This window comes from Primulina tabacum, chromosome 4 (assembly GCF_025594145.1).
Source record: "Primulina tabacum isolate GXHZ01 chromosome 4, ASM2559414v2, whole genome shotgun sequence".
Taxonomy (NCBI): Eukaryota; Viridiplantae; Streptophyta; class Magnoliopsida; order Lamiales; family Gesneriaceae; genus Primulina; species Primulina tabacum.
This window is the reverse complement of record NC_134553.1, coordinates 29,428,645-29,500,733: the sequence shown is the minus strand read 5'-3', so window position 1 is coordinate 29,500,733 and position 72,089 is coordinate 29,428,645.

Sequence of the window (72,089 nt, the reverse complement as noted above, 5' to 3'; positions counted from 1 at the left end):
CAAGACATGAATTGAATTAGATTGCATGCTTATATTGTTTATGTTTCATAGATTGTGGAACATATTGTTATTATTGTATTCATGATAGCATGTTCATGATGTATGATTGTGTATATGCATGTATACCATGTTTTATACTGGGATTTATTCTCACCGGAGTTTCCGGCTGTTGTTATGTCTGTATGTGTGCATAACAACAGGTGGGGCAGGATCTGGGTCGTGACAAAGATGAGATCGAGATAGCGTGGTGACTACGGGCGCAGAAGATCACAAGTTGTTTGTACATTTGATATGTAATGTATTTAGTGACTGGTTTGTAGAATATGGATAGCGTGTTAAATTAAGATTATTGATTTTTAATCGAGATAATTATGAAAGGGCTAACCGAGACACGAAATGAGATCGCGTGTGGAAATTGATGTGCGAGGACAGTAGTATCGGCGCACATGCGCGACCGGATTCGCGCACATGCGCCAAACAGGCAGAAGACCTCGCGCATATGCGCGAAGCCTATGCGAGTAACTCCAGAGAGTCTCGCGCATATGCGCGGAGATGAGTCGCGCATATGCGCGAGGTGATGTGCAGGATATATGCGGAGACAGTAGGTCTCGCGCATATGCGCGATGTCAGTGCGCGCATATGCGCGAGTAGTCCAGGAGCCGGACAGTGCTTCCGGCGCATATGCGCGGATTTTGGGCGCGCATATGCGCGTGGCATGCAAAACGTAAGATTGCCACTTGGTTTGTACGAGCGACGTGTATATATATATATATACATACAAACGTTCCATTCCTTTCAGAATTTGGCAAGAAGAAACGAGAAAAGGGTCGAGGAAGTTTGCCAAAAATCCTTACGCCTTTTGTGAAAGATCCGCCCGTCTGAATTGTAATCCGAGTTCAGTACTGTGTTCCTATCAACGCAGGCTACAACTGGACGTAAGTTTTGTTACGTTTAGACATGATTTGAAATTATGATATTGCCAGAATTGAATATGAATCAGATATGATGTTTCTGCTACAGTAGACATTATATAACTGAAGTCAGATTAAAGAATAGACTGTTTATGAAATTGTTATGAATTTCATAGTTGATTTAGTTGAGATTCTATATCAGAGTTGTGTTATTATTCAGATTATGAGTTGTACTGATACTGGTTATGAATTCTAGTATTATATCTGTGATATTGAGATAGACGGGATTATCGTGACTGTATTGTTATGCCGTCGAAACATCAGTAGAATGATATTGATCAGATTCAGTATTGATTGAGATTGATCAGATTCAGTAATGATTTCGATTGTATCGTGATATCATTGATATGAATTAGATTATATACCGATTTGAGTATTAATCAGAACGGGTCTTGAATTGAGTTATATATTGATATGGTATTTATATAACTTGTCATTGCCAGACTGGGTATGGACAGATTGACATACAAGACTTCGTCTTCATCAGATCGTGAAGAGAAAGGTATAAATAAATGTTGATTCGGGATTGCACAATCTTCCCCCCTAAAATTGAATTTCGTCCTCGAAATTCGCTTATCCTTAATAACCCAAAGTAATTTATACTTAGCTCTAATATCCCAAAAATCCAAGCTTCGGCTGCGCTATTCTGATAAAACTTAAGTTCTAGAATGTCCTTACGTCTTATTGAACCCAATTAATTTTATCTTCTAAATCCTTATTTGCAATTTGCAACTTAGAAAACCCATAATGTCTTAGTGCTATACTATTATAACCTCGAATTTCAATTTTTCTTACGATTCCCAATATTAAAAAGATGGATAACCAAACTTATCGTATATTACTTTCCTTATTTTATACCCAAAATATTCATCAACCTATCAATTTCAATCTTAAAATCCCAAACGCATCCGCTAACGCTTAGATTTTCAAGCCTAATATCGATTCATCCTTAAAAACCCTTGATTAAAATTTCTTATATTCATCCTTAGATTTTCAAGCCTAATATCGATTCATCCTTAGATTATCTTAATTGATCCTTAATTTCGAAAATCCTACGATTAACCCATAAGTTCTCAGGTGTTCTTAACTCACTTCTACGGGTTTCCCATAACATAAATTTTGATAATTTAAACTTAATCACCCAAAAATCAATTCCTATAATCAATATTACCTTTCATCAAAACTTAAAATCCCAATTTATATATTTTCTTAATCCCAAAGTCGTTGCAATCCTCGAATAATTATTACTTATGTCTAATTTCCAAAAATTAATTCGACTAGTAACCATGAATCATAAATATTTTCTTAGAAAATCTACGTGTCCCAAAGCATTCATAATATTCTCAATTAGCTTATAGCCCAAAAAGTAGAACGTCAATTCTAAAACCCAAAATCAACATAGTCCAATTCCACCACGAAGCCAACATGCGTTAAAATAAAATAATTTTTCATTTCATATCGTATCATGTATAAAAATCATGAAGCATCTAATCTTTTAGCATAACAAAGTCATGCAACCATGCAGGGTAAAAAAATTGTTTGCCATGCGACCTTAAACATAACGTCAATCAACTTCAAAATGTGTATGCACATGTAGCTTAAACACTTAGATCATGTAAACATGTAGGTATCATCACATAAATCATATAAAGCATGTAAAACTTACAACTTTGAGGCTTGACGACTGATCTTTCCGGTGCTGATGGTGGCACAACCCTTTACAGGACCCCTTTGCTCTGATACCAACTGAAACGTCCTGCCCTTTTTATTGCTTTAAAAGTATTAGAATTTTTTTTTTTATCCTCACTTAGCATCAGCCGAACCATAAAATATTTTGACATCATTTTAAAAATAACCATCCAACTGCTATTTAAAAATCCAAAGGAAAATATTTTAAAGCATAAAATCGTCAAACATTTTACCAAACCTAAAAAGCAATAATTTGAAAAGAATAGTCCATACTAAACATCTCAAAAATCTCTCAAATGCATAAATAAATAATCTTAAAAATCTTTAATCATAAAGCATGAGTCAAAAGTCATAATGCGGAAAAAGTAGAAGCGCTGGTCCTCGGGTTGTGTGCTCCTTCAGCCCAGTCAAATCACTCATCAAGTCCTTCCTCAATACCACCTGCATCCATCACACCTAGTGAGTCTAAAGACTCAACACACCATAATCTTTATAACAAGTAATACGTAATACAGTCAACATATAACGGTGAAAAATATTTGTACTTAAAATATCGTTTTTATGAAGATGCATAAACTTGAACATAAACATTTTCATAAATATTTTCATGATGCATTTCATAAACCTTAACCTTTTTCCTTTGTTCTCAACATGACATGACATAAAACATTTTTCATGATCATAAACATTTTTCCAGTTCCTTTTCCTTTTGTTGAATTCAGATCGTTAATTGTGACTTTCCTGATCATGCTCATGAGGGTCGATGGATCCATCTACATAAAACCACAGTACTGGGCGACGGGGGACACCAGCAACACTCTCACCGGTCAACACCCTGGCCTATCATGATTTGAATAGAAATACGATCGTCGGGGCTCCCTCTGGGGCCTTTTCCCATAAATGGGCTCCCTCTGGGGCCTTTTCCCCTCACGATATTCCCATTCTTCCGTTACCACAAAACCGTTACCACATATCCGTTACCACATATTCGTTACCACATATTCGCAATGATGGAAACACGATCGTCGGGCTCCCACTGGGACCATAACCCTCACGACGTCGCCAACATTAACGAATTAGTCACAATTATTTCACATCCTACAACATTTTTCATTCACATCACTTTAGAAAAATAATGAATATCATTACGTTTTTCATTTTTGAAACCAAACATGCAACATGTATTTTAAATGTCTTCTTAAATCATAAAAATCATTTAGACATTCAAAAATCATATTTTAATCATGAACAATTCATAAACATTTAAAAATAATCGTAATTTCATAAAAACAGCATTTAGGGCACTGCCATGACGTTTACTAATTTCTAGGTGTAAAATGACCGTTTTACCCCTGGACGTATAATTTCCCGTTTTTAACTTTTTCTTAACTTCTTTGACTCTAACATGTCCCAAATAATTATTTAAGCCTACATGAATTTTTCCATATTTTTATTTAGCTTAAATCGAGGACTTTTAATTTAATCTTTAAATAAGACGTATTAACACGTTTTAATCCCGAATTAAACCAAACCTTAATATAAAATTCCCAAATTAAAAACTTAGACTTCTAATAATTATTCAAGCTTAAACCTAATTTTTCATAATTTTATAAAGCTTAAACTAGGCGTTTCAATTAATACGTTAATTAGTGTTTCGTGCGACGATTAAATTCCGAATAATTCCAAAACTCGTTATTTTGACCCCAAATTTTTAACATAACCTTTTTATGATTTATTCTACCTTTCCAAGTCATGAGCCACCCCCGTGGACCCTTGGATTAATTTATAGTTCTTTAATTTCGAAATTGACACACCTACGAATATACCGAGCCATCTCTCAATTTACTCGAGTCACGCCCGAGCCATCTTGAGCCAAAACTTAGCCAACCCATCTAGGGACCCTACTGTCCAATCCCACCCCAAAGAACATGACCCTAACCCGCTCAAAACTTGCTGAAAGTCCGACCCAAAATCTGTATGTGTTGAGTGTGACTCTTACCACCTTACCAAGACTCCTAGCCAACTAGGACTCCTCTAGCCTCCTAACCAACGATCAACTAGGACCCTCAACAACCCTGGACCACGCCCAGACTCGACCCAGACCAGCCCCGAGCCCCTAACCCACGCACAAAGCTTCTGTAACCTGTAAACCACCTGCGCGTCCCTCCTTCCCTTGCGCGGCTACTGTCAACTTCATGTGGAGGCTTCTACCCATGCCACCACCGAGTCCAGCCCTTCCTAACATTTTCTATTTTTCAGTTCTCGGTCTTCGTTCCTCGATCGCAACTTGAATATCCTTTAAAATACAGTTTTTTATGCAACATTGTAGAAGATATATTTTAAACATGTAAATACACACACATAATTAATTCATGCAATTAAAACAATTAATTTAAATACAAAGAAATTTAATAATTTATAGGACTTTAAAATTTTCGGGGCGTTACAATGCCAATGTCCGACGATGACCATTGGTATTTGAGGCTGGTGACCGAGTATTTTTGAAAATTTCACCTTTCAGAGCAGTTGTTAGATTTGGCAAGAAAGGGAAACTATCTCCATGAAATATTGGGCCGTACGAGATTTTGAGAAGATAGGAGATCGTGCCTATCGACTCGCTTTAATCGCCTTCATTATATGGGATACAGGACGGTTTTCATGTTTGTTCTTGCGAAAATACCTGTCTGATGCTTCACATGTCATCCAACCAAATGAGGCCAAGTTGGATGAGACAATGAGTTATTGCGAAAAGCCGATTCAGATTCTTGATCGGAAGGAAAAGTAGCTCAGAACGAAGACTATTCCACTTGTGAAAGTTCGGTAGAGTTAACATGGCATTGAAAAAGCTACTTGGGAAACTGAGTCTGATATGAGACAAAGTGATGCGAATCCTCGTACGAATGAAAAGCAAACACGATTATTGAAATCGAGCCCTCAATTCAATAACGAACAAGGATCGATCATGTTGTCCCGATCTTTTGAAACAAGTAAAGATTTGTGATATTCACCTCTAAGCGATTAACACTTAGCAACAAATATCAACGATAAGAACAATTGAATTTCAAACGAACTTTCAAAGATCTTGTTTTGACAATCCGTACGAAAAACAATCGACAAACGCCACAAAGATGAAAATCTTTGATAAGTTTGATTTGGTTTTCTTCTTGTGAAAAACAAAGCTAAAAGCTTTGAAAATTGAGAGAACCTCAAGTTTTTCTTATATCATTCAATAATGTTTCGTTCATAGTGTTTACAATCATTAAATAGACAAAACAAATCAAGAAAAGAAACAACATAAAGTAGTGTAAAAAGTCATAAAGAAAGTTGTGAACAATTTATACACGGAAGTGCGCACGGTAGCACGAGAACTCGCGCGATGGCGCGGTATGCTGCACCTAACACGCTGCAGCGCCGGTTGTAGCGCCATGGCGCGCGCGCCATGCACGCGGCCGCACCGAAAGTGGCGCGATGGCGCGCCACTTGCTGCCCCTATGCATGAATGTGCGCGCGGGGGCGCGAGATCTTGTGCTGGGGCGTGCATGCTGCTGTCCTCATGGTCATTTAATACTTGAATAACATTCCAAACACTTCCATTGTTGTGTCCATGTTCCCCAAACTCCTTTAAATTAGACACCCCATTTGTAGAACTTTCTTTGTTGCTCATCATGAGTCCTTGAAGTGCTTCTTTAAACTTCTTGCTACATCTCCTCGTTATAGGTCCTTCGGTATATTCTTTGTTGAACTCCACCACTTGTTTGAATATGCTTGATTCATCATCTTTTATCACAATCAAGCTTGAAAGTCCAAGGCAACAACGCATCTTAAATCTTCCCCCAAACATTTGCACACGGTGCCTAGCCAGATTCATATCATACTCCCCTTCTTCAAAAAGATTTGTCCTCAAATCTTGTCTACCTACGCAAAAAAAACGAAGCAAGTTAGTAATAACAAAATTTATATGACCAACATGCTTACCTTCAGGTTCAAGTTTGTAGACGCTATCATTTACTCGCTCCATCAGCACTAGAAACCCCAACTTCACGGTCACCTTCCATATGTATTCATCATCCTCAACATACACCAATTGACAAGTGACATCAAATGATAAAATATCATTAACTATCACAAAGATCAGATTTCTTCCCCTTCTTAGACCTAGTTAACACACAAGTTAAGACTCGAGTCTCCCTAAATCACATACTTTAGTTTATTGCATTGATACTTGTAATTAATGAGATTGATTTGTATGGTCTATTGCTTCATAGACATTGTATGTATTGAGTCACTGGCTGATTCGTCTAGTTACTGGCTGATTCGTCTAGTCATTGGCTGATTCACCTATCTTTGACTGATTCGTCAATTCTGCGGCCGATTCGCCCAGACACTGGATACGTGAATTTTATCTATGCCGTTTAGGGATTGATTCATTCCTATCGACTGAGATTCGGTATATTTATCATTATTCAGACACCGGGATCCCTAGATTAGAATTGAGTCGAGTCTGAGACGACGCGTCAGTTGAGTCGAGTATGAGACGACGCGTTGGTTGAGTTGAGTCTTAAACGACATGTTGAGTTACAGTGTTTATATCATTCATGTCTGGTGAATTGCTACACGATAATGATATCTTTATTATGCTTTTATATATGTTTTTATATGATTGCATGTTTACATTGTTTATACTGGGATTTATTCTCACCGGAGTCATCCGACTGTTGTCTTATTTTGTATGTGTGAATGACAACAGGTGGGGCTGGATCAGGGTCAAGAAGAAGATGAGAGAAGACAGTTAGCGTGGAGATCCGGACTTAGGAATATATCTGTTATATCACCTGAGATGTAGTGAAGAAACAGTAGTTATTACGATTTATGGTTGTACAGGACTTGTACTTAGATCTGAATAGTGATATTGTAAATGAGATAAGACTTATTTCATATGCTGCGTACTCTCGTATTTTAAAAAAAAAAATTTAGACCCTGTTTATTTTAATTGATTAATTATTCCCAGAAAGTGATTAAGAATTGAATTAAGTTCGGGTCCCCACAACAGGTGGTATCAGAGCGATAGATCTTTTAGATTGAGATAGAAGCTAGTGAGCGGGGTAGATTGAGTTTTCCATCTTTGCTTGTGATTGCTAGCATGCTTTACTGCTTTATATAATATATGTTACTTGACTTATCTGATTTGAATGTGTAATATGTATTATTGGGAACGAATTTGAACCGATTCTCGATCAGAAGTAAGATGATCGGAGGAGGGAACTGAAGTGAAACAGGTTTATTGGATTGGGGTACTAATCCATTTGATTATCAGATATGCCTCCTCGAAGAATACCAGAACAGGGTAGCACATCGAATCCTCCAATGGATGTGACTGCAACTCCGATGGAAACGTTATTGAAAAGGTTTCAGTCATTCAAACCACCGACTCTGAAGGGTACTGAAACATCAGTTGAATGTGAGAGTTGGTTAGATAACATTGAGATGCTGTTTGATTCACTGGATTACAGTGATGAGCGCCGAATTAAATTGATTGGGCACCAGTTGCTTGATGTTGCAAAGAACTGGTGGATTACGATGAAGAGGGCCTTGGAGCATCGAGGTACGACTATTACTTGGGATGTATTTAAAACTGAGTTTTATCAAAGATTTTTCCCAGTGTCGTACAGGAAAGACAAGGGGCGGAGTTTGCCAATTTGAGACAGGGTCAGCTGAACATTGAAGAATATATGACCAAGTTCTCTACGTTATTGAAGTTTGCTCCATATGTGGCCGGAAATGACGAAGCCGTTGCTGATCAGTTCATCAATGGCTTGAATCCCGATATATTTACATTGGTGAACACAGGGCGACCGAATAACTTTGCTGATGCCATGAATAGAGCAAAGGGCGCTGAAGCGGGCCTGATAAAGCAGAGAGGAGCTGCAACTGTTCCTCCCGCACCGAGACCCCAGCAACCATCTCCCCGATTTGAGAGTGATAGTAGCAGTGGTGGAAAGAAAGATTTTCTGAAGGCTAGAGAGGAAAGCAGTTTAAGAAGTCTGGCGGCAGTTCTTCTAGCTCCAATGGTTCCAAACAGAGTTATACCGGAGATTACTGCGGAAATTGTGGAGGGAGACATTCCACTGAGCAATGCCAAGGAGTACTTGGTAGTTGCCACTTCTGCAAACAACAGGGACATTTTGCCAGAGTGTGTCCACAGAAGGGTTCTCAAAGATCATAGAGAGCCGAATCATTTGGATCAGCGGCACAGTGGAGTAGACGATCAGCTGCTGTTCATTCATTTCAGCCAACACTAGCTCAGTCACAGCAGAGGCCAGGAGAAAGTCAGACAGTTGGCCAGCCTCCTAGACAGCAGGCCAGAGTATTTGCTTTGACCGAGGAGCAGGCTCAGGAAGGACCAGATGATGATGTTGCAGGTAACTTGTAATGCCCTAGATTGTATGTGGACAAAATGAAAAGATGAAGTGTTGCTTGAAGGAAGAGACCGCACCCGCGCCCCTTCTGATGCCGCACCCGCGGTGCATGGACAGAAAATTGGTCATTTTACAGTAGGGTCACCGCACCCGCGGTCCAAGACAGAGTGCACCCGCGGTTGATGGACAGAGAGTTGGGAATTAATTACAGAAATGACACCGCACCCGCGGTGCTAACGTAACCGCACCCGCAGTAATGTCACCGCACCCGCGGTCTTATATGTACCGCACCCGCGGTCGTCGAATTTCAGAAAATGAAAGGCATGCCGTGGGCACAGCGCACCCACGGTGAAGAGTGACCGCACCCGCGGTGCTGCATGCGAGAAATCCACCTTTGAATTTCATGAAGACACATGGCATATATATATATATAATTGTGCTGAGTCTTCACTTTCACCATTTCCATCAGCTGAAAACGTGAGAGAGTGGGGAGAAGCTTCAACTCCTTATGCTTTAAGGTTGTGATTTTGAAAGAATTACATATCCAAACTTTAATCCAAGTTGAGATTCTTGTTCCTCTTGACAAGGGCTCCAAAAGGGTATATGTTTTATTAAGTTCAGCATGTTTTGAAGTTGAGTTATTAAAGGAAATCAAATTTGGTTTCTATTTTGTGTTCTTATGATTGTTGTGAACATATAGTGGAAAAAGAGAAAGAAGGAATAATACTATATGTGATTGTTATGAATTTCCAGCATGTATGGAATTGAGATAGTGCAGATTTCAGAATAGTACATGTGATTCATGAAGATTTTGGATTATGGTTATTGATTACTGTTATATGAGTTGATCGGTATATCGAGAATCCGCCGTTATGCCGTCGAAATTGCATTGAAATGAAATATTGAATCCCATGTGTATTGAGGTATACTAGAGCTTGATAGAATGTACATTGATGATGCCATTTCAGATTTGTATTGGCGACTTTGACATCGAGACTTCGATATCGACAGAGATTGTGCGACGAAAGGTATAATGCATGTTTTGTTTGGGGAAGACACAACTCAAATAAGATTCAATTTGAGTTTCCCAACAAAATCACATACTAGAATTATCGTTTATCTTTTGATATGATTGTGATTTGTTTATAGATTTATATTCAAATCTCTAGATATGATAATGCCTTGTTTATAGATTTATATTCAAGCCTTTGAGATAGGAGAGTCTTTGGCAGACTTGCCAAACTAGATGTTCGGTGGTATCGACGCTTCGGATCAGATTCACTCCGATTGCAGACATTCGATACAGACTTGACCGAAGTCTAGGAATAAGACGTATAGTTACCCCGATTGGGAGGGTAGGTGACAGACAGTGACATCTTATTCACACCGGGATCCCTAGAGTAGAGTCGATTCGAGTCAGGACATGATTTGATTTGAGTTGCATGTTTAGATAGATCGGTTTCATAGACTATGGAGCCATTGTTATTGCTTTCATGCATGGTTTATGATTTCATATTAGCATGTATACTTGTTTTATACTGAGATTTGTTCTCACCGGAGTTTCCGGCTGTTGTTATGTCTGTATGTGTGCATAACAACAGGTGGGGTAGGATCAGGGTCACGACAGAGATGAGAGATCGAGATAGCGTGGTGACTTCGGGCGCAGCAGATTACTAGATGTTTCTTTTACTAAGACATGTACTATATTTTGATTATGGTTGTGGATTGAACACTAGTTTGTATGAATGTATTAGAACAAGACATGTAATTATGTTTATTGAAATAAAATAAAGAACTATCTTGTGCTTGAGTTATAAACATTTGATTTAATGTTAAAAGCAAAATTTGACCCGTATTTTTGAACGAGGATCCGATTAATCCCGAAAAGAATTGAGTTAGAGCCTGGGTCCCCACATAACTGTTCTTGATGTAGTTATCCTGCTTTTGTATTGATGAATACGGATGCTTCCCATACGTTTATTTTTGAACGATTTGCATTGAGTCATGCATTACCTGTTGAGTTTTTATCTACTGTAGTATATCTCTTTATTGGTTGGGGAAAGTTTTTATAGCAGTGAATTCTGTAAAATATCGTATACTACAATAGGATGAGAATGAGATTGAGTTAGATCGTCTGGTAGCTGGTATTGTACTAGTGTTGTCTAATTTTAGGATTGCATTATTGATATTGATATGCTGACCCAGTACAGAGCTACCCTAGATTAGTTCCAGAAGATGGTGAGAATCGGACTTGAGATGGCCAAAGGATGAATATTGGACGATAAGGATTCTAGATTGAGAATTCCTTTGATAATCCGTACTATCTATGACTCGATTATTACAGAAAGGAGCAGAGAGACTCCTTATGTATTCAGTTGATTTACTGAAGTTGAGTCTATCATTGGCTGATTTACCAATGATATGAAAGTTATTGATGTTTCCCCAGATAAGACTTTAGATTTGATTTCAGTCAGAGAGATTGATTTTAACCTTGATTTGATATCAGAAATTTTGAAATGGTGAATCCTTGTGGAGACAGATTTCATTCAGGATGTGTTATATCTTAAGATGATGTATCTGTTGATTTTAGCAGAATTAAACCGTAATTATTTGGCCGAGGTGGATATTAATGTCAGATATTTGCGGTTTTATGAGTTTAGCAGATCAGTACCGATGAGTGATGTGTTGAATCTGGTTGAATATTGCTGAATTTGTAGCCAAATGTCGGAATTGCCAACAGGTGAAGGCTAAGAGAAAGAAACCCAGAGGACTATTACAGAGTTTGTCTATTCCTGAAGAGAAATGGGATCACATTTCCTTGGGTTTTTTAATGAAGTTACCAAGATCCTCCCGAGATTGTGATACGATTTGGTTTGTGATTGACAGATTGACCAAATTTGCATGCTTTATTCTGTACAAGATGACGTACAGACATGACTAGATGGCTGAGATTTATGTCATAGAGGTAGGTAGACTGCATAGAGTGCCGAAGTCGATTGTAGCAGACCATGATCCTCGGTTTATATCGCACTTCTGGCAGAATTCACAGCAGATTTTAGATACGAAGTTACATTTTAGTACTGCATATCATCCGTAGACCGATGGATAGTCTGAGCAGACGATCCAAACATTGGAAGATATGCTGAGAGTAGCAGTGCTTGATTTTAGCACTAGCTGGCAAGATATATTGCCACTTGGTGAGTTTCGTACAACAATAGCTATCAGAAGAGTATTGAGATGGCTCCTTTCGAAGCGTTGTACGGAAAGAGGTGTCGATTCCCTTTTTATTAGGATGATATCTCTGAGGTTCCTGAGATCGGACGTGACATGACTAGAGATATGATTGAAAAAGTGAAGCTGATTCAAAAGAGAATGAAGGCAGCCCAAGACAGACAAGCCAATTATGCCAATGTCCGACGACGACCATTGGTATTTGAGGCTGGTGACCGAGTATTTTTGAAAATTTCACCTTTCAGAGGAGTTGTCAGATTTGGCAAGAAAGGGAAACTATCTCCATGATATATTGGGTCGTACGAGATTTTGAGAAGATAGGAGATCGTGCCTATCGACTCGCTTTAATCTCCTTCATTATATGGGATACAGGACGGTTTTCATGTTTGTTCTTGCGAAAATACCTGTCTGATGCTTCACATGTCATCCAACCAAATGAGGCCAAGTTGGATGAGACATTGAGTTATTGCGAAAAGCCGATTCAGATTCTTGATCGGAAGGAAAAGTAGCTCAGAACGAAGACTATTCCACTTGTGAAAGTTCGGTGGAGTTAACATGGCATTGAAAAAGCTACTTCGGAAACTGAGTCTGATATGAGACAGAGGTTCCCAGTTTTATTTCACTAAGGTGAGTTGTTTACTTAGCTTCTTCTATATACCTTCTTATGATATGATTGATTGCCTGTGATTTTGAGGACGAAATCATATCTTAGGGGGGGAGAAATGTAAGGCCCGAGAATTTTATCCTATTAATCTGAAATGATTTGGGGATAATTGATATGATTATAGACGGAAAGGATCGGACCGGGAAAGACAAGATAATGCATGAAAATGGGCAAGGAACAGTAGCCCTCGCGCATATGCGCAGCACATATGCGTGACGTGGGAAGAGGACCTCGCGCATACGCGCAAATGCGCGAGCCTGTACAAGCGAAGTCCTGAAGACCTCGCGCATATGCGCGGAGATGAGTCGCGCATATGCGCGAGCTGCCGAGAAGCTTATCCACGAGACCCGTAGGTCTTGCGCATATGCGCCGATATTAGTCGTGCATATGCGCGAGACGTGCAGTATGCACATTTAGCCACTCGTCCTTTTGCATGTGCGTGGATGTATATATATATATACACCAATACTACATTCTTCAGAAGAAAAGAAACGAGAAGAAAATCAAGAAAAGGTTTCTATAAAGGGTTGAAAATTCTTACGCCTTTATAGTTAAATCCGCCCGTCCGATTTTGAATCCGACTTCGGTATTGAGTTCTTATCGACGTAGGCTACAACTGGACGTAAGTTTTGCTACGTTTTGATATGATTTGAAACTATGGTATTGTCAAAATCTGATATGATTCATATATGATGTTCTTGTCATCTTAGACATCGTATAATCGAAACCGGACTGGAGAACAAATACCATATGAAATTGTTATGATTTTCGGAGTAGTTTTGGAGTCGATTTGATATCAGAATTGAATTGTTATCGATTATGAGGTGTTGGAATTGATATCTGACTGATATGTTAGTGCTGGATATATTGAATTATGACATTATATTGTTGAAACAGAATTTGATTGAATTCTGATTATATCCAGTATTGATTGAGTGGTGTATTGATGCCGTACCCTTAATATTGTTATTTTCAGATTGAGTATTGACAGGCTTTGAGTTTGAGTCTTCGACAGAGTCAGATTATCCGAAAGAAAGGTATAAATTAATGTTGAGTTGGGATTGCACAACTCGAGTCTCTCCAAATCACATACTTTAGTTTATTGCATTGATACTTGTAATTAATGAGATTGATTTGTATGGTCTATTGCTTCATAGACATTGTATGTATTGAGTCATTGGCTGATTCGCCTAGTTACTGGCTGATTCGTCTAGTCATTGGCTGATTCGCCTATCTTTGACTGATTCGTCAATTCTGCGGCCGATTCGCCCAGACACTGGATATGTGAATTATATCGATGCCGTTTAGGGATTGATTCATTCCTATCGACTGAGATTCGGTATATTTATCATTATTCAGACATCGGGATCCCTAGATTAGAATTGAGTCGAGTCTGAGACGACGCGTCAGTTGAGTGGAGTCTAAGACAACGCGTTGGTTGAGTTGAGTCTGATACGACATGTTGAGTTATAGTGTTTATATCATTCATGTCTGGTGAATTGCTACACGATAATGATATCTTTATTATGCTTTTATATATGTTTTTATATGATTGCATGTTTACATTGTTTATACTGGGATTTATTCTCACCGGAGTCATCCGGCTGTTGTCTTGTTTTGTATGTGTGCATGACAACAGGTGGGGCTGGATCAGGATCAAGAAGAGGATGAGAGATGTAATGCCCGAGATTTAATTGCTGTAATCAGACGTTGATTAATTGACAGAATTGAGGTTATAGGAACTCAAATGAAGAAGCAGGGCATCGTTACATATAAGCCAAGATGATGAACCGAACATCTCGCGCCCGAGCGGTAGAAAAGAACCGCCCGAGCGCCAATGCACCATGAGTTTGGACAGAATGTTTGGCGCCCGAGCGGTAGAATATTACCGCCCGAGCGCCAGGAGATGTTCAGCCGAGTATCTCGACAGAAATTTCCGCGCCCAAGCGGTAAAGATTAACCGCCCGAGCGCCGAGCTAGCGCCCGGGCGGGAATTTATAGCCGCCCGAGCGCCAACCAGAATTGAGGAAAAGCTAACACGTTGCTTGGACATGCAATGTGTGAATATATATATGTATACAAACCTTCAGAATTCAGTAGAAAAGGAGGAGAGAAATCGAGAAGCCGCCAGAAATTCTTACGCCTTTATATTTCGATCCGTCCGTCTGATTTTGAATCCGACTTCGGTACTGTGTTCCTATCGAGTTAGGCTACAACTGGACGTATGTTTTGCTACGTTTTTATATGATTTGGAATTATGGTATTGTCAGAATCTGATAGGATTCATATATGATGTTCTTGACATATTAGACATCGTATAATCGAAACCGGACTGAAGAATAGATACCATATGGAATTGTTATGATTTTCAGAGTTAAGTTGATTGAGATTTGATATCAGAATTGAATTGTACAAGACTTGTACTTAGATCTGAATAGTGATCTTGTAAATGAGACAGGACTTATTTCATATGCTGCGTACTCTCGTATTTTAAAAAAAAATTTAGACCCTGTTTATTTTAATTGATTAATTATTCCGAGAAAGTGATTAAGAACTGAATTAAGTTTGGATCCCCACAACAGGTGGTATCAGAGCAGTAGGTACGAGAACTGTAGGTTCTTGAGACTGAGATAGAAGCTAGTGAGCGGGGTAGATTGAATTTTCTTTCCTTGCTTGTGATTGGTAGCATGCTTTACTGCTTTATATAATACATGTTACTTGACTTATCTGATTTGATTGTGTAATATGTATTATTGGAAACGAATTTGAACCGATTCTCGATCAGCAGTAAGATGATCGGAGGAGGGAACTGAAGTGAAACAGGTTTATTGGATTGGGTTACAAATCCATTTGATTATCAGATATGCCTCCTCGAAGAATACCAGAACAGGGTAGCACATCGAATCCTCCAATGGATGTGACAGCAACTCCGATGGAAACGTTATTGAAAAGGTTTCTGTCATTCAAACCACCGACTCTGAAGGGTACTGAGACATCAGTTGAATGTGAGAGTTGGTTAGATAACATTGAGATGCTGTTTGATTCACTGGATTACAGTGATGAGCGCCGAATTAAATTGATTGGGCACCAATTGCTTGATGTTGCAAAGAACTGGTTGATTACGATGAAGAGGGCCTTGGAGCATCGAGGTACGACTATTACTTGGGATGTATTTAAAACTGAGTTTTATCAAAGATTTTTCCCAGTGTCGTACAGGAAAGACAAGGGGGCGGAGTTTGCCAATTTGAGACAGGGTCAGCTGAACATTGAAGAATATGTGACCAAGTTCTCTACCTTGTTGAAGTTTGCTCCACATGTGGCTGGAAATGACGAAGCCGTTGCTGATCAGTTCATCAATGGCTTGAATCCCGATATCTTTACATTGGTGAACACAGGGCGACCGAATAACTTTGCTGATGCCATGAATAGAGCAAAGGGCGCTGAAGCGGGCCTGATAAGGCAGAGAGGAGCTGCATTTGTTCCTCCAGTATCGAGACCACCGCAACCATGTAATGCCCGAGATTTTATACCGTTTTAAATTACGATTATTGATTTTTAATCGAGATAATTATGAAAGGGCTAACCGGGACACGAAATGAGATCGCGTGTGAAAATTGATGTGCGAGGACAGTAGTATCGGCGCACATGCGCGACCGGATGCGCGCATGTGGGGACCAGGACGCTAATCATCTTCTTAATCATCTTTGGGATTTAATTATCAATTAAGATAAACAGGGTCTAAAAATTTTTCTTTAAAATGCGGAAGGTAATGGAATCAATCTATTATACATCTCAGTATAAAAGTACAATAATGTACAACAATTATTCAAACTAGTCTAAGGTTCAACTACTAAATTTCAAGTATTAAACCAAGTCGACAATAAGTCCGGAATCACCATTCTAACTCATCTTCTCTCATCATCTTCTTGACCCCGATCCTGTCCCACCTGTTGTCATGCACACATACAAAACAAGACAACAGCCGGATACTACGGTGAGAATAAATCCCAGTATAAAACATGTATACATGCATATACACAATATAAATCATAAAGCATATTATCATGCATAAAATTCAAAACAATAGGTTTCATAGTCTAGGAAACCCCATCAAAATAAGCATGCAGTAACAATGGGTTCCATAATCTCTAGAATCAAAATAAAATAAGCATGCAACTCAATTCAATTCATATCTTAACTCGACTCGACTCTAACTCTAGGGATCCCGGTGTGAATAAGACGTCACTGTCTGTCACCTACCCTCCCAATCGCGGTAACTGTACGTCTTATTCCTAGACTTCGGTAATGTCTGCATCGAATGTCTACAATCGGATTGAATCTGATCCGAAGCGTCGATACTACCGAACATCTAGTTTGGCAAGTCTGCCAATGATTCCTATCTCAATGCTGGAATATAAATCTATAAACCAGGCAAATCATATCAAAAGATAAACAACAATTCTAGTATGTGATTTTGTTGGGGAAACTCAAATTGAATCTCATTTGAGTTGTGTCTTCCCAAAGCAAAACATGAATTATACCTTTGTCTTCCCGGTCTGACGAAGACGAAGTCTTGTATTCCAATCTTTCCATAACCAGTCTGGCAATGACAATCGTATAAATACAATATCAGTATATAATTCGATTCAAAACCTGTTCTGATCAATACTCAAATCAGTATATAATCTGATCCATATCTGAACAAGGTACAATCTAATTCATATCAACGATATCATCGAAATCATTACGAAATCTGATCACTCTAAATTAACTGATGTTTCGACGGCATAACAATACAGTCTCGATATCCCCATCAATCTCAACATCACAGATATAATATAAGAATTCATAATCAGTATCCGTACAATTCATAATCTCAATATCTGTACACTTAAGATCAGTAACAACACGACTCTGATATCAAATCCCAATCAATATCTTTCGAAAATCATAACAATTGTATAAACAGTCTATTCTTAAATCTGACTTCAATTATACAATGTCTACTGTAGCAGAAACATCATATCTGATTCATATTCAATTCTGACAATATCATAAATTCAAATCATGTCTAAACGTAACGAAACTTACGTCCAGTTGTAGCCTGCGTCGATAGGAACACAGTACTGAAGTCGGATTCAAAAACAGACGGACGGATTTCTCACAAAAGGCGTAAGAATATTTCAATTCTTTCTTGCATTTCTCTCGGCTCTTTCCTTCCTTCCTTCTCATGAATTTGCATGTAGGAATATATATATATATATATATAGATCACATTGTATGTAAGGCACATGGCTAAATGTGCTTACTGCACGTTTCACCGCGGGTGCGCTAGGCATATTGATCATCATCCAAAATTTCAGAAACAGCGACCGCGGGTGCGCTCTGTCTTGCACCGCGGGTGCGCTGACCTAACTGTAGCAGAACCGCGGGTGCGGTCTGTCTAGCACCGCGGGTGCGGTGTCACTTCCGTAATTAATCTCCAACTCTATGTCCATCAACCGCGGGTGCGGTCTTGTTCATAGCGCGGGTGCGCTCATGCTACTGTAAGTCTTCCACAATTCATGAGCTCAACCGCGGGTGCGGTCCTTTCCTTACCGCGGGTGCGGCCTATATTTCATGCACCACTTCGTAATCTCATTTAGTGCTTCTCATTACATGTCATGCATACTCATATTTTCCGAATATCACATCAATGAAGACTAATAAATCTCGAGCCTTACATTTCTCCCCCTCTAAGAAATGATTTCGTCCTCGAAATCACAAGTAATCAATTCAGATATATCAGAAGAAATGTATACAGAGTTTAAATCAAAACTCATCTCAATGACTCCATTCTGAAATCTTAATCTCATGCCAAGTTCTGTCTTTCAGATAGTCTCTTTGAGGCCTTGTCACTTACTGTATTTTCAATAATAGAATAGTCTTCATTCTGAAATATCTTTCTCGTACGGATCTGTGATTCTAGATTGGAATAATAATTCAAGAGCATAATATCATAATACCCTTCGAAATAACTCTGACCGAATCAATCTCACAATACTGGCTATACAACATCCGTATATATCAATCAACAGCTCATACCAAATCAATATCATTAGCTGATATCAAATCTGTTTATCCCAGTCAAGGATATATTAAATCTTCGGCCCCATATACCAATCGTCATCATCCGACGTTGGCGTATTAAGTCTGTCTGGTCTGAGCTATCTTTATTTTCTTCTGAATTAGCTAAATTTTCTTTGTCACATCTCTGACTGTATCAAATCTTATCTCAGGTATCTCCGAGATATTATTCTTATACCAAAGAAATCTGTAGTACTCACTGTACACTATATCATCTGTAACTATCTCATTACTTTTCTGATGGCTATTATCATACTATAATTCATAGGATGACAATGTGTCATATTAACTAGTGCTATCATCCAGCACTAAAACTCCATAATTATCCTCCAATATCTAGATAGTACACTCTGGCTATCTGTCAGTCTGTGGATAATATATGAATGAGTTCATGGTGTATTCTGCCACAATTACAAACTCAATCAAAATCACAATCTGATATATTCTAGTTCTACATTCTGATCAATCTGACCATTTCTTTGACATCAATCTGTGTCATTTGGTCATGTTTGTACGTCATCTTGTACAGACTAATAGATATAGATTGAACAATCTGTCAATCACAATCATATTATGTCACAATCTGGAAAGTATTGCAGTAATTTCATTACGAATTTCATCGAAATATACTCCCCATGTCTAGTCAAAAATATACAAATTCTGTAATAAATCTTCTGATCTCTATCTTTCTATCTTCATTTATTGGCGGTTCAGACATTTCAGTACAAATTGTGCCAACATTTCAGCATAAATTCTGCCATAACTGATTTAATCGGTCTATATCAAAACTATCTGTTCGAATTATCATATACTTTCTGTTACCGGAATGACTACTGAATCTCTTTCTGTGCGCTTCTGACTCTATCTGTCATTTCCAATTCGAACTATTTGGTATAAACAATCAGTTAATAATATAAATTAAAGAAAAATACCTACCTGGTATTCGGTTCTGATTTTCGATAACAAATTCTGTTATACAATTCTAAAACATTTGACATCACAAGATAATCATTCTCATACAATAAAATCACATATCTGTCACTCTGATCGATGTTCGGTTCTGATTATCGAAATTAAGCTCTGAACATTCTGATTATATTTCTGAACTGCCGAAATTCTTGAGTTCAGCTCTGACTCGGTTTGAATAATCTATACCAAACACTGACTCAGAATAACAGTACTATCAAATTATATCAATAATCTATACTGATCTAGTGAGTTTAGTAAACTCATAAAACGGCAATTTCTGGCAATATTGTCAATTCTGACTAATCAATTATGTCTTCACGTCGTTCTGATCAACTGCCATATATCATCTGCAAATATAATACGTCCTCAAACAATATAAGCTGTCTCAAATATTGTGTTAGAACAATAACAATACTCAGGCAGACACAAAACAACAATCGTATACGAAAATCTGTCAATTCAGACCAAAATAAATTTCTGACATTCTAAATTTTCTGATCTTTTTGACATCGGTATCGTTCTCAGTCACTGATCACAATCTCAACTATGTCAAAATCAATCGGTATACTAACTTCAGATATCACATACTCTGAATACAATCTGTTTCAAACAGGATTCATATCTGAATAATTTCTGTATACAATAATCACAGTTCTCAGAGTATTCAATACACTCTTCAGATATTCTACTCAATCAATTAGATGCTGCATTCATATCAAAATATCATAGATACAACGAGCATAAAATCATCAGAATATCTCTGAACATACTGAAATATGCCACCGAGCAACACTAAATCAAATGTAACTCCTGGTCGGTACTCTTCTACTGATCTTTTAATTCTTTCACTTCATTCAGTGACATTCTGCACATTCAATATCATTCTGTACTGAATTCTAAAACACAACTAGTACCTGGTATCAATTCAATTCTGAAATCTATCTTTCTGATATAAAGCAAATCTGAAATCTTATCTGGCAATTATCAGCCAACTCGTACATCACTGGCAATCTGCCAATGCTAGGCTCGATTTCAGTATGTCTACTGAATACATAAGGATGCCATCTGCTCTTTTCTGTAATAATCGAGTCATAGACAATACAGATATCCAAGGAATTCTAGATCTAGAATCCTTACCGAGGAATCTTTACTCATCAGCCCTATCTGGTCTGAATCTTATATTCTCCTGACAAGAATCTAAAATAGTTCTGTACTTGTTCAGCATATTAATATCAATAATGCAATCAATTCAGAAAACACAAGTACCTCATAATTTAACTCGATCTCATTCTCTTCTTACTGTAGTATACCATATTTCACATAAATCTCTGATATCAATCTTTCTTTCCCAACAAGTAATGGAATCAATACTACAGTACAATCAGACTCAACAGATACAGCGTATCTCAATGCAACTCAGCCATAGATAATCGTCGGGAATGCATTAGTATATATCAATACCTATGCAATATAATCATAAAAGAACAGTACCTGTCACTATATCATCAAGTGTGTCCGATGTCTGTTCCTCGGTCTTCTGCTCCCTAAAATCTTCGGGAACTTCTCTGAGGACAAACTCTAGCAAAGTGTCCCGGCTGTCTACAAATATGGCAACTACCAGTCACTCCCTGACATTGCTCTGTGGGATGTCTCCCTCCGCAAGTTCTGCAATATACTCCAGTATCTCTCGTAACTGGTGGAATATCAGTTTAATTCTCTGCTCATCTGAATAATCAAGTAAATCAAACAGTATTTCTATGTCATCAAACCAGTTCTCACAATCTTCAGACGTCTCGACACCAGTCGGAATCGGCGGCTGAAATAACTAAAATTCTTCCAACTGTATTTCCATTTGAGTTTCTGATACATCTATCTGTTCAGTCGAAGTACTACCCCTTTCTGGAATTCTCCGTGGAGGTATATCTGCTTATCAAACCATTAGTACTCAAATACTACAAATCAGTTCCAATCTTTCTCTGATCATCTTACTGCTGATCATGAATAAGATCTGATTCATACTCAATAATACATATTACCAATTCAAATCAGATAATCAGGTAAACATGTATTTCAAAGCAGTAAAACATAATGTCATGCTAGCACCCACAATGTAAGTCAACATTAAAATAAATCTCATGCTAGCAATCACATTTAAGGAAAGAAAACTCAATCTACCCCTCTCATTCTCTTCTATCTCAGTCTAAAGGATCTATCGCTCTAATACCACTTGTTGTGGGGACCCGGACGCTAATCATCTTCTTAATCATCTTTGGGATTTAATTATCAATTAAGATAAAAAGAGTCTAAAAATTTTTCTTTAAAATGCGGAAGGTAATGGAATCAATCTATTATACATCTCAGTATAAAAAGTACAATAATGTACAACAATTATTCAAACTAGTCTAAGGTTCAACTACTAAATTTCAAGTATTAAACCAAGTCGACAATAAGTCCGGAATCACCACTCTAACTCATCTTCTCTAATCATCTTCTTGACCCCGATCCTGTCCCATCTGTTGTCATGCACACATACAAAACAAGACAACAGCCGGATACTCCGGTGAGAATAAATCCCAGTATAAAACATGTATACATGCATATACACAATATAAATCATAAAGCATATTATCATGCATAAAATTCATAACAATAGGTTTCATAGTCTAGGAAACCCCATCAAAATAAGCATGCAGTAACAATGGGTTCCATAATCTCTAGAATCAAAATAAAATAAGCATGCAACTCAATTCAATTCATATCTTAACTCGACTCGACTCTAACTCTAAGGATCCTGGTGTGAATAAGACGTCACTGTCTGTCACCTACCCTCCCAATCGGGGTAACTAGTACGTCTTATTCCTAGACTTCGGTCATGTCTGCATCGAATGTCTACAATCGGATTGAATCTGATCCGAAGCGTCGATACTACCGAACATCTAGTTTGGCAAGTCTGCCAATGATTCCTATCTCAATGCTGGAATATAAATCTATAAACCAGGCAAATCATATCAAAAGATAAACAACAATTCTAGTATGTGATTTTATTGGGGAAACTCAAATTGAATCTCATTTGAGTTGTGTCTTCCCAAAGCAAAACATGAATTATACCTTTGTCTTCCCGGTCTGACGAAGACGAAGTCTTGTATTCCAATCTTTCCATAACCAGTCTGGCAATGACAATCGTATAAATACAATATCAGTATATAATTCGATTACAAAACCTGTTCTGATCAATACTCAAATCAGTATATAATCTGATCCATATGTGAACAAGGTACAATCTAATTCATATCAACGATATCATCGAAATCATTACGGAATCTGATCACTCTAAATTAATTGATGTTTCGACGGCATAACAATACAGTCTCGATATCCCCATCAATCTCAACATCACAGATATAATATCAGAATTCATAATCAGTATCAGTACAATTCATAATCTCAATATCTGTACACTTAAGATCAGTAGCAACACGACTCTGATATCAAATCCCAATCAATATCTTTCGAAAATCATAACAATTGTATAAACAGTCTATTCTTAAATCTGACTTCAATTATACAATGTCTACTGTAGCAGAAACATCATATCTGATTCATATTCAATTCTGACAATATCATAAATTCAAATCATGTCTAAACGTAACGAAACTTACGTCCAGTTGTAGCCTGCGTCGATAGGAACACAGTACTGAAGTCGGATTCAAAAACAGACGGACAGATTTCTCACAAAAGGCGTAAGAATATTTCAATTCTTTCTTGCATTTCTCTCGGCTCTTTCCTTCCTTCCTTCTCATGAATTTGCATGTAGGAATATATATATATATATATATATATATATATATATATATAGATCACATTGCATGTAAGGCACATGGCTAAATGTGCTTACTGCACGTTTCACCGCGGGTGCGGTATTTCTCACACCGCGGGTGCGCTAAGCATATTGATCATCATCCAAAATTTCAGAAACAGCGACCGCGTGTGCGCTCTGTCTTGCACCGCGGGTGCGCTGACCTCACTGTAGTAGAACCGCGGGTGCGGTGTCACTTCCATAATTAATCTCCAACTCTCTGTCCATCAACCGCGGGTGCGGTCTTGTTCATAGCGCGGGTGCGCTCATGCTACTATAAGTCTTCCACAATTCATGAGCTCAACCGCGGGTGCGGTCTATATTTCATGCACCACTTAATAATCTCATTTAGTGCTTCTCATTACATGTCATGTATACTCATATCTTACGAATATCACATCAATGAAGACTAATAAATCTCGAGCCTTACAGTGCACATGCGCCAAACAGGCAGAAGACCTCGCGCATATGCGCGGAAGATGTCGCGCATATGCGCGAAGCCTATGCGAGGAACTTCAAAGAGTCTCGCGCATATGCGCGGAGATGAGTCGCGCCATATGCGCGAGGCGATGTGCATGATACGCGCGGAGACCGAGTGTCTTGCGCATATGCGCTGATTGGGGTCCCGCATATGCGCGAGACATGTGCTACAAAGATTAAGCCACTTGCCCCTTCCATGCATGAATATATATACATATACATTCGTTCATTCTTCAGAAGAAAGAAGAAAGAGGAACGATAGCTTCCGAGGGAATTACGTTCAATTCGATTTGCGATCAATCCGTCTGTCCAAAATTGAATCCGACTTCGGTACTGTGTTCATATCGACGCAGGCTACAACAGGACGTAAGTTTTGTTATGTTTTGTTAAGATTTGAAATTATGCTATGTCCTGAATCAGATACGATTCATATATAGTGTTCTTGACATAGTAGACATCATAGAATCGAAGTCAGATTAAAAAACAGATTGATTATTGAATTGTTATGAGTTTCAGAGTTAAATTGACTTAGATGTGATGTCAGATTCGTACAGTGGTTGATTATAAGTTATTGGAATTAGTATATACTGGGTGTGGTATCACAGTATCGCAAGATTGTACTGTTGTACCGTCAGAATTTGATAAGACGGGGATGTTTTGATTTGAATAAAATATTGATACAGTATATTGATATTGTCATTGCCAGATTGAACATTGACAGGCTTTGAATCGAGACTTCGATTGTATCAGAGCGACAGAATAAAAGGTATAAATAAATGTTGATTCGGGATTGCACAACTCGAGTTAGGTTTGACTTGAGTTTCCCAAAATCACATACTTTATTTTATTGCATTGATATTTGCAAATTATCAGATTGATATGTTTAGTCTATTGAATTTATAGCAGAGCGAGAGTCCGAGTCTAGGGCAGATCAGCCTAGCTAGGGCAGAACCGCCGAGTCTTTGACAGAACAGCTAAGACTCTAGACTTACGGTGTATCGATGAGCTTAGATGTAGATCGACCTCTATTGTAGACATTCGATACAGCATGCCAAAGTCTAAATTAGATCGGGATCCATAGATTTGAAATAAGTTGAGAAGAGAGAACGAGTCATTGATTTAAATACATATTTGTATTGGTTCATGTAGTCAGATTGGATACATGTTTTAATGTTTGTTTATGCTTTTATATATGTTTTATATGATTGCATTGATACATTGTTTATACTGGGATTTTATTCTCACCGGAGTTATCCGGCTGTTGTCGTGTTTGTATGTGTTCAGGGTCACAGAGGTGAAGAAAGATCGAGATTAGAGTGGTGACTACGGACTTGGACTAGAGATAGGGTTTAAACACTTGCTATATAGTTGTTAACCCTTAGTTGAGACTGATTGTATATAGTGCAAGACTTGTACTTTTAATACTGACATGTATATTAAGATGTATGCCATTACGTTCCGCTTTTGATAATGTACTTTTAAAAAAAAAATTTAGACCCTGTTTATTATAATTGATTAACTTAGTCCCAATGACGATTAAGAAGATGATTAGCATCCGGGTCCCCACAACAGGTGGTATCAGAGCGATAGATCCTTTAGATTGAGATAGAAGAGGCCAGGGAGCGGGGTAGATTGAGGATTTCTTTCCTGCTTTTGAATGCTAGCATGTCTTACTGCTTTAATACATGTTACTTGCTTATCTGATTTGATATAGTAATATGTTTTATTGAGAATGGATCAACACCGATTCTAGATCAGCAGTAAGATGATCAGGGGAGGACTGAAGTTGGTTGTTGTATTTGAGTACTAATTCTGTTGATAACCAGATATGCCCCCCAGACGAATCCCAGAACAGGGTAGTACATCAAATCGTCCAATGGATGTAACATCGACTCTAATGGAAACGTTACTGAAAAGATTTCAGTCATTTCACTCGCCAACTTTGAAAGGAACAGAGAACGCTGTGGAGTGCGAGAGTTGGCTTGACGATATTGAAATGCTGTTTGATTCATTGGAGTATACAGATGAGCGGCGAATTCGATTGATTGGACACCAGTTACACGATGCTGCAAAGAACTGGTGGATTACGATAAAGAGGGCTTTGGAGCATAGAGGTATGACTATTACCTGGAATGTCTTTAGAACTGAATTTTATCAACGATTCTTTCCAGTGTCGTACAGAAAAGACAAGGGGGCGGAGTTTGCTAATCTAAGGCAGGGACCGATGAACATAGAAGAGTACGTGTCCAAGTTCTCCACCTTGTTGAAATTTGCTCCACATGTTGTTGATAGCGAGGAAGCTACTGCTGATCAGTTCATCAATGGCTTGAACCCAGAGATTTTTACATTGGTGAACACAGGGCGACCGAATAACTTTTCATAGTTTAGAGGTGAAAATCACAACACACACACTTGAATCAAAAGATCGGGACAACAACAATTCTTTGTTCGTTATTGAATTGAGGGCGCGATTCGATTTTAATCGTGTTTACTATTCGTCGTACAAAGATTCACATCATTTGGTATCAGAGCTTAGGTTCATTGAATTCAAGTAAGTATCTTGTTATTCAATTTTCAGATCTGTTATTTCTTCGTAGTTTCCAGATCTATTTTCGTTTATCGTTCTTCGTCTCTTCGTGAATCTGTGATTCTCGAAGAAAAGTTGATTTTTTTTATTTTTTCTTTGTGATTTTCGAGCAAGTACTCAGCCAAAAAAAAAAAAAGTACAAAAATTCCGAAAATTCACCATTAATTCCTTTTGATATCTTGTTCTACTTCCTTTAGAGAGTCATAATCAATTGCCTCTCACAGTCAAAAAAAAATTATTATTTATCTTCAAATTGCTTGTCTACGCAGTCTAAGTGGGTCGATCACAATTGTTCACAAGTTGAAACTTGATTGTTTGATACACAACTACAAAGCTTGAGCACCATGAGAGAACTCTCGAATTCGAGTGACCTTACTTGAGTGCGAGTGAATTTCTTGGAGCGAACGGTGAGTATTTGTTGTGAGCAAAAAAAAAAAAATTTGAGAGAAAAGACGAGTGAATTTCTTTGGAGTGATCGTGAGCATTTGGGTGAGGATTATTTTGTTTCTACTAACGTTTTCTTGCAGGTACAAATTTGAAATTAAATGGAGAGGGAGGTAGGAAGATAGTTCGAACCCGGGGTTGTCTAAGGTTCAAATGGAGGCGTTGTTTGGGCATTTTAGTAGGATGATGACGACCCAAATGGAGTTGTTACATGAAAGGTTGGATAAGCTTGAAGTTGGTACTAGTGGGGGTAAGGCAAAGTCTAAAAATTTGGGTAGAGGAGAAGAAGAGGAGGAATATGATTTGGGAGGAGACGAGGAGAGTCAAAATGAAAATTGGGGTAGGAATGGAAGAGGTAGAGGATTCGGTAGAGGTAGAAGAGAAGCCGTACGGGGTAGATATGACGGGAGTAGGGAAGATGGTAACATGGGTAGCATTAAGATGAAAATTCCATCGCTCCATGGGAAGTCTGACCCGAAGGCGTACATAGAGTGGGAAAAGAGGGTAGAGTTTGTGTTTGAGTGTCACCACTACTCCGAACAAAAGAAGGTGAGGTTGGCGGTGGTGAAATTCTTAGATTATGCTCTCATTTGGTGGGATCAACTAGTGACCACTAGAAGGAGGTATAATGAGAGACCTATTGAATCTTGGGATGAGATGAAGAGGGTCATGAGGAAAAGGTTTGTGCCCAATCACTACTATAGGGAGATGTTTAAGAGGTTACAAACTTTGAGGCAAGGGTTGAAGAGTGTTGAGGACTACTATAAGGAGATGGAGGTAGTCATGATTAGGGCAAATATTGAGGAGGATAGTGAGGCGACCATGGCTCGTTATCTTTGTGGTTTGAACAGGGAAATTCAAAATCAAGTGGAGCTTCGGCACTACTTGGATCTAGACGAGATGGTGCGAATGGCCATAAAAGTGGAGCAACAACTCAAAAGGCGTGGAGTTGGCCGCACCAATCAAACTGGGGGTTCATCATCTTCTTGGAGGTCAAACGTAGTGAAGCGTGAGGAGAGTAAAGTGGTGGCCAAGCCCAAATTTGAAACCAAACCAGAGGCGTCTAAACAAGGAGTGCAAGGTAAATCTGAAACTCCTCTTACTCGTTCTAGAGATACTAGATGTTTTAGGTGTCAAGGGTTAGGACATATTGCTAGTGAGTGCCCTAATAAAAGAGTGATGATTTTGAATGAATATGGTGATTATGAGTCTCAAAGTGAGGGGGAAGACGATGATGATGAGATGTCTGCGTTAGAGGATCCCGATGAGGGATATGAGGCGTTTGTAGGTGAAGCACTAGTGACTAGGCGTATCATGAGTGCCCAAGTAAAGGAGGAGGAGATTAACCAAAGGGAAAACTTGTTACTAGGTGTTTTGTAAATCAAAAGGTTTGCAATTTAATCATAGATGGGGGGAGTTGTACCAATGTGGCTAGTAGTGAGATGGTGGAAAAATTGGGTTTACCTACATTAAAGCATCCCCAATCATATAGGCTTCAATGGTTGAACGATTGTGCGGAGGTGAAGGTGAACAAACAAGTGTTGGTGTCTTTTTCTATTGGGAAGTATGTGGATGAGGTTTTGTGTGATGTGGTACCCATGCATGCATGTCATATCTTGTTGGGTAGACCTTGGCAATATGATAGGCGGGTGACACATGATGGGTACAAGAATAAGTATTCATTTATGATGAAGAAAGACTCCATTGTTTGATGCGATCCCGCCCACGAGATCTTTAATTTTTCCCGATCTTTGAAACAAGTAATTGATAGTTGTGAAAATCGCCTCTAGATCACGCGGTCTAGCAACAATTCATCAACGATAGAAACAATCTCGTTCAAGAGAACCTCCAAAGAACCCGTCCTTGGCAACCCTCGTGATATTCGATTGACAAACGCCACAAAAGATAAATCTTTTGATAAGTTTGATTTGAAAGAACGCAAAAGTTATAACGAAACTTAAGCTTGTTTTTGAGAGAATTCTCAAAGAAATTTTTTATAAACTCAATCAGTAATGAACAAAAGTTGTTTTCAATCAATAAAATTCGTCTATATATTGATACCAAATCAAAAAGATATGAAATTTACTTGCCAAGATAATAAAAACTCTAAAATAGGAAAGTATGAATTTTCTTCACGCAGCAGGCGCGCTCGGGCGCGATATTTCTACCGTTCGGGCGCGGGGTCTTCTGGACTGTTCGCGCTCGGGCACGACTTTTTTTACCGCCCTAGCGCGGAGCTTTCGGGTCAGGAGTCTTGTTTTGGCTTCCTCTTCATAATTTTACACTTGAATAACATTGAAGTATCTTCCAACTTCATTTCTATGCATCCAAATTCTTTGAAGGTTCGAATCGCCAGATATAGCACGTCATGCCCGGCCAGATTCATATCATACTCCCTTCTTCAAAAAGATTTGTCCTCAAATCTTGGCTACCTACGCAACAACGAAGCAAGTTAGTAATAAAAAGAATTAAATTATGAACATGCTTACCTTTCAATTTAAGTTTGTAGGTGCTATCATTTTTCCTGCTCCATCCGCACTGGAAACCCCAACATCACCGCTGCCTTTCCTCTAAACTCCTTAACTTCGCCACATACCAAATAATAAATGACACCAAATAATAACAAAAAGATATCATTAAGTATCACCAATATCAGATTTCTCCCCTTCTTAGACCTAGTCAACACCAACATAATATCCATACACGTGTACGACCATAGCTCACTAGGAATAAGAAATACTTCAAGCAAATCATTGAAATCAAGCTCAGGTGCTCTCTCCCTATAGGCAATGCACTCTTCACTATACCATTTAACATACCTCTTCATATGCAACCAACACATGTAGTCATGTAATATATCAATTATCAAGCCACTACAATACGCCCCACCATCAGATAATTCATGCAATGAAAGAATAAACAATTTATCCGCCTTGAAATTGTATTCATTAGGATCATAAAAATTCTTATATGCGATGCATGTTACACACTTCCACTCAATATGCCTCCTCATATGCAACCATAGTAAAAAAATCATGCATCCTATCAATGGCTCTAGTTACTTCCTGACTACCAATCAAACAATTGTTATGCACCTCAATATCAAACAACAACTCATGCGAGGGGTGTAGGATGAAAAATTTATTCTCTTTAAACAGATATTCATCATGAACAAAGAAATAATCATATTCATCTTTGCACCTCTCAAAACCATAACCAAACCAATATAAATCTTGCAAATAGGACACAGTAAATGTACTATCCATGCAATCATTTAACTCATCACATGAATTTAATTCTAATGCACACAAGTCATTGCCATGACAAAGCCTCATCAATTTGACAATCTTTGAACACTCAAAATAACTAACATTTGAATTTAATTCATGCATTATATCACCATCATCAACGCTGTGACTCCCTGACAAAATCTTCATCTCATCGTTAGACCATTTGGACATCACACTTTCAACACTCACCCCAAATTCTTGAGCACAACACAGCAGTGTACTAAGATAAGGACTAAAGTCATACCTCATGCTTGTTGCGTTGGCAACTAAGCTTACCTCACGGTGATTGCTCTCAACGCCAAATGGATCATCCCATTGCATTTTTACACCTTCCACATTTGCTCGTCTCCTCATCACAACTTCATCATAACCCTGCAAATGAGAAATAACAATGCTCGGGATTGAACCGGCTATATCATCACAAGAATAATAAACCACTTTGTACAAAGGTACTTTAAGGGGTTTATACAAAAGTAAACAACTCTCATCCTCACTCTTTTCACTCTTTTGGGCCTTAAAATTATTTTTCTTTTCTTTTTTTTTCTTTTTCTTTTTCTTTGGCCTCTTTTGCATTTCCTTTTTCTTTTCTTTCTATGGCCATCTCACTCTTTTGATCACTCATTTTTTCGGCCATTTTTAATTCTTTTTCACTCTCACAATTAAATTGCAGTTGATCATCAGTAATTACAACTGAAATAGGTTGATCAAGAAAGGTACATGATGAATCATAACATGCGTGCAACAAATTATTACTATTTTCTTCTTTCTCCTCCATAGCACACACATTAGAAGAAAATTCACCATCTAAGGATTCACCCTCCACATCACAACATTCTATGCTTAAGTCAGAAATCAGTGGGGTACCAACCTCCTCAATTCTCTCAACCTCCACTTTAGGTTCAACAACATTCAACTCACCAACTAGTGGAATAATGTCATCAACAACTTTATCAACCACAACCTCCACTTGAGATTAGAGCCCAACCGCAACATCAACCTCCATTTGAGACTTAAGCTCAACTGGCGATTTAACTACCGTCACCTCCTCACGTGGACATTGGGTGATATCATGCCCAACTTCTAAACACCAACAACATAAAGGCCCTAGAACTCCTTTCTTGAAAATTTGCGAAAAATTAAAATAACTTTTCTTTTTAAAAGAACTTAAATGGCCTCATTCATAAAATCGACTGATGAATCAAGTTCAATGTTTAAAATAATAGCAGCGGAAGAAAATAAAATTTTGCCAACAATAACAATTTAAAAATTATCCAACGACTGATAAAAACTGTTTACGGAATAAAATAACAACTGCTGCACTGAGGTCCTCGGGTGCCACTACTACCGACCCAAGCTGGCTCACTGGTCCCCGCCCTCGGCCCTGCCCTCATCAGTACCTACAACAATCAAGTCTAGTGAGCCTAAAGACTCAGCATGCATATATCGCATCTAACGAGTAAAAATCGAAATTAAAATATGCATGGGATAAAATATCATGTCTTGAGACATGCTGAAAATAATCTGTACTGAGCAATTATAATACGTGCATAACTGAACTGATAATCACAGTAAAAATGTTTGCTCCTTGGAGCCTGTACTGAAATAACTGGTAAAATTTTCTGTTGAGATTATGTTTTATGCATGTGGCCACTGCACTAAGCTGAACTGATCGGTAACTGGCTACCGGGGAGGCTGAAACTGAACTGAGCTGGCCGGTCACTGGCGACCGGGTGGTACCATACTGAACTGATCGGTCACTAGCGATCATATAAAATAACTCTCCCACATAGTGAATGAACCACAAGCCATATCGCATAAATCTCAAAAATAATCATTTTCTATTTAATGCACGTAAAATAATTAACTGGCGTAATGAAAATTCCTGTAATTTTACCAACTGGATTGGATTGGATCGTCCCCAGGCTCGCTGCAACCTAACTGTGCCATGAAAAATATGCAATAGCTTAAACTTGACCAACTATGCAATTTAGTTCAAAAGATGCGATTATGACGCCTAATGACTTCGCATTTAATCATGACTCCGAGCCAACCTGAACCGACAACTAACCGACGTATAGTCATGATTAAAATATGCGTAAAAATCATAAAATAATGCTCCTAAAATGATAGGGTCGAAATCTAGGTGGAATGGAGGCCAAAACACGAAACGCTCTTTCGAGAGTCAATTTGGCACATCGCACCGTAAATTCTCGTACGACCTCAAAAATGATCCAAACGACGAACGGTCAAAAACATGACCTTCCTAACTCAATGAGGCACTGTCCAGTGCAAGGCCATAGGCTAAAAGCCAACCAAGAACTCGAACGAGCCTTCTAAACGACACAGCAACTTGCTGTAAATTTCCAGCAGCTGCACACCCGTGTAACTTGTGTTGTTTTCGAGACAACCGGCCATTGGGGCGTGAACCACCGACCGAGAGACTCTTACCAACATCCCAAGGAATGATTTGAACCATGGCTAAGGGCCCTAGGCCAGCCACAATCCTGCATCATACCAAAACTCAACCGAAGGGTCTAACCGAGAGCCAACGTGCATGCGTGTGTAGTGTTTTGCTTTGATCGATGTCTTGCGTCATTCCAGTGGCCATTTGATTGACCATGGCACGATCTAGAAATCTAGGAGCATGATATGAACCGTGGCTAAGGGCCATAGGCCAACCAAGATCCATACCAAGCAACCAAAAGAAACGAACCAAAAGCTGTTCAACCGAAGTAGCCGAAGGGGTATAGGGGCTGTTGTGATGTTTTTATTAAAAACCGATGAGCCATGGACCAAGCCACCAAAAGAGCAACTTAGTCACGTCTTAGACATGTTAGGGGAGTGATCCAACCATGGCTAAGAGCCCTTAGGGCATCCAAGATCACATCCAACCCCTTGACATAAAAACTGAAATTTTTCGAACTCAAAAAGGGACACAAATGGTGTTGCTGTCATTTCTGTTTTTTCCAGCAAGCATGGGACTGAAATAAACTTTCTAACATGGCCCTAACATGTCCTAGTATATGTTCATATGCAGCCTCGAGCCCCTGGAACGATCCATCCCTGAAATCGAAACAAAACATACCAATCGTGAAGCATGGAAGTCGATAAAAAATCTGTGCAGAATTTTCGTTTCTTGTCTACTGAAAATTTCGGTTTTTGAAATGATAAATCTTGATCATGTACTGAAAAATAAATGATAATATGACTTGATTGAGGTTTTGAAAGAATCTAGACATGCCTGGTTTTGTTTCGAAAGAAAACGAACGAAACGACGACGACGCGGCACGGAGGAGATGGAGCGCTTCTCTTGTTTTCTTTACTCTCGATTTTTCTTGCCTTTCTCCCTAGCTATGGCTCACGATTTTTCTACTGAAAAGGGGTCTGATTTCACTCTGAATTTTCGAAAAGGAGAGGGGGGGAAAAATGGTTAGGAGGGTGAGGGAAGTGGGTGCAAGATATAAGGAAAGAATCAAGACCAAGTCTTCTCATTTTGAATTTTGAATTATGGTTTGATATCAAATCTATGTTGGGTGTTTCTAGAATGGTGATGGCCGATTATTGCTTATTTTCTAGTCTAGGATATGTCCATTTATTGAATTAAATTGTGCACCCAAAAATCCTAGAATTATCCTACTAATTACATGCAAAGAATTGGTCAAAGTTGATGAGTTGGAAAATGAGTCTTCTAGCAACTAAGGGTGGCCGAAAATGCATGATAAAATAAAGGGGAAATATTGTTTATTTGCTAAATTAATAACTCTTAAAAGCCTCACTAATCCCTTAAATAATTTAGTGAGCTAACCCCTTAATTAAATAGAACTTACTTGCTAGCTAAATTAACTTCTGGAAATATTTTCTGGATCTTAAATTCTATCTCAAAACTCCAACTCCAGTCCGGCCTCACTGAAAATAACTGAAATGATAAAAATCAAACTATTGAACTGAGATAATAAAATAATTTACTTCAAAGAAATGCATTTAAAATAATCATGCAATGAAGTCAATTAAATTTAAAAAAAATCTAGAATTATGCATGGCTTATACGTAAACTGATTTACGGGTTCTACAATCCTTCCCCCCTTAAAATAAATTTCGTCCTCGAAATTAGAACTCAACGAATAACTCAGGGTATCGACTTCTCATCTCCGGCTCAGACTCCCACGTAGCTTCCCCCTCTGAATGGTTGAGCCATTTGACTTTGACTCGCTTAACCAACTTGTTCCGAAGTTTTTTCTCCTGTCTGTCTTGGATCTGCACGGGTCTCTCCTCATAAGATAAGTTCGGAGTAAGCTGCAACGGCTCGAAATTCAGCAAATGCGAAGGATTTGCCATATACTTCCTCAGCATGGAGACGTGAAAGACATTGTGTACTCCGGCCAGATTCGGCGGAAGAGCCACACGATAAGCAAGCGTCCTAATTCTGTCAAGGATCTCAAACGGTCCAATGAATCTCGGACTGAGCTTCCCTTTCTTCCCAAATCTCATGACACCCTTCATAGGTGCCACTTTCACGAAGACATGATCGCCCACTGCAAACTCTAAGTCTCTCCTCCGCTGATCGGCATAACTCTTCTGTCGGCTCTGAGCAGTCCTCATCCTATCACGGATCTTGACTACTACATCTGCTACCTGCTGAACAATCTTTGGACCCAACTCTGCTCTCTCTCCTACTTCATCCCAATGAACAGGAGATCTACACTTGCGGCCATACAGTGCTTCATACGGAGCCATACCAATAGAAGACTGGAAGCTGTTGTTGTAGGTGAACTCAACCAGTGGCAAGTTCGACTCCAACTCCCTGAGAAATCGATGACGCAAGCGCGAAGAAGATCCTTCAAAATCTGAATAACTCGCTCCGACTGCCCATCTGCCTGCGGATGGAAAGCTGTGCTAAACAGCAACTTCGTACCCAAAGTCGAATGCAAGCTCTTCCAAAATGAGGAAGTGAATCTGGGATCTCTGTCGGATACGATCGAAACTGGAATACCATGGAGTCGGACTATCTCTCGGATATACAACTCTGCATACTGAACCATGGTGAAAGTTGTCTTAATAGGCAAGAAGTGCGCTGATTTGGTAAGACGATCTACAATCACCCAGATGGCATTCGATCCTCTGGCTGACTTCGGCAAACCGGTCACAAAATCCATGGTAACATTCTCCCACTTCCACTCGGGAATAGGGAGAGGCTTGAGCAAACCTGCTGGTCTCTGATGCTCGGCCTTCACTAACTGGCAAGTCAGGCACTCGGACACAAATCTCCTGATGTCCTTCTTCATCCCTGGCCACCAATACAATAGCTGCAGATCCTTGTACATCTTCGTACTCCCAGGGTGAATGGAGTACGAGGACGTATGGGCCTCTGATAAGATGTCTGCTCGGATAGAATCACTGCTAGGAACCCCCATATCCTATCTCGGTATCTCACAATACCGTCGCTGACTGTATACAAAACACTTCCCTTGGCTTCATCTCTCTTCTTCCACTGTGCCAACTGCTCATCTGCGGCCTGACCACTGCGAATACGGTCCAAAAGGGAAGACTGAATGGTCAATGTAGATAGACGAGGAACTATACCTCGAGGGTAAGTCTCAAGATCAAACCTCTGCATCTCGATCTGAAGAGGTTTCTGAATCGTCAAATGAGCCATCACTGCGACTTTCCTGCTCAAAGCATCCGCAACTACATTAGCTTTACCCGGGTGGTAGCTAATGTCACAATCGTAGTCTTTCACAAGCTCCAACCAACGCCTCTGACGCATATTCAGCTCCTTCTGCGTAAAGAAATACTTGAGGCTCTTGTGGTCGATAAAGATCTGGCATTTCTCTCCATACAGATAGTGCCTCCAAATCTTCAAAGCAAAAACTACGGCCGCTAACTCCAGATCATGGGTAGGGTAATTCTTCTCATGGATTTTCGGATGTCGAGAAGCATACGCTATCACTCTCCCATGCTGCATCAGAACTGCACCTAAACCAAGCTTCGAAGCATCGGTATACAGAACAAACTCACCGGATCCTGACGGTACAGCCAAAACGGGTGCTGAGATAAGAGCTTGCTTCAAGGTATCGAAGCTCTTCTGACACTCCTCGCTCCACACAAACTTCACATTTTTCTTGGTCAGTGCTGTGAGTGGAACGGCAATGGATGAGAATCCCTAAATGAACTTCCTGTAATATCCTACTAGCCCAAGAAAATTGCGGATCTCGGATGCATTCTGAGGCACAACCCAATCTCTGACTGCAGCGACTTTCGCCGGGTCTACCTCAATGCCACTGCTAGAAACAATGTGGCCCAAGAACGCCACCTTCTCTAACCAGAATTCGCACTTACTAAACTTTGCGAATAGTTTGTGCTTCTGCAATGTCTGCAACACTGTGGTCAGATGCCTGCTGTGCTCCTCCCGACTCTTGGAGTAGACGAGAATGTCATCTATGAACATTATCACAAACTGGTCGAGGTACGGATGAAATACGCGATTCATGAGGTCCATGAAGATCGCTGGCGCATTCGTCAGTCCGAACGGCATCACAAGGAACTCGTAGTGGCCATCATAACGAGTCCTAAAAGCAGTCTTCGAGACATCAGCATCTCTCACCCTCAACTGGTGATACCCGGAACGCAGATCTATCTTGAAGAAAATCGAAGCTCCCTACAACTGGTTAAACAGATCCTCAATCCTCGGCAGTGGTTACTTATTCTTCACTGTAACCCTGTTCAACTCCCGGTAGTCAATGCAAAGCCTTATCGAGCCATCCTTCTTTTTCACAAATAAGACCGGCATGCCTCATGGAGAAAAGCTCGGGCGAATGAACTCCTGGTCGAGAAGTTCCTGAATCTGCTTCTTAAGCTCTGCCATCTCTGTCGGTGCTAGTCGGTACGGCGCTTTGGATATCGGAGCCGTACCTGGCATAAGCTCAATGGAAAACTCCACCTCTCTCTCGGGTGGCATACCAGAGACGTCTTCGGGAAAAACGTCTAAGAAATCTCTGACAATCGGAACATCTGAGGCTGACTGGCTGGGTTCCTCGGGGACAGATAAAAAGGTCGCTAGAAATGCTCGACACCCTCTATGCATGAGTTTCCTAGCCTGAACATACGGAATAATGCGCGGTAAAGGAAAGTATCTGTCCGGCTCAAATAAGAACTGCTCCATTCCAGGCGGTCGGACAAGAACGGATCTCCGCTGGAAGTCTATCAACACTCTGTTCCTCAATAGCCAGTCCATCCCTAGGATGATGTCAAATTCCGGCATCGATAGCACAATCAGATCCGCATAAACAAGATTACCGTGCAGCTCAAAGTCTATATCTCGGATAACATTGGTGGCTGCCATCTCCTCGCCTGACGGCAACACTACTAAAAAGGCTGTATCTAGCCCAATGGTCTGGATCTTGAGAAAGTTTGCAAAGACCTCCGAAATAAACGAGTGTGTGGCCCCTGAATCTATCAAGGCCTTGGTAGCGGAACCAGATATAAAAATTCTCCCTGAAAGAGCGGAGCTCTAAGTTGAATCCAGTAGTTACAAGAACTAAACTTATAGACATGCAAAGGTCAAGGTTCTTCTAGCTTAATTTCCCCCAAAATAAATCTGAGTAGAGCATGCAATCCTATAAAAGTTCTAAGTTCACATCTAAATCCCGATTCCCAAAACACGGAAATTCAAATAATAACTTAAAGTTTAAAGGTACCTGTCAACAACATAGTCTCCGGGTTGGTTTCCGCGGCATGGAGAGCAAAAACTCTGCCTTGGGTAGGCAGATTCCTCTGAGGACACTGCAGCAACATGTGGTCTGTACTGCCACACTTAAAACACTTTCCTGAGCCAGCCATACATGCTCTAGGATGGCGACGTGAGCAACTGGGACAGACTGGGTGCTCCTGAGTCCTCGGGGCTGGGCGTCCCCGCTGCTGCTACTGCTGCTGCTGCTGGCCTCGGTTCCTGGGTGGTCCATGAAAAGGCCTCTTATTTTACTGCTGATGCTGATGAGGAGGAGGGCGGTGCGGTGCCTAGACTGGGCGCTTGCCCTGGCGATCCCTCTCGATATCCCGCAGATCCTGCTCTGCGGCTAAGGCCTTAGAGACGGCAATCTCATAAGTAGCAGAGTCAGATACCCTAACATCCCGGCGCAAGATCGGCCGTAAACCCACCAGGAAGTGCATCAGCTTGGCTCTGGCATCATTCGCGATCAGGGGCACAAAGTGACAGCCCCTCTCGAACTTACGGATGAACTCCGTAACCGTCATATCCCCCTGCCTCAGACTCATGAACTCGGTGGTCAGCCTGGTGCGAACCTCCTCAGCAAAATACTTGGAGTAGAAAACTTCCGTAAAGCGGGTCCATGAAAGTGTAGCCAAAGTCAAGGCTACCGAAGCTCCTTCCCACCATAAGCGGGCGTCTCCAGTGAACAGGTAGGTGGCACATCGGACTCAGTCTACGTCTCCCAGCTCCATAAACTCAAAGATGACCTCGAGGGATTTGATCCATCCCTCGGCAACCATGGGGTCAGATGTCCCAGAGAATTCCCTCGGGCCCTGTCGGCGTGGCTGCGGCTGCGGCTACGGCTGCGGCATTATTCCCCGCAAACTGTGCGAAGAACTGTGCCATCCCAGCTAACATCTGGGCACTCATGTCCGGTGGGGGCGGTGGAGGAGGTGGTAGGTCTCCCTCCGGTCTACGCTCCTCCCTGTCTTCTCGGCGAGGCTCCTCCTCTCTGTTGCGCTCTAAAATGCGTCTAGGGGGCATACTGTTCCAACATAACCCATACGTAACTAACATGCATAATTCCATAATTTATTTTAAATGAACACTGAAGTACTGAAAATCTGGAAGCATGCTGACAAATTAATTCATGCTTTAAATAAAATGCTGAACTGAAAAACTTACAGACCGAAGACGTGGCTTCGTGAGCTTCTCGCGGTCAGTAGTAGTGAAACCCTATACAGAACCACCGCTCTGATACCAACTGAAAAGGCCCTAGAACTCCTTTCTTTTAAATTTGCGGAAAATTAAAATAACTTTTCTTTTTAAAAGAACTTAAATGGCCTCATTCATAAAATCGACTGATGAATCAAGTTCAATGTTTAAAATAATAGCAGCGGAAGAAAATAAAGTTTTGCCAACTATAACAATTTAAAAATTATCCAACGACTGATAAAAATTGTTTGCGGAATAAAATAACAACTGCTGCACTGAGGTCCTCGGGTGCCACAACTGCCGACCCAAGCTGGCTCACTGGTCCCCGCCCTCGGCCCTGGCCTCATCAGTACCTACAACAATCAAGTCTAGTGAGCCTAAAGACTCAGCATGCATATATCGCATCTAACGAGTAAAAATCGGAATTAAAATATGCATGGGATAAAATATCATGTCCTGAGGCATGCTGAAAATAATCTGTACTGAGCAATTATAATACGTGCATAACTGAACTGATAATCACAGTAAAAATGTTTGCTCCTTGGAGCCTGTACTGAAATAACTGGTAAAATTTTCTGTTGAGATTATGTTTTATGCCTGTGGCCACTGCACTAAACTGAACTGATCGGTAACTGGCTACCGGGGAGGCTGAAACTGCACTGAGCTGGCCGGTCACTGGCGACCGGGTGGTACCATACTGAATTGATCGGTCACTGGCGACCGTATAAAATAACACTCCCACATAGTGAATGAACCACAAGCCATATCGCATAAATCTAAAAAATAATCATTTTCTATTTAATGCACGTATAATAATTAACTGGCGTAATGAAAATTCCTGTAATTTTACCAACTGGATTGGATTGGATCGTTCCCAGACTCGCTGCAACCTAACTGTGCCATGAAAAATATGCAATAGCTTAAACTTGACCAACTATGCAATTTAGTTCAAAAGATGCGATTATGACGCCTAATGACTTCGTATTTAATCATGACTCCGAGCCAACCTGAACCGACACCAAACCGACGTATAGTCATGATTAAAATATGCTGAAAAATCATAAAATAATGCTCCTAAAATGATAGGGTCAAAATCTAGGTGGAATGGAGGACAAAACACGAAACGCTCTTTCGAGAGTCAATTTGGCACATCGCACCGTAAATTCTCGTACGACCTCAAAAATGATCCAAATGATGAACGGTCAAAAACATGACCTTCCTAACTCAATGAGACACTGTCCAGTCCAAGGCCATGGGCTAAAAGCCAACCAAGAACTCGAACGAGCCTTCTAAACGGCACAGCAACTTGCTGTAAATTTCCAGCAGCTGCACACCCGTGTAACTTGTGTTGTTTTCGAGACTACCGGCCATTGGGGCGTGAACCACCGACCAGAGACTCTTACCAACATCCCAAGGAATGATTTGAACCATGGCTAAGGGCCCTAGGCCAGCCACAATCCGCATCATACCAAAACTCAACCGAAGGGTCTAACCGAGAGCCAACGTGCATGCGTGTGTAGTGTTTTGCTTAGATCGATGTCTTGCGTCGTTCCAGTGGCCATTTGATTGACCATGGCACAATCTAGATATCTAGGAGCATGATATGAACCGTGGCTAAGGGCCATAGGCCAACCAAGATCCATACCAAGCAACCAAAAGAAATGAACCAAAAGCTGTCCAACCGAAGTAGCCAAAGGGGTATAGGGGCTGTTGTGATGTTTTTATTAAAAACCGATGAGCCATGGACCAAGCCACCAAAAGGGCAACTTAGTCACGTCTTAGACATGCTAGGGGAGTGATCCAACCATGGCTAAGAGCCCTTAGGGCAGCCAAGATCAGATCCAACCCCTTGACATAAAAACTGAAATTTTTCGAACTCAAAAAGGGACACAAATGGTGTTGCTGTCATTTCTATTTTTTCCAGCAAGCATGGGACTGAAATAAACGTTCTAACATGGCCCTAACATGTCCTAGTACATGTCCATATGCAGCCTTGAGCCCCTGGAACGATCCATCCCTGAAATCGAAGCAAAACATACCAATCGTGAAGCATGGAAGTCGATAAAAAATCTGTGCAGAATTTTCGTTTCTTGTCTACTGAAAATTTCGGTTTTTGAAATGATAAATCTTGATCATGTACTGAAAAATAAATGATAATATGACTTGATTGAGGTTTTGAAAGAATCTAGACATGCCTGGTTTCGTTTCGAAAGAAAACGAACGAAACGACGACGACGCGGCACGGAGGAGATGGAGCGCTTCTCTTGTTTTCTTTACTCTCGATTTTTCTTTCCTTTCTCCCTAGCTATGTGGCTCACGATTTTTCTACTGAAAAGGGGTCTGATTTCACTCTGAATTTTCGAAAAAGAGAGGGGGGGGAAAATGGTTAGGAGGGTGAGGGAAGTGGGTGCAAGATATAAGGAAAGAATCAAGACCAAGTATTCTCATTTTGAATTTTGAATTATGGTTTGATATTAAATCTATGTTGGGTGTTTCTAGAATGGTGATGGCCAATTATTGCTTATTTTCTAGTCTAGGATATGTCCATTTATTGAATTAAATTGTGCTACCAAAAATCCTAGAATTATCCTACTAATTACATGCAAAGAATTGGTCAAAGTTGATGAGTTGGAAAATGAGTCTTCTAGCAACTAAGGGTGGCCGAAAATGCATGATAAAATAAAGGGGAAATGTTGTTTATTTGCTAAATTAATAACTCTTAAAAGCCTCACTAATCCCTTAAATAATTTAGTGAGCTAACCCCTTAATTAAATAACTTAAATGAGTTCATTTCTTAATCACCTCAAATAATTAAATTAAATCCTCAAACCTCCCTTTCTTACTTAAATGAACTTACTTGCTAGCTAAATTAACTTCTGGAAATATTTTCTGGATCTTAAATTCTATCTCAAAACTCCAACTCTAGTCCGGCCTCACTGAAAATAACTGAAATGCTAAAAATCAAACTACTGAACTGAGATAATAAAATAATTAACTTCAAAGAAATGCATTTAAAATAATCATGCAATGAAGTCAATTAAATTTAAAAAAAATCTAGAATTATGCATGGCTTATACGTAAATTGATTTACGGGTTCTACAAACAACATATAATATCACAAGTACGAGAATTTGAGTTTTTAAATGTACCTTGATATTCATGCTTCAAAACCAACTTCGGTCTAGTTATGACCTTCTTCTCTTCACTCGACCTTCGTGCGGATGTCAAGAACTCCTTCCACGAGTCAATTCCCTGCCTACCACTCGATTTGCACTTCCTATCATCACGATCCAAATGCAATGCTCTATCCCCATCAAATCTACTACCTCGTCTCTTCTCATTAGCACTACCCTCAAGCCTATCCAACCTTTCATGTAAAGGCTTAAGCACCTTCTCCCATATTCTATCAAACCGCCTTAACATTGTTTGAAATTGAAGATCGTCAACCATTATACCTGCAAGAAAATGTTAGTATAAAACAATAAAAGAATAAAGTTTCCTCACCACAAATTCTCACTAGTCACTCCAATGAAAATTCACTCGCACTCGTCTTTTTCCCTCACCACAAAACCTCACAAATCACTCCAATGAAAATTCACTCCACTCAAATATTTTCACTCAAGTGAGAATTCTCAAGGGGGCGCTTAAGTCTCGTGGCTTCCACGTATCAAACTTATGAGATCAATCATGTGACGCTTGAAATTCGACTCACTTAGACCACACAAGAACAAGCAACTCTGGAAATTGACTAGAATTCGACTAAATGACAAGGACAAACTTAACGCTGAAATATAAGCGCTAAAATTCCAACAAACACCCGAGTCAAATATATATATATATATTTTTTTTTCTGCTTCTTTTTTTTTTTTTCGGGTGAACAGTACGCTACAGTAAATCCGGAGATGAACAGTTATGAATAATTTCGGCGGATGAACAGTAACTCCGGCGTGAACAGTTCGTGAATAATTTCGGCGGATGAACAGTAACTTCAGCCGCGAACAGTAATTCCGATAAGATGAATAGTAAATCCGGGATGCGTGAATAGTAATTCCGATGAATGAACAGTAACTCCGGCAATGAACAATAATCGAGATTTTTTTTTTTTGAATTCAACAAATCCGTAGAAATCGCTACACGAAAATCGGTATTGAAAATCCTACGAAGAATTGAACGGATACGCTTACTTGAATAAAAAACCAAAAGCTCTGATACCAAATGATGCGATCCCGCCCACGAGATCTTTAATTTTTCCCGATCTTTGAAACAAGTAATTGATAGGTGTGAAAATCGCCTCTAGATCACGCGGTCTAGCAACAATTCATCAACGATAGAAACAATCACGTTCAAGAGAACCTCCAAAGAACCCGTCCTTGGCAACCCTCGTGATATTCGATTGACAAATGCCACAAAAGATAAATCTTTTGATAAGTTTGATTTGATACAACGCAAAAGTTATAACGAAACTTAAGCTTGTTTTTGAGAGAATTCTCAAAGAAAGTTTTTATAAACTCAATCAATAATGAACAAAAGTTGTTTTCAATCAATAAAATTCGACTATATATTGATACCAAATCAAAAAGATATGAAATCTACTTGCCAAGATAATAAAAACTCTAAAATAGGAAACTATGAATTTTTTTCACGCAGTAGGCGCGCTCGGGCGCGATATTTCTACCGCTCGGGCGCGGGGTCTTCTGGACTGTTCCCGCTCGGGCGGTAATGTTTTACCGCTCGGGCGCGAGGTACGTGCTCGGGTGCAACTTTTTTTACCGCCCTAGCGCGGAGCTCTCGGGTCAGGAGTCTTGTTTTGGCTTCCTCTTCATAATTTTACACTTGAATAACATTGAAGTATCTTCCAACTTCATTGCTATGCATCCAAATTCTTTGAAGGTTCGAATCGCCAGATATAGCACGTCATGCCTGGCCAGATTCATATCACAGAATGTACTATCCGGATATTGAGAGATATCCAGGGAGTGGCAGTGCTGGATGCTAGCACCAGTTGATATGACATATTGTCGCTGTGCGAATTATTGTACGATCATAGTTATTAGATGACCGGATGGATAATGAGATAGTTACAGACGATATATTGTACAGTGAGTCATGCAGATTTCTTTGGTATAAGAATAATATCTCGGAGATACCTGAGATAAGATTTGATACAGTCAGAGATGTGACAAAGAAAATGTAGCTAATTCAGAAGAAAATAAAGATAGCTCAGACCAGACAGACTTAATAAGCCAACGTCGGATGATGACGATTGGTATTTGGGGCCGAAGACTTAATATATCCTTGGCTGGGATAAACAGATTTGATATCAGCTAATGATATTGATTTCGTATGAGCCGTTGATTGGTATATACGGATGTTGTATAGCCAGTATTTTGCGATTGATTCGATTAAAATGATTTGGAGTGGTATTATGATTTTATGCCTATTGAATGACTGACCGGAGATCCGTGAAAGGAAGAAAATTTAGAACGAAGAATATTCTACTGTTGCATATACAGTAAAGTCGACGGAGCATTAGAAATATTCCTTGAAAGACGGAATCTGATATGAGATTAAGATTTCAGAATGGATTCATTGACATGAGTTTTGATTTAAACTCTATATACATTCCTTCTGATATGTCTGAATTAATTACTTGTGATTTCGAGGACGAAATCATTTCTTAGAGGGGGAGAAATGTAAGGCTCGAGATTTATTAGTCTTCATTGATGTGATATTCGGAAGATATGAGTATGCATGACATGTAATGAGAAACACTAAATGAGATTATGAAGTGTTGCATAAAGTCTAGACCGCACCCGCGCTACGAATAAGACCGCACCCGCGATTGATGGACAGAGAGTTCGAGATTAATTACGGAAGTGACACCGCACCCGCGGTGCTAGACAGACCGCACCCGCGGTGCTAGACAGACGGCACCCGCGGTGTTGTACCAGTAGGGTCAGCGCACCCGCGATAAAAGACAGAGCGCACCCGCGGTCCAAGCTTCGGGGAAAGTTGATGCATATCAATACATGGAGCGCACCCGCGGTGCGACGTGCAGCTTGAAAAATAAGCCACGTTTCTTGGTGTTGCATGCAGTATATATATAGATATACAATCGATTCATTCTTCACAATTCTGAGAGGAATCAAGAAAAGGCTCCGAGGAAGGATTCCAATTTGTGATTGAAGATTTTGGAGATCCATCCGTCCGATTGTGAATCCGACTTCAGTACTGTGTTCCTATCAACGCAGGCTATAACTGGACCTAAGTTTTGTTACGTTTAGGCACGATTTGAAGTTATGATATTGTCAGAATTGAATATGAATCAGATATGATGTTTCTGCTACAGTAGACATTGTATAATTGAAGTCAGATTAAAGAATAGATTGGTTATGCAATTGTTATGATTTTCGAAAGATATTGATTCAGATTTGAAATCAGACTAGTGTTGTTACTGATTTTGAATATACCGATATTGAGATTATGAGTTGTACTGATACTGATTATGAATTCTGGTATTATATCCGAGATTTTGAGATAGACGGGATTATCGTGAGTGTATTGTTATGCCGTCGAAACATCAGTAGATTGATATTGATCAGATTCAGTAATGATTTCGATTGTATCGTGATATCATTGATATGAATTAGATTGTACCTTGTTCAGATATGGATCAGATTATATACTGATTTGAGTATTGATCAGAATAGATCTTGAATTGAGTTATATACTGATATGGTATTTATATGATCGTCATTATCAGATTTGGATATGGACAGATTGGAATACAAGACTTCGTCTTCATCAGACCGAGAAGAGAAAGGTATAAATGGATGTTCATTGGGAGATCGACTTGAGTTAGATTTAACTCGAGTTTCCCTAAATCACATACTTGTATGGTATTGTTTTTATACCTTTGTGTTTTAATGAGTATGTTTATTCTATTGAATTAGAAGTAGAAAGCAGAGAGCTATTAAGCAAGAGTCACTGACAGAGGGGTTAGATTTTGACAGACTTGTCACTGACCCATTGCACATTGTCAAAATAGGCTTAGTCTTGGTAGATACGCCAAGGCACTGGACGTTTGGTATATCGTTATGCTTCAGATACAGATAGCATTCTATTCGATATAGATTAGACCAAAGTCCTAGAAATAAGAACGTACCGCCACTGCGACTGGTAGTAGTAGGTGGGAGACTTGTTACGTTCTTATTCACCAGGATCCCTAGATTAGAATGAGAGATGAGTCGAGTTTTAGATATTGAGACTAGAATTTGATTTGAAGATCCGTATTGATTTATGTTTCGTCGATTACGATTCATGTTTTATTTACAGACTGGTATGGATACATGTTGTTTGACTATGCTACATGTGATAAGATATAATTCATGCTTTTATGTTAATTCAGTTAACTGCATGTATACATTATTTATACTGGGATTTATTCTCACCGGAGTATCCTGCTGTTGTCTTGTTTGTATGTGTGCATGACAACAGGTGGGGCAGGATCAGGGTCAAGAAGATGTACCAAATCAATTTGATGCTCAATCCCCCTCAATGATGGTAGCCCTTGAGGTAGCTCCTCCGGGAATACATCTTCAAATTCCTGCAAGAGTGAAACAACAATGCTCGGAAGGGACCCGGCTATGTCACTTGTGTTAAGGAGGATCTCCTTGTAAAAAATCAACACAAGTGGTTCATGTGTGTGCATCAATTGCTTCAACTCACTTTTTTGGGCCATATATGATTTCTTTTTGGCCTCTTTCCTCTCATTTTCTTTCCCCTCATTTTCTTTCCTCTCTTTTTTCTTTTTTATGGCTATCTCACCTTTTTTGTCACTCTTTTTTTCAGTCATTTCATTTTTATTTTCAAAGGCCATCTCACTTTTTAATTCACTCTTTTTTTCGGCCTCATCTCTCTTCTTTTTTTTAAATTAGTCCTCCAACACTTGCTTTGGGGACAAAGGGAGTAAAACAATGGATTCCTTCTTCAACACAAATGAATATCTATTCTTGAACCCATCATGAGTCACCTTTCTGTAGTATTGCCACGGTCTACCCAACAAGATATGACAAGCATGCATGGGTACTACATCACACAAGACCTCATCCACATACTTCCCAATAGAAAAAGGCACTAGCACTTGCTTTGTGACCTTCACTTCCGCACAATCATTCAACCATTGAAGCCTATATGGTTGAGGATGCTTCAATGTAGGTAAACCCAATTTTTCCACCATCTCCTACAACTCCCCCCATCTATGATTAGATTGCAAACTTTTTGATTTACAAAACACCAAGTATGGAACAAGTTCTCTCGTTGGTTAGTCTCCTCCTCCTTGACTTGGGCACTCAAGATTCGCCTAGTCACTAGTGCTTCACCTACCACCGCCTCATATCCCTCATCAGGATCCTCTAATGCAGGCATCTCATCATCATCATCATCCTCACTATGCGACTCATACTCACCATAATCATTTAAAATCATCACCTTTTTTGATTTACAAAACACCTAGTATGGAACAAGTGTATATGACTCACAACAGAGAATAGAACAAATTACCAAAAATAAATAATAGGGAATTTTAGGATTTTTGGTAATCTTTTTTTTTTTTTACCTCTTAGAATTCGGAAAATTCAAAGAAAAAATAAGGCACAAAATTTCGTGTATCACAGATTCACGAACGACGAAGAATAATAGAACAAATCAGATCTGAAAGCAGAACGAAAGAAAATTTAGATCTGATAATAGAACGAAGGGTAAACTTACTTGAATTCAATGAGCCAAAGCTCTGATACCAAATGATATGAATCTTTGTACGAGGGAATAGCAAACACGATTAAAATCGAATCGCGCCCTCAATTCAATAACGAACAAAGAATCGTTGTTGTCCCGATCTTTTGAATCAAGTTTGAATGTGTGATATTCACCTCTAAATTATAAAAACTTAGAAATAAATATTCACGGATTAAACAATTGAGAAACAGACGAACCTTCAAGGAACTTGCCCCTGACAATCCGTATGATATCAATCGACAAACGCCACAAGAACGAATCTTGATAAGTTTGATTTTTGAATGAACTTAAAGCAAAGGCTTTGAAAAGCTTGAGAGAAAACTCTAAACTTTGATAAAAATATCAATGATAATCTCAAAATTGTGTAAAATTTCGCCCAAAACATGTTTATATTTCAAAAAGATAACAATAATCTAATTACCAAAAGAAATAAAACTCTAGAAAGGAAAATATTCTCGCGCAGCCGTCTCAGACACGGACCCCATGTAGACCTCCGTGTACGGGTCCGTGTACTCTCAGGAAAATCATCTTCAGCTGGAAACAAGGGGCACGGACCCCGTGTCCACCTCCGTGTACGGTTCCGTGTACACACAGCCTTCGCAAATGTCATAGGACACGGACCCCGTGTACTGGTCCGTGCTCGGGTCCGTGTAGACACTGGAATTCTTCATCCTCGGCTGTAAAGGGTACGGACCCCGTGTACAGGTCCGTGGAGTCTCGGCCGTCTCCAACAATGCTTGAATGATATTCCTTTGGCCTCCCGACGTACTCCCATGCATCACGACCCCTTCATGCCTGCTCATGACTCCCTGTAGTGCCTCCTTGAACTTCTTTAGGCGTCCCCTCGTGACTGGTCCTTCCGGCAACTGCAAAGGATCCCATGCCTTCCTTAGAGCTTGACCACCCGTGTTCGTATCATCCTCCCCTTCTTGAAAAGGATTTGTCCTCAAATCTTGCTCGTCAACTACATCAAACAACGACAAATCACTAACATTAAAAGTAGAACTCACGTTATACTCACCTGGTAGATCGAGTCTGTAGGCGTTGTCATTAATCTTTTCAAGGACTTGAAATGATCCATCACCCCTAGGTAATAGCTTTGAACGTCTCTTCTCGGGGAACCTTTCTTTCCTCAAGTATAGCCACACCCAATCTCCCTTCTCAAATGTCACCTTCTTCTTCCCTTTGTTGGCTTGCTTGGCATATTGCTCATTTCTCTTCTCAATGTTGGCCCTGACCTTTTCATGCAAGTTCCTAACAAATTCAGCCTTCTTTTTCCCATCCATGTTTAACCTTTCACTCACAGGTAAAGGCATCAAATCCAACGGAGTCAAAGGATTAAAAACATAAACAATCTCAAATAGTGAAAAATTTGTAGTAGAATGCACACTGCGATTATAAGCAAACTCAACAAATAGCAAACAATTCTCTCAATTCTTTAAGTTCTTTTTAAAAATAGCATGCAAAAGTGTTCCTAAAGTTCTATTGACAACTTCAGTATGTCCATCCGTTTGAGGATGACAAGTAGTAGAAAACAACAATTTTGTGCCAAGTTTAGCTCATAAAGTCTTCCAAAAGTAACTCAAGAATTTAACATCGCGATCAGAAACAATAGTCCTAGGCATGCCATGCAACCTAACGACTTCTCTAAAGAACAAATCCGCAATGTTTGAAGCATCATCGGTTTTATGACAAGCTATAAAATGTGCCATCTTAGAGAATCTATCCACAACAACAAAAATAGAATCCCTCCCCTTCTTAGTCCTAGGCAACCCCAAAATAAAGTCCATAGAAATGTCAGTCCAAGGCTCACTAGGAACAGGAAGTGGTGTATATCATCCATGCGGTTGTGTTCTATACTTAGCTTGTTTACAAGTTATACACTTATCACACACACGCTCAACATCACGTTTCATATGTGGCCAATAAAAATGCTCATGCAATGCGCCTAAAGTTTTAGCCACCCCAAAGTGCCCCATTAAACCACCCCCATGTGCCTCCCTAACAAGTAATTCACGAATTGATGACTTGGGAATGCACAATTTATCTTTTCTAAACAAGAACCCATGATGCAAATAAAATTTGTCATGTGGACCATGCATACAAGTTTCAAATTCACTCTTAAAATCATCATCTAACACATATAACTCTTTTACATGTTCAAACCCCAAAATTTTTGTTTCCATGGTAAAGATTAGTACGTACCTCCGTGATAATGCGTCGGCCACTACATTTTCCGTACCTTGTTTGTATTTGATGACGTAGGGGAATGTTTCAATGAATGCCACCCACTTGGCATGCCGCTTGTTCAACTTCTGTTGGCCCTTAAGGTGCTTTAGAGACTCATGATTCGTGTGGATCACAAACTCCTTAGGCCTCAAATAGTGTTGCCACATCTCTAGAGTCCTCACAAGTTGCATGGAGCTCTTTGTCATATGTTGGATAGTTAAGCGCTGCTCCATTAAGCTTTTCACTAAAATATGCCACCGGTCGCCCTCCTTGCATCAACACTACACCAATACCTACACCTGAAGCATCACATTCAATCTCAAAAGTATTGGCAAAGTCAGGTAAAACAAGTAAATGTGCATTAATTAACTTTTGCTTAATAAGATTGACAGACTTCTCTTGCTCCTCGCCCCATTGGAATGGAATATTTTTCTTGATCACCGCCGTCATTGGTGCTGCTAGTTTGCTAAAATTCTTTACAAACCTCCAATAGAAGCTTGCAAGACCATGAAAACTTCGAACTTGACCAACAGTAGTAGGCGTTGGCCAATCTCGAATAGCACTTACCTTGTCTTCATCAACTTGTATACCCTGTGAACTTACCACAAAACCAAGAAAGACAAGTTTGCTTGTACAAAAATAACATTTCTTTAAGTAAGCATACAAATTTTCAGCCCTTAGTGTGATTAGCACAAGTCTTAAGTGATTAACATGCTCTTCCAAATTTTTGCAATACACTAGGATATCATCAAAGTAGACCACAACAAATTTCCCTATGTGTGCACGCAAAACATGGTTCATTAACCTCATAAAGGTGCTAGGAGCGTTAGTTAAGCCAAAAGGCATTACCATCCACTCGTATAACCTGTATTTGGTTTTAAAAGCAGTCTTCCACTCATCTCCTTCCCTCATCCTAATTTGGTGATAACCACTTTTCAAGTCAATCTTGCTAAAAATACAAGCACCATGCAACTCATCTAACATATCATCTAGTCTAGGTATGGGATGCTTATACTTAATGGTTATGTTATTGATTGCCCTACAATCTAAACACATACGCCATGAGCCATCTTTCTTAGGAAGTAGTAAAACAGGTACAGCACAAGGAGACATGGACACACGCACAAAACCCCTATCTAACAACTCACTTACCTGCCGTTGAAGCTCCTTGGTCTCCTCCGATTGCTTCTATAAGCTGGACGATTTGGTAATGCACTTCCGGGTACCAAATCAATTTGGTTCTCAATCCCCCTCAATGATGGTAGCCCTTGAGGTAGCTCCTCCGGGAATACATCTTCAAATTCCTGCAAGAGTGAAACAACAATGCTCGGAAGGGACCCGGCTATATCACTTGTGTTAAGGAGGATCTCCTTGTAAAGAATCAACACAAGTGGTTCATGTGTGTGCATCAATTGCTTCAACTCACTTTTTTGGGCCATATATGATTTCTTTTTGGCCTCTTTCCTCTCATTTTCTTTCCCCTCATTTTCTTTCCTCTCTTTTTTCTTTTTTATGGCTATCTCACCTTTTTTGTCACTCTTTTTTTCAGCCATTTCATTTTTATTTTCAAAGGCCATCTCACTTTTTAATTCACTCTTTTTTTCGGCCTCATCTCTCTTCTTTTTTTTCAATTGGTCCTCCAACACTTGCTTTGGGGACAAAGGGAGTAAAACAATGGATTCCTTCTTCAACACAAATGAATATCTATTCTTGAACCCATCATGAGTCACCTTTCTGTCGTATTGCCACAGTCTACCCAACAAGACATGACAAGCATGCATGGGTACTACATCACACAAGACCTCATCCACATACTTCCCAATAGAAAAAGGCACTAGAACTTGCTTTGTGACCTTCACTTCCGCACAATTATTCAACCATTGAAGCCTATATGGTTGAGGATGCTTCAATGTAGGTAAACCCAATTTTTCCACCATCTTCTACAACTCCCCCCATCTATGATTAGATTGCAAACTTTTTGATTTACAAAACACCAAGTATGGAACAAGTTCTCTCGTTGGTTAGTCTCCTCCTCCTTGACTTGGGCACTCATGATTCGCCTAGTCACTAGTGCTTCACCTACCACCGCCTCATATCCCTCATCAGGATCCTCTAATGCAGGCATCTCATCATCATCATCATCCTCACTATGCGACTCATACTCACCATAATCATTTAAAATCATCACCCTTTTATAAAGACATTCACTAGAAATATGCCCTAATCCTTGACACCTAAAACATCTAACATCCCTAGATCGATTAGAAGGAGTTTCAGATTTACCTTGCACTCCTTGTTTAGGCGCCTCTTGTTTGGTCTCAATCTTGGGCTTGGTCACCACCTTATTCTCCTCACGTTTCACCCCATTTGACCGCCAAGAAGATGATGAACCCCCAGTTTGATTGGTGCGGCCAACTCCACGCCTTTTGAGTTGTTGCTCCACTTTTATGGCCATTTGCACCATCTCGTCTAGATCCAGGTAGTGCCGAAGCTCCACTTGATCTTGAATTTCCCTGTTCGAACCACAAAGAAAACGAGCCATGGTCGCCTCACTATCTTCCTCAACATTGGCCCTAATCATTACTACTTCCATCTCCTTATAGTAGTCCTCAACACTCTTCAACCCTTGCCTCAAAGTTTGTAGCCTCTTAAACATCTCCCTATAATAGTGGTTGGGCACAAACCTCTTCCACATGACCCTCTTCATCTCATCCCACGATTCAATGGGTCTCTCATTATACCTCCTCCTAGTGGTCACCAATTGATCCCACCATATGAGAGCATAGTCTAAGAATTCAACCACCGCCAACCTAACCTTATTTTGTTCGGAGTAGTGGTGACACTCAAACACGAACTCTACCCTCTTTTCCCACTCTAAGTACGCCTCCGGATCAGACTTCCCATGGAATGAAGGAATTTTCATCTTAATACTAACCATGTTACCATCTTCCCTATTCCCATCATATTTGCCCCGTACAGCTTCTCTTCTTCCTCTCCCAAATCCTCTACATCTTCCATTCCTACCCCAATTCTCATTTTGACTTTCCTCATCTCCTCCCAAATCATATTCTTCCTCTTCTTCTCCTCTACCCACATCCTTAGGTTTAGACTTACTCCCGCTAGTACTAACCTCAAGTTTATCCAACCTATCATGTAAGGGCTCTAATTCATTCCTCATCATCCTACTAAAATGCCCAAACAACGCTTACATTTGAACCTTAGACAACCCCGGGTTCGAACTGTCTCCTACCTCCCTCTCCATTTAATTTAAAATTTGTACCTGCAAGAAAACGTTAGTAGAAAACAAAATGATCCTCACCCAAATGCTCACGGTCACTCCAAAGAAATTCACTCGTCTCTCCTCTCTTATTATTATTATTATTATTATTTTGCTCACAACAAATACTCACCGTTCACTCCAAAGAAAATACACTCGCACTCAAGTATTTTTCACTCAAATTCGATAGTATCCTCGAAGGTGTGCTCAAGCTTTGTATTTGTATATCAAAACAATCAAGTTCAACTTGTGAACAATTGTGATCGACTCACTTGGACTGTGTAGACAAGAAATTTGAAGGTGAATGATAATAATAATTTTTTTTTGACGGTGTGAGACAAGTGTATATGACTCACAACAGAGAATAGAACAAATTACCAAAAATAAATAATAGGGAATTTTAGGATTTTTGGTAATCTTTTTTTTTTTTTTTACCTCTTAGAATTCGGAAAATTCAAAGAAAAAATAAGGCACAAAATTTCGTGTATCACAGATTCACGAACGACGAAGAATAATAGAACAAATCAGATCTGAAAGCAGAACGAAAGAAAATTTAGATATGATAATAGAACGAAGGGTAAACTTACTTGAATTCAATGAGCCAAAGCTCTGATACCAAATGATATGAATCTTTGTACGAGGGAATAGCAAACACGATTAAAATCGAATCGCGCCCTAAATTCAATAACGAACAAAGAATCGTTGTTGTCCCGATCTTTTGAATCAAGTTGAATGCGTGATATTCACCTCTAAATTATAAAAACTTAGAAATAAATATTCACGGATTAAATAATTGAGAAACAGACGAACCTTCAAGGAACTTGCCCCTGACAATCCGTATGATATCAATCGACAAACGCCACAAGAACGAATCTTGATAAGTTTGATTTTTGAATGAACTCAAAGCAAAGGCTTTGAAAAGCTTGAGAGAAAACTCTAAACTTTGATAAAAATATCAATGATAATCTCAAAAGTGTGTAAAATTTCGTCCAAAACATGTTTATATGTCAAAAAGATAACAATAATCTAGTTACCAAAAGTAATAAAACTCTAGAAAGGAAAATATTCTCGCGTAGTCGTCTCAGACACGGACCCGTGTAGACCTCCGTGTACGGGTTCGTGTACTCTCGGGAAAATCATCTTCAGCTGGAAACAAGGGGTACGGACCCCGTGTCCACCTCCGTGTACGGGTCCGTGTCACACGACTTTCGCAAATGTCATAGGACACGGACCCCGTGTACTGGTCCGTGCTCGAGTCCGTGTAGACATTGGAATTCTTCGTCCTCAGCTGTAATGGGCACGGACCCCGTGTACACGTCCGTGGAGTCTCGGCCATCTCCAACAATGCTTGAATGATATTCCTTTGGCCTCCCGATGTTCTCCCATGCGTCACGACCCCTTCATGCTTGCTCATGACTCCTTGTAGTGCCTCCTTGAACTTCTTTAGGTGTCCCCTCGTGACTGGTCCCTCCGGCAACTGCAAAGGATCCCATGCCTTCCATAGAGCTTGACCACCCGTGTTCGTATCACCTACTCTCCCGGCTAGATGGTGGTATGCTCTTATTCCCAGACTTTGGCATTCTGTATCGAATCTCTACAATAAGAGTCGATCTACTCCTAAGCCCATCGATACCACCAAAAGTCCAGTGTCTTGGTGGTTCTACCAAAGACTTGGCACCTCAGCCAATGACTAAGCACATTAGCCCATGACTAAGCACATCAGCCCATGACTCAATACATGCTCTGCTATAATTCAATAGACTAAGCATATCAATCTCATTAATTGCAAACATCAATGCAATAAAATAAAGTATGTGGTTTTGAGAAACTCAAGTCAATCTAACTCGAGTCGTATCTTCCAGATTCAACATTGATTTATACCTTTCTTTTCGTAGATCAGTCTGATCAATGAAATCCATACCACTCTGGCTCTGATCGTTCTTCGAAGTTGTAAAGGCCCAGTATTTCATATTCATAATTTTTTTTTGCGGAATTATTAAAATTTTTCTAAATAAATAAATAACTTGTTTCAAAGTAAACATGTAAATAATTTCAACTTTAAAATAACAGCGGAAGGAAATATTGTTTCAAATACCAGCTTAAAAATAATCCAACATATTAAAACTGAGTTTAAACATAATATTAAAACTGAGTTTAAACATAATAAAAATGCATAAACTAAAATATGAGGTCCTCGGGTATACTACGCTGCCCCAAGATAGCTCACTGATCTACGCCCTCCGTCTCGACCTCAACGGTACCTACAACAATCAAGTCTAGTGAGTCTAAAGACTCAACATGTATATATCGTGAATAACAAGTAAATATACAATAAAATCGTATGCAACATAAAAATATGGTATCGTAAAGCGTATGGTGAAAATCGTATCATGAGTAATTATATCTACGTGCATATCTGAAAATCATACGTAAAAGCTTTGCTCCATAGAGCTCTGTCATATCATATCATAATTTTCTGATAGAGATAATGTTCTAAGCAAGTGGCCCATAACATAACGTGAGCGCCTGATCAGACTAAACCACAGTATACTGGGCGGTAGAGATCAATCACAGCCCTTAGACTGGATGTCCGTACCCATACATAATCATAAACCGGTCGTAAGTCACCGGGCGGAGAGGTCCTCGGTTACGCCTACCGACTTCCAAACCCATAAGCATAAGGTGGCCACAAGACATATAGCATATATCTCAAAAATAAACATTTTATATTTTTATGCACGTAATATAATTATAAACTTATTTTTTTACCGGATAAATTGGATCGCTCTCAGGCTTGCTGCGACTTAATTCTAATATGTGACACATGCAAATAATATTATCTTGAATTAAACTTGACAATAGAACAAAAAACGAGACGATTAGGACCAACCACTTGATTTTCAATCATGGTATTGTATCAACCCTAACCAACATTAAACCGACGTTTAACCATGATTAAAAATACCCCAAACATACTATAAAATATGCATAAGAACTGCAAAACACGAAAATAGGTGAAAGGAATCCAAAAACATAAAACACTCTTTCGAGAGTCATTTTGGCACCTTTCACCGTAAATTCTCGTATGACCTCTAAACTCGACCAAATCACAAACGGCCAAAAACATGACCTTCCTAACTCATTAAGGTACTGTCCAGTCCAAGGCCATGGGCTAAAAGCCAATCATGAACTCGAACAATCACCAAAACCGAAGCTCAAAGCTGCTGGAAAAAAAACAGAATTTCAGTAGCGGCTGTGGTGTGTACGTGAGGTATATCTCTGAAACAAATGGACATTGGCTTGAACCACCACTCAGAGACCCTTACCAACATCCTAAGGCATGACTTGGACCATGGCTAAGGGCTAAAAGCCAACCACAAACCAAGCCACCACCGAAGACAAATCACAGCCCAACCCGAGAGCACCACTTGCTGTGTGATGGTTTGTATTGAAATATTTTACTGTCTTGTCTCGTTCCAAGGGCCATTTAATCAACCATGGCTCGATCTAGACATGAAGGAGTGTTGTATGAACCATGGCTATGGGCTAGGAGCCAACCATAATCCACTCAACACACCAAGACCGAAAGCACATTCACACAGAAACTGAAAAGGGAAAAACCGAGTGACTCTTGCATTGTTGATGTAAAAATCTGATGGATTCATGAACCAAGCTTGTAAATACCGATTTGGTCACACCCTAGACATGTTAAGGGAGGGTTCTAACCATGACTATAGTCCCTAGGACAGCCAATGTTCGAACACTCCACTTAAACAACTCAATGGCAGAAATCGTGTCTCATTCTGCACTTAAGAAGAACTTGCTGTCATTTCTTCGTGTGTGCGTGTATGGACTTGAACCATTGAACCAAAAACAACCTAACACATTCTAATTTATGCCTAGAAGCAGCCTTGGAAGCCTAGAACCGAGCAACCACCTGTAAACCACAAGCAACATCTCAAACGAAACATAAGTCAATGGAGAGAACTTGTGCAGATTTTGTTCAAAATTGTTGCTGTCAAATTTCGTTTTGCCTCATGAATCTTGATCATATAATGTTTTTAAAATATCTATAGGACTTGATTGAAGAGAAAAGAAACAATATATACATGCCTGGAAATTTGTTTCGGACAAAAACAAATCAGTACGACGAATACGAGCGGCGTCACGGAGTTGAATCTCTTTTCTTATTCCTGCTGCTATTCTTTCGATTTTATGCTGCTGTTTTTCTGGTGTTTTTCGAAGATAAGGGCATAGGTTTGCTAGGCAATGAAAAGGAGTATTATAGGAGGTGTTAAATGAGTCATAACATGCATTTAGTTGAGAGTTACTAGTGAGAATTTGATTGGTTTTGAATTGCTTCTCCTTCCTCTTGTTGTCGTTGTCTTGTTCTTATTTTTGCTGCAGATTTTTGTTTTATTTGCTAGCATGATGGATTAAAGAAGAATTAAGGTGTATTTTGTATTTGAATTTACTTATAATTAGTGCATTAAAATGGGGAGATGAACACACCATAGAATACAATTAAAATTGACTTGAATGGGGAGTTACTAGTCACTTTAGAAATGGTTTAAGGTTTTGACCGAATTCGATACTCATTTTCGAATGGTATTTTATGGTTTAACTTTGTATTTTAATTTTTTAAGTTTTTAAACTTCCATTATATATATTTTAATGCATTAACAAATTTATTTAGCTTAGAATCCTTCTTAACATTTTGCATGGCATGTATGACCTCAAATTTAAATATTCTAATGCTATGCTTAATTTCTTGAATATATTATACCTGGATTAATTCATCCCCCATATGTTTACATATTTTAATTTAAGCTTTAATTAAATATTGAATCTAAAAGAATTTATTTACCAACTTAACTCTAATTAATTAAATAAATTCTAAAACATTTAATTTCTTTAAATTACATTATTCCTTGCCTTAAATTAAATTTAGGAATATTTTCTTATTATTAATCTTATCTCAAATCTCCAAACTCCGATCCGACCTCGCGTATTTATCCTAAAAAGATAAAACTAAACATCTACTTTTAAAATAATTAAAACACTTCATATATATGTAAAATATTCATTTTTTTTAATTTAAATAATAGAAATTACGCATGGCTTATACGTAATCTGATTTTCGGGTTCTACAACTCTACCCTCTTTAAAGGAATTTCATCCCCGAAATTAAAACTTACCGAATAACTCGGGATAACGACTCCTCATTTCTGGCTCAGGTTCCCACGTAGCTTCTTCCTCCGAATGATTGAGCCATTTGACTTTCACTAGCTTGACCATTTGTTCCGAAGCTTTTTCTCCTGCCTGTCTAAAATTTGCACTGGTCTTTCCTCATAAGACAAGTTCGGAGTGAGCTGCAACGGCTCAAAATTCAAGACATGCGATGGATTCGCCATATACTTTCTCAACATAGAGACGTGGAACACGTTGTGTACTCCGGCCAGATTCGGCGGAAGAACAACACGATATGCTAATGTCCCAACCCTGTCGAGGATCTCAAATGGTCCAATGAATCTCGGACTGAGCTTTCCTTTCTTTCCGAACCGCATGACGCCTTTCATCGATGCTATCTTCACGAAAACATGGTCACCAACAGCAAATTCTAGATCTCTCTTCCTCTGATCCGCATAACTCTTCTATCTGCTCTGAGCAGTCCTCATCCTATCACGGATCTTGACTACTACATCGGCGGCCTGCTGCACAATCTCCGGACCCAACTCTGATATCTCCCCTACTTCATCCCAATGAATAGGAGATCTACACTTACGACCGTACAGTGCTTCGTATGGAGCCATCCCTGTAGACGACTGAAAACTGTTGTTATAGGTAAACTCCACCAATGGCAACTTTGATTCCCAACTCCCGGAGAAATCAAGAACACATGCACGGAACTTCTTCCCATCACCTGCAAATCATTATAAAGATGTGAGCCACAGGTGGTATCTAATACCCAAGAAGTTTAGTTAATTGAAATGTTTACTTCAATATATAACATATCATTTCCAAAACCTTTCTGTAAAGTACCGTACTTTTAAACTACTTAAAATTTACGAAAAAATAAAAATTTTCTTAAATAAATAATAATCTTTCAAATTGCGATAAAAATAAATTGCTCGTCTAAAATATTTGAAACAAAAAAGATTATAAACAAAGTTTGCCAAAAAGGTACTCGTTTAAACATCGTGAAATAGTTTCATAAAATCAGAGTAACTAAATTAACATGCTTTAAAATTATTGAAAACATAGGTGGTCCTTGGGTTTAGCCTCCGCGCAGTTCGAGCCGACTCACTGATCCCTACCTCTCGTCTCCTCAAACTCGTCCCCACTTGCATCGATAAAGTCTAGTAAGTCTAAAGGCTCAACATGTATAAACTGAGAATAACAAGTAATACATAATAAAATCACATGCATTTTAAAGTAGGATATACATACTTAAACTTGAACGTACTTATATAAACATATACGTGCCATCATATCGTAAAAATTTTCATAGACATACTTACATCATACATACTTGGACATACATAACATCATCATTTTGCGTAGAGATATGTTTCAAAGCAGGTAACCCATACATAAATGCACCTGATCAGACTTAACCACAGTACTAGGTTGGCAGGGATGTCCACTACAACATACATGAGATTCCTGATCATGCTTAACCGGGTGGATTGGTCTCTGATTATGCTTTACCGCTTTCCAATCCTGATCTCAACCCGGTCATGCATTACTGGGCTGGAGAGGTTCTCAGCAAGTTCACCAGCTTCCAAACCCGTTCATAATTTGGTCACAAGACATTTAGAATACCTCAAAATATAAAATATTTACTTTTGCACGTCGAACATACTTACATAGCGTTGAGGGATTCGTTGGATCTCGCTTGGGGCTCCCGCAGCACATACATACTAGTACATTATCCCAAGATCTTTAAAATTCATAACTTAACCGCACCAACAAACTCGCCACCGAAGTAATTAAATAACTTATGAATTTCTAGACCCCTCGGGACTTGACCACGTTTAATCAAATCTACTAACCCAAGACTCGAACCCCGAAACAATCTTGGCATGGAGTAAGAAATTTCCCAAGCAATGGAAGACACAGACCTCGCTTAAACCATAGTTCAACATTTCCCAATCAATCTTCATAACATCTAATCTAACCCTCACTATGCTAGGACATAAAACGTAATAGTACCCAAAGGAAGCAATAGCACCTAAACTCGAAGCCCGAAAAATACCAGAAGCAGCGCCTAGTCGCTGAAGTGCAGTGCCAAACTGGCGCCTTGGTGCTACACTGCAGCGCTGCGGCGTTTCCTGGTGCAAAATTGCGACACTGCAGCGCTCCTGGTGCAGCTCTGCGGCTCTAGTCCTGAGCGAATTTAACCCCAAAAAGCCATCTTCTACCCATTCCATTCCCAATACCTTCTAATGTCACCAAACCCATACCGACTCGAGACGAAATAACGTAACACGACTGATCACCTCACAAGACACATCTAAACATAGCAATGACCACTCGACGATTCCCAAAGAAGCCTGCGACAAAGAATTCTCAAGAACACGTGAAGAACATATTTAAAAACGTCACAATTTATGCAGTCCCACGAAAAAGATCATAACTCACTCGTTTCTTGTCCAAAAATTACAAATTTACTGTCAAATCGAAGGTATCAAAAATTATAACGTTTTATATGTTGAACTTTTTTCCAGAAAATCAATTAAAAGTTCACAGTAATCAAAATTACAGAAAACTCGGTTTTGAGATCTAAAATTTTGATCCAAAATCATTTCAAATCATTTTGCTCAAACTTTTGCACAACATACATGGATTTTGTACACAATAACATCAAAACATATATTATGACAAGATCGATGCAAAAAACGAAAGAATATACATGTCTTTGATGAATATACTCACGAAATGACGTTACCAAAGCGGAGGGAATGCGAGAGTTGATCCGGGACGAATTGTAGCACGTTTTCTTGCTAAAAACTGAATATAAAGTTGCTGGAAAAATCGAAGAGGAAGGGGATGCTGGAGAGGGTGACAAGAACCCTAGTTTTTCTTCCAAAGAAATGAAATGGAACAAAAAGAAATGTGTGTGTGTTTATCGTTAATGTTTGTGTGTGAAAAGGGTGTGTGCGTGAGTTTAAAGCTTAGAGAGGTAATTAGTGAGTTAATTTGATTAATTAAAAATGATAATATCAAATAACATACTAAATAAAATATTAATTTCCCACTAAATTACTTGCATCCCTAAATTTCAAATAAAATACTAAGTGTTAAACTTTTGAAAGTTTAAAAATCTTAGAATCATTAAACAAATAATTAGGCTTAAAAAATGCTAAAAACTTAATAAATCATTTAAGATGACACTTTTATGACTTGAAATAAAATACCACGCTTTACAACTCGACCAAATCGTCGTCAGTCTTATTTCCCCGATCCCGCATCGAACAATTGTCTGAAACATGAAACTCAAGAAAATAATTTAACGTGTATCACATGAACATAAATAATTTAAAATAATACAAATTCATAAATAATGCATAGCTAAAATCATTTTAAACTTAAATAAATAATTTAACAATTTAAATAAATGCATGTGTTTTACGTGTACTGATTTTTGGGCTCTACAATTCCTCCTCTACTTAAATAAATTTCGTCCTCAAAATTAAGTCTTAACAAACAGCTCCGGGTAGCGACTTCTCATATCAGCTTTGGTCTCCCAAGTGGCCTCCTCACTGATTGATTCAGCTACCGAACTTTGACCAACCTGGTCACTTTGTTCCAAAATCTCCGATCCTGTTTGTCTAGGATTTAGACAGGTCTTTCCTCATACGACATATCTGGAGCCAACTTCAACGGCTCAAAACTCAAGACATGCGAAGGATTTGCTATATACTTCCTCAGCATCGAGACGTAGAATACATTGTGTACTCCGGTCAGATTCGGCGGTAGGGCTACACGATAAGCTAGCATCCCAACTCTGTCAAGAATTTCAAATGTTCCAATAAATATCGGACTTAGCATGCCTCTCTTCCCAAACCTCATAACACCCTTCATAGGTGCTATATTTATGAACACGTGATCTCCTACGGCAAACTCGAGATCTATGTTCCTCTTGTCAGAATAACTCTTTTGACGACTCTGGGCGGTCTTCATCCTGTTTCGGATCTTGACAACAACATCTGCAGTCTGTTGAACAATCTCTGGGCCAAGTTCTGATCTCTCACCGACTTCATCCCAATGAAACGACAATCTGCACTTCCTTCCGTATAGTGCTTCGTAGGGAGCCATACCTATAGATGATTGGAAATTATTGTTGTAGGTAAACTCCACTAGAGATAACTTTGATTCCCAATTTTCATGGAAATCGATCACACAGGCTGGCAACAAATCTTCCAAAATTTGAATCACTCACTCAGACTGGCCATCTGTCTGAGGGTGGAATGCAGTACTGAACAGCAACTTCGTCCCCATGGCCGCATGAAAACTCTTTCAAAAGGACGATGTGAATCTTGGGTCCTTGTCGGACATAATAAAACTGAGATCCCGTGCAATCGAACTATCTCCCTGATATAGAGCTCTGCATACAGAGTCATGGAGAAAGTCTCCTTCACTGGTAAGAAATGTGCTGACTTAGTAAGTATATCAATTAAAACCCAAATGACATTGTGACACCTCTGACCCCATTTTATAAAATAACAGCGGAATTTAAAATTTTTCTTTAAAGGGAGGAAGGATTCAAAATACATTTCCAATATATATACCATCAAAAGAATATACATGATCCAAAAAGTGTTGCGACAAAATACAAAATATCATTTTGATCATGTATAACAAAATAATCTTCCACTTCCTTCCATCTCTATATGCATATGACCCCGGCTTCAATCAACGTCCTGGTTCGTCGCTCTTATCTGCATCACAGGAAATAACTGAAATGAGTATAAAACTCAGCAAGTGGAACTCTTACATAGCAATGGATACATATATCATACTCCGTAAAACATGGCTTTGAAATCATTAAATACCATCAACTCCGAATCATGAATAACATAGCAATAATTGTTATAAGATGGTATTTCTCTTTTCTCTGTTGGTAGCAATCCTACAACAATAAACCATAATTTGCACCATCAATAACCCAATAATCCAACAACAATACCATAAAAGCCAAAGAATCAACACCATCACAAACCCATAACATCTCCAACACCAAAAACTAAGAAATAACCAAACCAAAAGCTTACCTTAGCTTCCTTGATCCCAAAATAATCTTGCTCTCAACACAAATAACTAAAAAGAAGCTTGGATTAAAGAAAAGAAAGGAGAGAAATTGGAACCCTAGTCTCCCAAGAGAAGAAGAAACGAAAAGTGAGAAGGAAGAATGAGAAAAATGAGACCAACTCTTGCATTTAAACACTTAAAATCCGAAAACATGTTTGTACTGTGCTCAGCGCTCGGGCGGTCGAAAATTACCGCTCGGGCGCCAATGATTCTGCCCGAAACCCAAATTTCCAGAAGTAGTGGCGCTCGGGCGGCCATATATTACCGCTCGAGCGCCACTCTGCGCACTGCCACGTTAAAGATCGCTTCAGAAACGCCTCTTCCCTTCCGAATTAGAAAAAGTTGTAAACTACAAAGTTGTAGCCCTATGTCTTTCCTTGAATCTCTTTAAATTTCAGATCATTTGGAGGTTTGAGTAAGAAGTTATGCTCAATCTCCCAACATGTGTCACTGGAGGAACGACGATACACACAACAAACTTCGGGGCGCTTTTGGCTCGTCTTCCCTAATGATTGAACAAAACTCGAAACATGAAAGTTACACCTCCATGTCTTATCTAGCCACTCCAATTAGCCTCATACCAATTGACTCAACATACGAATTATCATGAATTTAATCGTAATGACGCTACTATCAAACTACACAACATCTATCATCAACAATACTATAAATCATAAATCGCCATCCTTAACATCAAAACTATACTTAAACTTACCCAAATAGTCAATAAACATAAGAAATCCTAAATCATACCGATCACCAAGCTTGGCTATTACAATCTCCCGTTCTTAGAGGAATTTAGTCCCCGAAATTGACGTCACTGCGCAAACAACTCAGGATATTTCTCTTTCATCTCATCCTCTGGTTCCCACGTGGCTTCTTCAATCAAATGATTCCTCCAAAGGAATTTAACAATGCCGATCTCTTTGTTTCTCAATATTTTAACTTTGCGATCCAGAATCTGAACTGGAATCTCTTGGTACGTTAAATTCGACGTCAAATCCAATGGCTCGTGGTGAAGAACATGGGAAGGATTCGCAATATACTTCCTGAGCATGGATACATGGAAAACAATATGAACTCTATCAAGATTTGGCGGCAAGGCTAACCTGTAAGCTCGCTCACCAACTCTGTCCAATATCTCAAATGGACCAATAAATCTAGGAGTCAACTTTCCCTTTTTGCCAAACCGCATCACACCCTTGAGAGGTGCTATCTTCAGGAACACATGGTCGCCAACCTCAAACTGCAACGGTCTACGACGCACATCAGCATAACTCTTCTGTCTCGACTGCGCTGTCTTCATCCTCTCTCGAATAACAGCAACAACATCAGCTGTCTGTTGGACCAACTCTGGACCCAACATCTTCCTCTCACCAATCTCATCCCAATACAAGGGAGATCTGCACTTCCTGCCATAAAGTGCTTCATACGGTGCCATGCCAATCGTCGCTTGGTAACTATTATTGTACGTGAACTCAACAAGAGGCAATTTGGAATCCCAGCTACCAGGATAATCAATAGTACAAGCTCTGAGCATATCCTCTAAAATCTGAATAACTCTCTCTTATTGACCGTCGCTCTGGGGGTGATATGCTGTACTAAATGCTAACCGTGAACCCATAGCTCTGTGCAAACTCTTCCAAAACTCTGAAGTAAATCTAGGGTCACGATCAGACACGATCGACACAGGAACACCATGAAGTCTAACAATCTCTTCTATGTACTATTTCGCATACTGGTTCATAGAATATGTCGTCTTGACAGGAAGAAAATGCGCTGACTTGGTCAACCGATCAACAATAACCCAAATAGAGTTGAAACCTTTGTACGTTCTGGGAAGACCAGTCACGAAGTCCATCGTAATATGCTCCCATTTCCATTGAGGAATCGGCAAAGATAGCAATGTCCCAGCAGGTCTCTGGTGCTCGATCTTCACCTGCTGACAAGTTAGGCACTGAGAAATAAACATGGCAATATCTTTCTTCATACCTGGCCACCAATAGAGTCTACGAAGATCCTGATACATATTGGTACCTTCTGGATGTATCGAATATGGCGCGGTATGAGCCTCTGTCAAGACGTCTCTACGAATATCATCACCAGTAGGAACACAAATACGGCCTCTAAAAGTCAATAAACCATCTCCATTCAACCCAAACTCTGAATTACCTCTCTCCTCTGCTCTGGCTCTCAACTCTGTCAACTGTAAATCATTGACCTGCTCTCTACGGATCCTGTCCGTCAATGTAGCCCGAATAACCAACGCTAAAAAGCGAGCAATGGTTCCCGGGACCACCAAAGCTATCTCTTCTCGCTGCAAGTCCAACAACAATGGCTTCTGAATCAAAGAACTCAAAGAAGAACTCGACTTACGGCTCAATGCATCTGCTACAACATTTTCCTTTCCTAGGTGGTAACTAATAGTCACATCATAGTCTTTGACAAGCTCTAACCACCGCCTCTGTCGCATATTGAGTTCTTTCTGAGAAAACAAATACTTCAAACTCTTGTGGTCCGTGAAAATTTCACACTTTTCGCCATATAAGTAATGTCTCCAGATTTTCAGGGCGAAAACCACAGCTGCCAGCCCCAAATCGTGCGTAGGATAATTCTTCTCGTAGTCCTTCAACTGGCGAGAAGCATAGGCTATAACCTTTCCACGTTGCATCAGCACTGCACCAAGACCCTTCTTCGACGCGTCAGTATAAACAACAAAATCCTCTGAACCACTGGGCAATGCAAAAACAGGAGCTGTCGTCAACTTATCTTTCAGCTCTTGGAATCCACTCTGGCATTCATTGGACCACTCAAACTTCACAGTCTTCCTCGTCAGATTGGTTAATGGCAGGGCAATCTTGGAGAAGTCTGAAATGAAACGACGATAATAACCCGCCAAACCAAGAAAACTGCGTACCTCTGATACAGTGGTAGGAATAGGCCATTTCTGAACTGCCACTATCTTCACTGGATCGACAGCTATACCATCTTTCGAAACAACATGGCCTAAGAAAGAAATCTGCTCCAACCAGAACTCACATTTCTTCAACTTAGCATACAACCGCTTCTCTCTCAACATCTGAAGAACAACTCTGAGGTGGTCTGAATGAAGCTCTCTGGTCTTGGAATAAATCAATATGTCATCGATGAAAACAATGACAAAGCTATCCAAATACGGCTTGAACACTCGGTTCATCAGATCCATGAAGACTGAAGGAGCATTAGTCAGACCAAAAGACATCACAAGGAACTCATAATGATCGTACCTGGTCCGGAACGCCGTCTTAGGGATATCAGACTCCCTAACCTTCAACTGATAATAGCCAGATCGCAAATCAATCTTCGAAAACACGGTAGCCCTTTGCAGCTGATCAAACAAGTCATCTATCCGTGGCAACGGATACTTATTCTTGATAGTCACTTTGTTGATCTCTCTATAATCAATACAGAGCCGCAAAGTCCCATCTTTCTTCTTGACAAATAGAACCGGAGCTCCCCAAGGCGAAGAACTCGGCTGAATGAAACCTTTATCCAAAAGATCCTGCAACTGCGTCTTCAACTCCTTCATCTCTGTAGGGGCCATTCTGTACAGAGCCTTGGAAATAGGAACCGTACCTGGAACTAGGTCAATCACAAACTCCACATCTCTGTCCGGCGGTAAACCCGGTACATCATCCTCAAAAACATCAGAGAACTCTCTCACAACATCAATATCATCAATATTTAACTTCACAATTCTATCCACATCAACAATCGAAGCCAAAAACCCATCACAACCTCTAAACAACAACTTCTTAGCCTCAAGAAACGAAATAAAAGGAAGGACCAGCGAAGTACCTTCACTGGCGAGCATACCTTCCTTATTGCCATCATCTGCAAATTTCACCGTCTTAGCAACGCAATCAATCACTGCACGATAGGTTGATAGCCAATCCATGCCAAGTATAATATCAAACGCAACCATCGAGATAACAATCAAGTCGGCATAAACCACTCGCTCATCAATTTGAACAGAGCACGCATACACAATAGATGTCGGGCACAACACATCCCCCGAAGGCAATACAACATTAAACTGAAGGGGAATAACAGAAGGAACTATATCCAAAGATCTCAAAAATAGTTCAGACATAAAAGAATGAGTAGCACCTGTATCAATCAATGTCGTAGCTACTCTGCCTGAAATTAAAATAGTGCTAGAGATCACAGAAGAATTATGGTTTATACCTTCCTTCGTCATAGTAAAGATGCGACCCTGAACCTTCTCTTTACTTGTTCCTCTAGGACAATCTTTGGCAATGTGGCCTGCAGTGCCACATCGATAACAAGTGTGAGTACCAAATCTGCACTCTCCCCGATGATGTCTACTGCACTTGGGACACAATGGCTTCTCAGGATCAGATGGAACTGTCAGTGGTTTAGGACTCGGCTCTAACTTGCCTTTCCCCTTGAAACGATCCTTTCCTCTTTGATTCGAACCCTGGCCTCTCTGAGCAATGGCCTGCTGCCTCGCCTGTCTTTCCCTGGCAATGTCTTTCTCATCTTGTTCGGCCAACAAGGCCTCTGCCAATATCTCTTTGAATGTCACCGCCTTCGACATATTGATGTCCCTTCTGATTTCTGCTCTAAGGCCTCGAATGAAATGAGCACCCTTGTCTTTGTCGTTGGAAGCAATGTATGGGGCAAACAGACAGCCCTCCTCGAACTTCAGAATATACTCATCAACATTCATACCTTCTTGTCGAAGCTCCAAGAACTCAGTCACCTTCCGTGCTCAAAGTGCATCTGGGAAGTAATTGTCATAAAAGAGATCAGTGAACTCTGGCCACTTCAATGTCGAAGCATCCACACTAACTTTGGTAGCATTCCACCAAATGCGTGCAGCCTTGACTAACATGAACACTGCACAACTGATTCTGTCTTTGTCTTCGTAGTTGAGATGATCGAAAATCGCCTCAAGTGCCTTGATCCACTCTACGGCAACTAACGGATCAGTGCTCCCTGCGAATTCAGGCGGATCCATCCTCTTGAAAGCAGAAAAGATCCCATTGGTTCCCACTGCCTGAGCCACTTGGCCTCTACCATGTCCTCTACCTTGGCCTGCACCTTGCATACGTAGCAACTGTTGGATCTGCTCACTATGGACCTTGGCTTGCTCTTTCAACAACTTGCCGAACTCATCGACAACTCTAGAGGAAGAACTATCCTCACCCTCTGCAGCCTTTCTCTTAGGAGGCATCTATTCCTACAATATGCTCACACAATACATATTAATAGATAACAATGAATAGATGTAGAAGAAGACATACCCGGACCGTTGAAAGTAGACGAAGTCATATGCATTAGTCCGAAGAACAGTGCTCTGATACCACTAAATGTGACACCTCTGACCCATTTTATAAAATAACAGCGGAATTTAAAATTTTTCTTTAAAGGGAGGAAGGATTCAAAATACATTTCCAATATATATACCATCAAAAGAAAATACATGATCCAAAAAGTGTTGTGTCAAAATACAAAATATCATTTTGATCATGTATAACAAAATAATCTTCCACTTCCTTCCATCTCTATATGCATATGACCCCGGCTTCAATCAACGTCCTGGTTCGTCGCTCTTATCTTCATCACATGAAATAACTGAAATAAGTATAAAACTCAGCAAGTGGAACTCTTACATAGCAATGGATACATATATCATACTCCGTAAAACATGGCTTTGAAATCATTAAATACCATCAACTCTGAATCATGAATAACATAGCAATAATTGTTATAAGATGGTATTTCTCTTTTCTCTGTTGGATTGATATCTATATAGTATCTCTGTCTCTGTACCTATATCCCATCGATATAAATCGCTAACTCTGAGGGATATAAGCCTATGGTCGTTGATCAACTAATTGCATGCAATCTATGACTATGTATCTATCAATCCATAAATCATTTTAAACTCTCTTTGGGGCATTTAATCAAACACTTTGTAAATTCTTTTCTCTTGTATTCCCTTTTTCACAATTGAGACATTCAATTGTCTCAAATATACAATCAAGTAATTCAATACATAATATGGATCAAATGGAAGGGAAAAACATGTTAAAACAATTGAAACACAATACATATACTATCATGTGAGCACAAGCAATGAAATTCCACTTACAACCACTTGAAACCTTGATTCTATACTCTTGGTAGCAATCCTACAACAATAAACCATAATTTGCACCATCAATAACTTAATAATCCAACAACAATACCATAAAAGCCAAAGAATCAACACCATCACAAACCCATAACATCTCCAACACCAAAAACTAAGAAATAACCAAACCAAAAGCTTACCTTAGCTTCCTTGATCCCAAAATAATCTTGCTCTCAACACAAATAACTAAAAAGAAGCTTGGATTAAAGAAAAGAAAGGAGAGAAATTGGAACCCTAGTCTCCCAAGAGAAGAAGAAACGAAAAGTGAGAAGGAAGAATGAGAAAAATGAGACCAACTCTTGCATTTAAACACTTAAAATCCGAAAACACGTTTGTACTGTGCTCAGCGCTCGGGCGGTCGAAAATTACCGCTCGGGCGCCAATGATTCTGCCCGAAACCCAAATTTCCAGAAGTAGTGGCGCTCGGGCGGCCATATATTACCGCTCGAGCGCCACTCTGCACACTGCCACGTTAAAGATCGCTTCAGAAACGCCTCTTCCCTTCCGAATTAGAAAAAGTTGTAAACTACAAAGTTGTAGCCCTATGTCTTTCCTTGAATCTCTCCAAATTTCAGATCATTTGGAGGTTTGAGTAAGAAGTTATGCTCAATCTCCCAACATGTGTCACTGGAGGAACGACGATACACACGACAAACTTCGGGGCGCTTTTGGCTCGTCTTCCCTAATGATTTGAACAAAACTCGAAACATGAAAGTTACACCTCCATGTCTTATCTAGCCACTCCAATTGGCCTCATACCAATTGACTCAACATACGAATTATCATGAATTTAATCGTAATGACGCTACTATCAAACTACACAACATCTATCATCAACAATACTATAAATCATAAATCGCCATCCTTAACATCAAAACTATACTTAAACTTACCCAAATAGTCAATAAACATAAGAAATCCTAAACCATACCGATCACCAAGCTTGGCTATTACAGACATTGGATCCTTTGACTGACCTCGGCAAGCCAACAACGAAATCCATGGTGATATTTTCCCATTTCCACTTGGGGATAAGGAGTGGCTTATCATTCCTGCTGGCCTCTGATGATCTGGTTTCACTTGCTGACAAGTGAGACATTCAGATACAAATCGGAGGATGTCCCGTTTCATACCTGGGCACCAATACAAAATCTCTAAATCCATGTACGTCTTCGTACCTCCTAGATGAACGGAATACGAAGATATATGTGCCTCTGTCAAAATATCCTCTCCGATCGAATCAACACTAGGCACCCACATACTTCCTCTGTATCTCACAATACCATCAGACACTATGTAGATTACACTGCCCTTGGATTCATCCTTCAGTCTCCATTTCTGTAGCTGTTCATCTGAAGGCTAACCTCTACGGATTCGGTCTACCAAAGAAGACTAGATTGTAAGATTAGACAGCTTTGGAGCTCCACCCTTAGGATAAATTTCCAGGCCAAACCTCTCAATCTCTGACTGATGAGATCTCCGCACTGATTGCTGTGCTACGACTGCTACTTTTCTTCTCAAAGCATCTGTCACAACATTAGCTTTCCCTGGATGATAGCTAATTTCACAATCGTAGCATTTTACTAACTCCAACCATCGTTTTTGTCTCATGTTCAGCTTTTTCTGCG